Source organism: Salvelinus sp. IW2-2015, unplaced genomic scaffold (assembly GCF_002910315.2).
Source record: "Salvelinus sp. IW2-2015 unplaced genomic scaffold, ASM291031v2 Un_scaffold16349, whole genome shotgun sequence".
NCBI classification, from domain to species: domain Eukaryota; kingdom Metazoa; phylum Chordata; class Actinopteri; order Salmoniformes; family Salmonidae; genus Salvelinus; species Salvelinus sp. IW2-2015.
In genome coordinates this window covers 63,523-135,611 of record NW_019957546.1, presented here as the reverse complement: position 1 = coordinate 135,611, position 72,089 = coordinate 63,523, and the positions used below count along the sequence as shown (strand labels likewise).

Sequence of the window (72,089 nt, the reverse complement as noted above, 5' to 3'; positions counted from 1 at the left end):
ATACATTCATGTACATCCTATCTCAATTGGGCCGACCGACCAGTGCTCCCGCACATTGGCTAACCGGGCTATCTGCATTGTGTCACACCCACCACCCGCCAACCCCTCTTTTACGCTACTGCTACTCTCTGTTCATCATATAGGCATAGTCACTTTAACCATATCTACATGTACATACTACCTCACTCAACCTGACTAACCGGTGTCTGTATGTAGCCTCGCTAATTTTATAGCCTCGCTACTGTATATAGCCTGTCTTTTTATTGTTGTTTAATTTCTTTACCTACCTATTGTTCACCTAATACCTTTTTTGCACTATTGGTTAGAGCCTGTAAGTAAGCATTTCACTGTAAGGTCTGTTGTATTTGGCGCACGTGACAAATAAACTTTGATTTGAAGGAAAGAAATTCCACAAATTAACTTTTAAGAAGGCAAACCTGTTAATTGAAATGCATTCCAGGTGACTACCTCATGAAGCTGTTTGAGAGAATGCCAAGTGTGTGCAAAGCTGTCATCAAGGCAAAGAAAGGGTGGCTACTTTGCAGAATCTCAAATATAACATATATTAGGATTTGTTTAACACTTTTTTGATTACTACATGATTCCATGTGTCATTTCAAATTTTTGATGTCTTCACATTTATTCTAGAATGTAAAAAAAAAATTAAATAAAGAAAAACCCTTGAATGAGTAGGTGTGTTCAAACTTTTGGCTGGTACTGTATATTAGTTTGACTGTCATTATGTATGAATTGTGTGCATACCGGAAGTGTAGGTGGATGGGTGGGTTATGGAGGTTTGTCTGCCATATTCTTGTGCAAGGCAGGTTTTGTGTGTATGTGTCTACTTTATGGGTACTTTGTATGTATGTGTGTAATGTACAGTGCCTTCAGAAAGTATTCACACCCCTTGCCTTTTTCCACATTTTGTGTTCCAGCCTGAATTTAAAATTGATTAAATTGAGATTGTGTCACTGATCTACACACATACCACATCAAAGTGAAGTTGTGTTTTTAGAAATGTTTATAAATTAATAACAAATGAAATGTCCTGATTCAATAAGTATTTAACCCTTTTGTTATGGCAAATCTATATAGGTTCAGGAGTAAAAATGTGCTTAACAAGTCACATAATAAGTTGCATGGACTTACTCTGTGTGCAATAATGGTGTTCAACCTTTTTAAATGACTAACCCATCTCTGTACACATACAATTATCTGTAAGGTCAGTTACAGAGTTTAATGGCTGTGATGGGAGATAACTGAAGATTGGTCAACAACATTGAAGTTACTCCACAATACTAACATACAGTTGAAGTCTGAAGTTTACATACACCTTAGCCAAATACATTTAAACTCAGTTTTTCACAATTCCTGACATAAAAATTCCCTGTCTTAGGTCAGTTAGGATCACCACTTTATTTTAAGAATGTGAAATGTCAGAATAATAGTATAGAGAATAATTTATTTCATCACATTCCCAGTGGGTCAGAAGTTTACATACACTCAATTAGTATTTGGTAGCATTGCCATAAACTTGGGTCAAACATTTCGGGTAGCCTTCCACAAGCTTCCCAAAATAAATCTGGTGAATTTTGGCCCATTCCTCCTAACAGAGCTGGTGTAACTGAGTCAGGTTTGTAGACGTCCTTGCTCACACACGCTTTTTCAGTTCTGCCCACAAAATGTTCTATGGATTGAGTCAGGGCTTTGTGATGGCCACTCCAATACCTTGACTTTGTTGTCCTTAAGCCATTTTACCACAACTTTGGAAGTATGCTTGGGGTCATCGTCCATTTGGAAGACCCATTTGCAACCAAGCTTCAACTTCCTGACTGAATGTCTTGAGATGTTGCTGCAATATATCCACATAATTTCCTACCTCATGATCCATCTATTTTGTGAAGTGCACCAGTCCCTCCTGCAGAAAAGCCACCCCACAACATGATGCTGCTACCCCGTGCTCACGGTTGGGATGGTGTTCTTCGGGCTTGCAAGCCCCCCTTTTCCTCCGAACATAACGATGGTCATTATGGCCAAACAGTTCTATTTTTGTTTCATCAGACCAGAGGACATTTCTCCAAAAAGTGTGATCTTTGTCCCCATGTGCAGTTGCAAACTGTAGTCTGGCTTTTTTATGGCGGTTTGGAGCAGTGGCTTCTTCCTTGCTGAGCGGCCTTTCAGGTTATGTCGATAAGGACTCATTTTACAGTGGATGTAGATACTTTTGTACCTGTTTCCTCCAGCATCTTCACAAGGTCCTTTGCTGTTATTCTGGGATTGATTTACACTTTCGCACCAAAGTACGTTCATCTCTAGGAGACAGAACGCGTCTCCTTCCTGAGCGTATGATGCTGCGTGGTCCCATGGTGTTTATACTTGCGTACTATTGTTTGTACAGATGAACGCGTACCTTCAGGCGTTTGGAAATGCTCCCAAGGATGAGCCAGACTTGTGGAGGTCTCCAATTTATTTTCTGAGGTCTTGGCTGATTTCTTTTGATTTCCCATGATGTCAAGCAAAGAGGCACTGAGTTTGAAGGTAGGCCTTGAAATACATCCACAAGTACACCTCCAATTGACTCAATTGATGTCAATTAGCCTATCAGAAGCTTCTAAATCCATGACATAATTTTCTGGAATTTTCCAAGCTGTTTAAAGACACAGTCAACTTAGTGTATGTAAACTTCTGACCCACTGGAATTGTGATTAAGTGAAATAATCTGTCTGTAAACAATTGTTGGAAAAATGACTTGTGTCATGCACAAAGTAGATGTCCTAACCGACTTGACAAAACTATAGTTTGTTAACAAGAAATTTGTGGAGTGGTTGAAAAACGATTTTAATGACTCCAACCTAAGTGTATGTAAACTTCTGACTTCAACTGTAAATGACAGAGTGAAAAGAAGGAAGCCTCTACAGAATAAAAATATTCCAAAACGTGCATCCTGTTTGCAATAAGGTACTAAAGTAATATTTTCAAGCATGTTGGTGGCTGCATCATGTTATGGGTATGCTTGTCATCGGCAAGGACTAGGGAGTTTTTTTTAGGGTAAAAATAAACAGAAGCACTGTGCTATGCACAGGCAAAATCATAGAGGAAACTTGGTTCAGTCTGCTTTCCAACAGATACTGGGAGACAAAAATCACCTTTCAGCAGTACAATTACCTAAAACACAAAGTGGATTTGCTTACCAAGATGTCATTGAATGTTCCTGAGTGTTCTTAAGTTTTGACTTTAATTGGCTTAAATCTATGGCAAGACTTGAAATGCTGTCTAGCAAAAATCAAGAACCAACTTGACGCTCAGAAAAATATTCTCTCAAACCTATTCGCTTGAAGATTTTTTTTAAAGATTGGGCAAATATTTGTACAATCCAAGTGTGCAAAGCTCTTAGAGACTTACCAATAAAGACTCACAGCTGTAATCACTGCCGTAGGTGATTCTAACATGTATTGACTCAGGGGGTTGAATACTTATCTAATTGATATATTAGTGTTTTATTTCAATTATTTGTCAAAATGTTTTTTGAATTTTTCTTCCACTTTGACATTAAGAGTATTTGTGTAAATAGGTTGATATGGAAATTAAACCATTCTGATCCCTCTTTGTAACACTGCAAAATGTGGAAAAAGGTCAAGGGGTGTGAATACTTTCTGATGGCACTGTATGTGTCTGTGTGTGTTCTAACTGTGTTCTCCACGCTGTGTGTGTGCATCTACATTCTAACCCTGTGCTCTCTCTGCAGTGTGTGAGCCGGGGAGCTGCTGGTGTCTCTGTCCTACCAGCCTGTCACTCACAGGCTCAATGTGGTGGTGCTGAAGCCAAACACTGCCAAGATGGACATCACTGGCCTATCAGGCAGTAATACTACGCACACACAACACACCAAACAAACAAACAAACACACCACACCACACACACACCACTCTCACCCACTTTCCCCTCTATCCATCCCTCACAGACCCCTATGTGAAGGTGAACGTGTTCTAGCTGCAAGCGCATTGCCAAGAAGAAGACGCACGTGAAGAAGTGCACCCTCAACCCGTTTTTAACGAGTCATTCATCACGACGTGCCCGCCGAGCTACTGGCGACGTCTCCGTGGAGTTCCTGGTGGTCGACTTCGACCTACCACCAAGAACGAGGTGGTGGGCCGCCTGGTGCTGGGCGGCCAAGCCCATGCACACTGGGGTCACCCACTGGAGAGAGGTCTGCGACAACCCCGCCGGCAGATTGCCAAGTGGCACAACCTGGCGGAGTATTAGGACGGCTCAGAAAAAATACCGAAAATGTTCAAAATCGTGCAATTTCTCAGAGTGGATATTCTGTCGAAAATCCCACCGCCACTACTATTTCAAACCTATTCTCTTAGAAAATTAAAGAATGAAATATACCCTTCCCGCCTGAATAAAGAGACCCAACCAGACCACCGGAACCCCACCAGCATGGACATGTATGGTTGGACCACCACTTCTATGAAAAATTCCCGCAACTACGTGGCTGAGAAAAATCTGACCAGACTTTCAGGAATCACTGACGACAAAAGACTTGATTGAAGATTTCAAAACCAAAATCTGAATAAAATATATAATATATTATAATATATATATATTACAGTGGGGAGAACAAGTATTTGATACACTGCCGATTTTGAAGGTTTTCCTACTTACAAAGCATGTAGAGGTCTGTATTTTATCATAGGTACACTTCAACTGTGAGAGACGAATCTAAACAAAAATCCAGAAATCACATTGTATGATTTTTAAGTAATTAATTAGCATTTTATTGCATGACATAAGTATTTGATACATCAGAAAAGCAGAACTTAATATTTGGTACAGAAACCTTGTGTTTGCAATTACAAAGATCATACGTTTCCTGTAGTTATTGACCAGTGTGCACACACTGCAGCAGGGATTTTGGCCCACTCCTCCATACATACCTTCTCCAGATCCTTCAGGTTTCGGGGCTGTCGCTGGGCAATACGGACGTTCAGCTCCCTCCAAAGATTTTCTATTGGTTCAGGTCTGGAGACTGGCTAGGCACTCCAGGACCTTGAGATGCTTCTTACGGAGCCACTCCTTAGTTGCCCTGGCTGTGTTTTCGGGTCGTTGTCATGTGGAAGATCCAGCCACGACCCATCTTCAATGCTCTTACTGAGGGAAGGAGGTTTTGGCCAAGATCTCGCGATACATGGCCCCATCCATCCTCCCCTCAATACGGTGCAGTCGGCCGTCCCCTTTGCAGAAAAGCATCCCCAAAAGATTATGTTTCCACCTCCATGCTTCACGGTTGGGAGGGTGTTCTTGGGGTTTACTCAACCTTCTTCTTCCTCCAAACACGGCGAGTGGAGTTTAGACCAAAAAGCTCTATTTTTGTCTCATCAGACCACATGACCTTCTCCCATTCCTCCTCTGGATCATCCAGATGGTCATTGCAAACTTCAGACGGGCCTGGACATGCGCTGGCTTGAGCAGGGACCTTGCGTGCGCTGCAGGATTTCAATCCATGACGGCGTAGTGTGTTACTAATGGTTTTCTTTGAGACTGTGTCCCAGCTCTCTTCAGGTCATTGACCAGGTCCTGCCGTGTTTCTGGCTGATCCCTCACCTTCCTTATGATCATTGATGCCCCACGAGGTGAGATCTTGCATGGAGCCCCAGACCGAGGGTGGTTGACTCATCTCTTCAACTTCTTCCATTTTCTAATAATTCGCCAACAGTTGTTGCCTTCTCACCAAGCTGCTTGCCTATTGTCCTGTAGCCCATCCCAGCCTTGTGCAGGTCTACAATTTTATCCCTGATGTCCTTACACAGCCCTCTGGTCTTGGCCATTGTGGAGAGATGAGTCTGTTTGATTGAGTGTTGTGTACAGGTGTCTTTTATACAGGTAACAAGTTCAAACGGTGCAGTTAATACAGGTAATGAGTGGAGAACAGGAGGGCTTCTAAAAGAAAAACGAACAGGTCTGTGAGAGCCGGAATTCTTACTGGTTGGTAGGTGATCAAATACTTATGTCACGCAATAAAATGCAAAGTAATTACTTAAAAATCATACAATGTGATTTTCTGGATTTTTGTTTTAGATTCCGTCTCTCACAGTTGATGTGTACCTATGATAAAAATGACAGACCTCTACATGCTTTGTAAGTAGGAAAACCTGCAAAATCGGCAGTGTATCAAATACTTGTTCTCCCCACTGTATATACACACACATTTGAATGTATACACAAATATATATCCTTCACATTCATTACTGTTAGCGAGATCCATGTGGTCCTACCGGTTGGGTGGGTGTGTGAAGGGGCTGTGGTTCATCCAATCAGAGTTCACAACAGAGAGTGCATCACAACCCTACCCCTGACCCCCCCCCCTCCAGCCCCCGCCACCCATAGGTATAAACATTCCTTTACTTGCATGCTTGAACAAGTTCAAAATAAAACACACCCGGGAAGGAAGAATACAGTAGGTAATACTCTCTCTTAATCTTAACCTGGGCTGCATTTCAAACTCATAAAAGACCCTCCTCCACTTACCTTCGCCTTATGCCCTTGGGGGAATCCCCGTGGCCATTTTTGTCGTTGGTCCAAATGATTAGCCAATAAAGGGAAGTTGGCAACGTAAGCCCCTCAGCCCTCATTTTTGATTGAGTTTGCGAGTGTACAATTATGTTCACTCTGGGCCTGAAACGCCCCATAATTCAATTCGCGATGATTGTACATCCGCTAAGAACAGTCAGCCAAAACTTAAAACCTCAACGTCAATATGGATAAGTCAAAAGAATGTACATAAGTTAGAAATTGTGCTACTAATGCACATGACGGCTCAAACACGTATCATAAAAGTAATGATGTTTTTGTTTGGTTAGCTTTTTGGAAACGTTAACTTGCGCACATAACGTTCTCTGACATCACACTTTTACATTGTTATTTTCCATTTACCTGATATAACTTAGTAGGATGGCTAACATTCGATGTCTGCGGATGCGTTGTCTTAATTGTCTGTAGCGCATATAAGGCACACACAACAGTTCCATGATGACTGAAAACACAACTGTGGGATGAACGAGTGACACATTTCCGGGAAAGAACGGTCCATTTCAAATTAATTAATACTTCCCTTGTCCTGCAAGTGTCAACTCGTCAGACGTCATGATACGTCATCAGAAGCGTCCACTTAATTTGAGGGCTGAGGGGAGAGGGTGTGTCTTTTAAGTGTTTGGAATGCAGCCCTGGTGTACCAATTCCCTTTAAATCAGGAAGTATCCCCTGGTACTGCACAGGATTGGGAGGGTTTATGTTAATTAGAGGATGTGGTTAATTTATATTGCGATGGGGCAGTTTTTTAAGGTAGGGAAATGTTTTTTTTAACAGGAGTGGTAATATTAGAGGCATGGTTAATTTATGAGACAGGATGGGGTACTATATTTAAGTAATAAGGCACGGGGGGTGTGGTATATGGCCAATATACCACGGCTAAGGGCTGTGGTATATTGGCCGTGATGCGTAGTGCCTAAGAACAGCCCTTAGCCGTGGTATATTGGCCATATACCACAAACCCCTGAGGTGCCTTATTGCTATTATAAACTGGTTACCAATGTAATTAGAGCAGTAAAAATAAAGGTTTTGTCATACCCGTGCTATACAGTCTGACATACCACGGCTGTCAGCCAATCAGCATTCAGGGCTCGAACCACCCAGTTTATAATACAGTATTTACCAGGGATAATACAGCTGTTGCTAAGTGTTTAAGTTACATTCAGGTAAGGCTATGGGGCTGTCTTGATGATATTTATCACTACTTATGTTTATTTTTTTCTATGTGGATCATATGTTTCATCAGTAAGCTCACATGCAGCAACAATATCCATGAAAGTCAATAGTCAAACTGCATGTTAGAGCTTTTGCATGCACAGTGTAACATGGGCTTGAGTTCAAGCCAGCTCTCTTAGAGACAGGTACAAAATGGAGACATTCATTTTGTGGGGCAGATTCATACCAACACTGGCATAACAATCAGACATGATTAACTTTCAGTTCACGTACATGTTGGAAAACCGGTGTTCAGTATATTACAATGTGTCTATGATAAGTGCATTGTGGAGCTAATCAAAACAGTTTCATCTAAATTGAGGGGATGGAATAAAACTGCCACGTCTCAGTGATATCCCTTCACTGAACCCTCCCTCAGTAACAGACAAGGTTAGTGGATTGGGTCTGTCCCATTACAGTAAATGGATGATTTCTGGTTTTACTTTGTGACTGCTGTTGCTCTCACTATCATTTGATTGGTGCATTTCTTTTTTAGACCTGATGCGATTGGTTAAGACGAGGTTGTAGCCATGTAGCATGGGTATCTATAATTCACTGGACCTTAATGTACCGAAACCCGTTGTTTATAGTACATCTGTTGTCATAGTGACCAAAGGACCATGAGTGTATCTGTAACTTTGTGTCTGTATCACCAATTTTACCAGTATAACCAATTTTACCAGAGAGAGCTTCGTAGTTTATGTTGTTCCACAGTGGCCACTTGACCCTGTATACACTTGCCTGGCAGTGCATTACTCCTGTTAATTTATGTGACTAAATCATTAATTCGAATTATTCGAATTTATAGCCATGCTACTGGTAACAGCTCAGTATATCCTCGTTTGAACTCTGCATCTTAAGAATTGTACATTCATTTTTTTCAATATATTTTGTGTGTGGTGAATATGTGTGAGAATTTCAAATGTTAGTCTCCTGCAATGTCACAACCACTGAACTCATCAAAGATGTCCGTGCCGTCAGCTCTCGTCCTGGTTGCCTCTCTTCTCCCTGAGATCTCTCCCTCTCTCTGTTTATCACCGCTGTTGCTCCGCGGCACTGTCCCCATTGTCATTATTATTTATTTATTTTACTCTGATAGTCAATAGCAATCAAAGGAAGTCAAGCTGTCACCGCATGCTATGTCTCTTTGCTGTGTCTGTACACTGCTAACCTCTTAGCTTGAATGCTGCATGTCCCTACACTCCCACACAGGTAAACATTGTACACAATCCGCTTCACTGGCCTCTGAGGTGCTCAAACTGCATCCCTACAAACTGGCTTTAATGCGAGTTTGAGCTAACTTGAGCTAGCAAACAAATCAACATAAGTGTTTGTTATAACAGTATTTGCGTGGCGTAGTCACTCAGTAAGCTTATTTTCCTAACGCTTGGTGTATCACAGCAACTGCCATAGCAGTTATGGCACTGGAAGTGGATTTATTAAGTGGGCAGTTGTGTCCTTTCCTATAAAAGTAATCACATCCCATAAGGAACTGAGAGTAGGCAGTACTCACATCTAGGCTGCACACTGAACAGTTTGGATATCTGATTGCACTTTGAAAAGCCCAAAGCAACCTTTTAGTTTTTAGCACTGGTTGATTTGATCAAACTTTTTTTGCTAAGGAACTAGATTTTTTTTTGCTCTCTTTTGCTACTTTTTGAAGGGGAAAAAATCGATTTGTACAAATTGTAACATATGAGGCTAATATCTTGTTGTTTTTGCTATCAAATTGCCATATGAATTGGTCTTAGTTAGCCTCCTCACACACATTTATTTTAGTAAAAAGGTACACTTTCCCAGTTCAGTTCTTGACATCCTGCACAGTTCATGTCCTTAGTCCTATAGTTTTCCCTCTCACAGCCAATAAGAAATTCATATACTGAACAAAAATAGAAACGCAACCTGTAACAAAGATTTTACTGAGTTACAGTTCATATGAGGAAATCAGTTAATTGAAATAAATTCATTTAGCCCTAATCTATGGATTTCAAACGACTGGGAATACAGATGCATCTGTTGGTCACAGATACCTTAAAAAAATAGGCCTCTTGGGCCTCAGGATCTCATCACTGTATTTTTGTGGGATTCAAATTGCCATCGATAAAATGCAATTGTGTTCGTTGTCCGTAGTTTATGCCTGCCCATACCATAACCACCGCCACCATGGGGCACTCTGTTCACAACGTTGACATCACCAAACCGCTTGCCACGCGCCATACATGTGGTCTGGGGTTGTGAGGCCAGTTGGACATACTGCCAAGTTCTCTAAAACGATGCTTATGGTAGAGAAATAAACATTCCATTCTCTGGCAACTGCCCTGGTGGACATTAATGCGGTCAGCATGCCAATTGCACGCTCCCTAAAAACTGTGGCATTGTTGTAACGGCTTTCTTCCTGGGATGAAGGAGGACCAAAATGCAGCGCAGTTAGTGTTCAACATGTTTAATTTAACGAACTGTGAACACTTACAACAATACAAAACAACAAACGTGAAAACCGAGACAGTCCTATCTGGTGCAGAACACAAACACAGAGACAGGAAACAACCACCCACAATCCCCAACACAAAACAAGCCACCTATATATGATTCTCAATCAGGGACAATGATTGACAGCTGCCTCTGATTGAGAACCATATTAGGCTGGACACAGAAACAGACGAACTAGACACACAACATAGAATTCCCACCCAGCTCACGTCCTGACCAACACTAAACAAGCAAAACACATAAGAACTCTGGTCAGGACGTTACAATTGTGTTGTGTGACAGAACTGCACATTTTAGAGTGGCCTTTTATTGTTCCCAGCAGAAGGTGCACCTGTGTAATGATCATGCTGTTTAATCAGCTTCTTGATATGCCACACCAGTCAGGTGGATGGATTATCTTGGCAAAGGAGAAATGCTCACTAACAGGGATGTAAACAAATATGTGCACAAAATTTGAGAAAAATAAGCTTTTTGTGCATATGGAACATTTCTGGAATCTTTTATTTCAGCTCATTAAACATGGGACCAACACTTTACATGTGTTTTTATATTTTTGTTCAGTGTAGATACATGCACAGTATCTTCAGTTTCCATCAAAACTAATATATCAAGGCAACTTGTTGAAACAAAATGCAATTTTCATTAAGAAGCACTGTGTCCCACAGGAACCATTTCAGTCTTTTGGTTTCATAATGTTTGGCTGATAAAAATCACAACAGCCACACAGGTTTTGATGAAATAGAGATGATTTTCCAACTGTAGTTTTTTCCAATTCAGAGGAATGTCCTGTGACTATGATTTTGTATTCGTAGGAGGCTTGCAGTCTGGGGCATAAGTTAATAATGTGGATATGAGAGCCGTTGGAGTGAGGCAAAAATTGCATTAGCTCTAACACCGTAACCCCAACCTGGTCTTGGCTTGGGCACAGAGGTGCTGGGCAGTAGCCTGGATGTGTGGGTGTGTGTGTGTTTGCATTAACCATATGGACCCCTGAAGACAGGCTGCTATGCCCCCCATTTCTAGTGTGAGCACAGACATAAAGCACATCAGTCTCACCACTGAAAGGCCAATGGGTTGTAGTCCACTGTTTGGTCAACTTTGCCCAGGAGGTGCCAACATGGTTGCTGAGGAATGATGTGATGTTATCGTTATTCATTGCTCTGGCAGTGCTGGAGAGTTAAACAATGTATCTAGTGTGGCGTGTTCAGGCTCCTAACTGTAACTGCACTAATAGGGGTTGCGTTCAATATTCTAAAAGTGTTAAAAAGTGGAGCATATTTGAAAGGCGAAAGGAGGATGACAGTATCTTAGCATTGCGGGCCTAATTCTGTAGAAAAAGATGGCTGTCAATGTGTCGGTTGGTTGGTTGGTAAGGACACCAGTGTTTTTTAGCCTCATGTCTGTGCATGACTGTCACGCCCGTCGTTCAAGGAAGACCAAGGTGCAGGTTGGTGAGCGTACATTTTCTTTTATTAGTAAAATGTCACCTACAAAACAAGAAATAACAAAAACACCCGTGAAGCTTACAAGGGCTATAGTGCCCCTAACAAAGACAACTTCCCACAATGACAAAAGGGAAAAGGCTGCCTAAGTATGATTCCCAATCATAGACAACGATAGACAGCTGTCCCTGATTGAGAACCATACCCGGCCAACACATAGAAATACAAAAACATAGAAATCAGAACATAGAATGCCCACCCCAAATCACACCCTGACCAAACCAAATAGAGACATAAAAAGGCTCTCTAAGGTCAGGGCGTGACAATGACAGATAATTACTGTGAGAGGTGAGATGTTTGGCTAACAACATTGTGAGTTCTGTTCATGACAGGAAGGTTTAGTCAAGATCAAATCAAGATGTATCATAATTGCTAGTTAACTTATTTTAGAAAACAAACCATGTACATTCTCCCATTTCTTTATGCTTTGAAAGATTTTCTAGTTTCCTATTTCTATGTTCTCACTGTTTATTTTCTGACTTTGAGACACGGGTTGTGTATATTACAGGTGCCTGTGATCAATATTCAACAGTTTCCTCCTCTTGTGAGCGTTTCCCTTTGTAAATAGCACAGAAAGCACCCTGCAAAGATCAGCAAAGATGTCCCATATCACTGAATAATCCAAAACAAAATGATATGCTCCGTCTTTGTTACCCTCTGTTTTGCTGGCCTCACCCTGAAACCACAGCATAAATAAGCCTATTTCATAGATATCTACATTTAAATACCGTATATCCTTGTGTAAATTACTGTTTGTTCCCAAGCACTATCAGGCAGATGCACTGCCGCCTGTCCTTAAAGTATGTGATTGTTCCCCCTGGAATGGCAAAGGGTTCTCCCCTCGCTGTAAATGTGTTCCATTGTTGGGGTGCCCTCCCTCTTCCTATCTTTGGCCCGCACTGAATCCACACTCCTTTTTCTCCTTTCAGCCCCTTCTTTTCCTCCATTGACAACCCATCCCTCTCTTTCACTGTCGTGTGTTGTACAGGCAATTCTGAGGTGTGAATAAATCTGACGGGAGACAGGTAGCCTAGCGGTTAAGAGCGTTGGGCCAGTAACCGAAAGGTCGCTGGTTCGGATGCCCGAGACGACTAGGTGAAAATATGTTTATGTGCTGTTGAGCAAGGGACTTAACCTTAATTACTCCTGTAAGTCGCTCTGGATAAGAGCATCTGCTAAATGACTGAAATGTCAAATGTAAATAAAAAGAGAACAAGGAATTAATTGGTTGTGAGTATCCCATTGGCTATCATTGATTCACCGCCTCGGTCAGAACTGTATGTTGTGTGGGTGAAATGCAAAATAAGACAAGTACTCTGAACTGGGTTTAAAGTGCATAATGCTATGAAGTCTATGCTAAATATATTACACTAATGCTGACTTGTTGAATTTGTTAACACAACGAATGTGCAAATAAAAAAATAACTGATACACTATTTTTGAGTCCTTTTGCTAAGTCACCTGGGTAGACACACGACTAGCTCACTGATGTCTCTCTGGATAAAAGCGGCTGCTAAATTACCAAATTGTAAATGCATCATTTTCTCAGACACAAACTCATGTCTGTGAACACACACACACACACACACATATTACACATTTTTTCCCAATACGCTACAGATGACAATATTTACAGCATGAGAATATCCAGTAGCCTATAATTGTCTGGTCTAGCTAATTAAGATCAAACAATGCACAGGAAGCACACAGCAAATAGGGACATACAGTTAACTGCCAAAATAAAGAAAACGGTAACATAGTGTCTTAAAAGGGCGTTGGGCCACCACTAGCCAGAACAGCTTCAATGCACCTTGGCATAGATTCTACATGTCTGGAACTCTATTGGAGGGATTCAACACCATTCTTCCATGCCAAATTCCATCATTTGGTGTTTTGTTGATGGTGGTGGAAAACGTTGTCTCAGGCGCCGGTCCAGAATTTCTTATAAGTGCTCAATTGGGATGAAATCTGATGACTGAAACGGCCATGGCATACATCATTTTCAAGCTCATCAAACCATTCAGTGACCACTTGTGCCCTGTGGTTAAGGGCATTGTCATCCTATTGGGGGCATAGCCATGGTATCAAAAATAATGCCCTGCCCAGCATTTTTATATATGACCCTAAGCATGATGGGATGTCCATTTTTTAAAAATTAACTCAGAAACCACACCTGTGTGGAAGCACCTGCTTTCAATATAATGTGTATCCTTCATTTACTCAAGCATCTCCATTATTTTGGCAGTTACATGTACATGCCTAGTATACAGTGCATTCGGAAAGTATTCAGACCCCTAGACTTTTTCCACATTTTGTTACGTTACAGCCTTATTCTAAAATGTATTAACTCATTTTTTCCCCTTATCAATCTACATACAATACCCCATAATGACAAAGCAAAGTTACATAAGCATTCAGACCCATTACTCAGTACTTTGTTAAAGGACCTTTGGCAGAGATTACAGCCTCAAGTCTTCTTGGGTATGATGCTACAAGCTTGGCACACCTGTATTTGGGGAGTTACTCCCATTCTTCTCTGTAGATCCTCGCTCTGTCAGGTTGGATGGGGAGCGTCGCTGCACAGCTATTTTCATGTCTCTCCAGACACGTTCGATCGGGTTCAAGGTCCTGAGAGCTCTGGAGCAGGTTTTCATCAAGGATCTCTTTGTGCTTTGCTCCATTCATCTTTCCCTCATTACTGACTGGTTTCCCAGTCCCTGCCACTGAAAAACATCCTCACAGCATGATGCTGCCACCACCATGCTTCACCGTAGGGATGGTGCCAGGTTTCCTCCAGACGTGATGCTTGGCATTCAGGCCAAAGAGTTCAATCTTGGCTTTATCAGACCAGAGAATCTTGTTTCTCATGGTCTGAGAGTCCTTTAGGGGCGTTAGAGCGTTGGACTAGTAACCGAAAGGTTGCAAGATCGAATCCCCGAGCTGACAAGGTACAAATCTGTCGTTCTGCCCCTGAACAAGGCAGTTAACCCACTGTTCCTAGGCCGTCATTGAAAATAAGAATTTAATAAATAGGTGCCTTTTGGCAAACGCAAAGCAGGCTGTCATGTGCCTTTTACTGAGGATTGGCTTCAGTCTGTCCACTCTATCACAAAGGCCTGATTGGTGGAGTGCTGCAGAGATGGTTTTCCCATCTCCACAGAGGAACTCTGGAGTTCTGTCAGAGGGACCATCGGGTTCTTGGTCCCCTCCCTGACCAAGGCCCTTCACCCCGATTGCTCTGTTTGGAAGAGTCTTGGTGGTTCCAAACTTCTTCCATTGAAAAATGTCCACAGTGTTCTTGGGGACCTTCGATGCTGCAGACATTTTTTTGGTACCATTCACCAGTCCATTGCCTGGACACATTTCCAAATCATGTCCAATCAATTTAATTTACCACAGGATGATCAATGGAAACAGGATTCACCTGAGCTCAATTTCGAGTCTCATAGCAAAGGGTCTGAATACTTATGTAAATAAGTTATTTGTTTTTATTTGTAGTACATTTGCAAAAAATTCTAAAAACCTGTTTTTGCTTTGTCATTATGGGGTATTGTGTGTAGATTTAATACATTTTAGAATACGGCTGTAACGTAACAAAATGTGGAAAAAGTTAAGGGGTCTGAATACTTTCCGAATGCACTGTACACCACCACCTACGCATGGCACGTAGCCTAGATGTTAGAGAGACAGTTGCTGGTTCAAGACCCAGGCCAGGATATTACAGAAATGGGAAGTGAACTGGCACCTGGAGGGCTGCTGGTATCTGATCCCAGGTCCTAACCACTGCCTTTGTGCCCTAGAACAAGACTGTTAACCCAAAAGTGCCTCCCATCCAGGGATGCTGCACCCTGACTGACCATGTGCCTCTCAACAACAATATGGTAGTATCTTTATTATATTCTATTACGAGAAACCTTAAAATATATGAAATTGCGTTTTAGTGGGCCTATTCATTCGTTACCAGTGTATAACAGTACCTAACTGAACTTCAAACGTACATTTCAAGGCCGTCCAACTCTACTGAAAAGTCACAGCAGCTGAGACGACGGGCGGTGGGACCCTGTGACGTAGCGTTTACAGACCGCTCGCGCTGTTTACAGTTTTATCATTTGGTGGCATGAATTATCAAACATCAAGCACTAAATGGCCATAGACGTAATTTCGGCAATTATGAGGAAAGAACTTCTGTGACACAGGTGAGTCGCTCATTTCTATTCATGCATGCATAAAGTCAGTTGGCTATTTATGTTTGCAGATGTTCAATCATTTGCTTTCTTCGCAGTCAACAATATTCATGTTAACTTGTTCGTTTGTAATTACACGAAACAATGTTTTCAATGTCTGATTTGAACACTGATCTGCAAACAGTTAGGCTAACAAATCCCTGCAGCTTGTTTTACATTTAATCGGTTCGTAGGCTACACTCGATTTTAGAAGGATCTTACATGTAAAGTTTACAAAAGTTAGGCTACTTTTCCCCCCCAAATCCCATGTCACATACAGCCACACAATTCATTTCGCTACTTGAGCAGTCTTTTGAAGGTTCACTATTGCCCTCTAAAATGTTGTTGTTTATCCTGTTAAGTCTAGTTATCCTGTTTCAAAGTAGCCAATAAAGTATATCAAATGGTTGTTCTATTTCAGTGACTGCAACGGATGCAGTTTTCACTGCGACTTTGTCAGAAATCCAATGATTTGAAACAGTGTTAATCTCATTCCTTGTTTAGCAAATATCTTGTATATTTTTGGCAGCTGAAACATTGTAGCCGACTCACTGTTTGTAACATTGTAGTCTATAACAACGTGACAATAGTGCAACAAACTTTTAACTAAACTAAGCGCAATAAAAGTAGTCTCTAAAAATGAAATTCCCTAACTTTGGGCGTTGAATAAGGCTAGTACAGAGAGTATATATTTAATCTGCATTTCAATAACAAACTTCGAGGCCTGAGCCATCTGAAGCCTGGAGACTCCCTTGAATCACGTAGCCCGTGTAGTGATGTTATCAGGGCGAGGGAGGAAACAACAACTCGGCAATATACTACAATACCATCCACTCCTTTGTGTTTTTGGATCAAACGTTAGGCAATGGTGCACGGACATGAGCTCAGTCAGGCGTTATTGAAGTTCAGACCTCATATTTTACATAAAACCGAGTCAAAAAACGTAGCTGCTCCCAAGCGGATATGAACATCTATTTTTAACCTCCCAAATTCTGTCTGTTCAATCTGCCTCTGTCCTGACAACAATGAACCGGCTTTGTAAAATATTTTGTCTCCGCATTCCATCGTTGAGATAATGTGATCCCTTCATAGGTCTACCGTTATTAGCCTAGGCCCTAATGATAAGTAAATATGTGCTTATGTAGGCCTATTTATCAATTATAAATATGTAATTAATTTATTCTCACAATTTAAATTAAAGTTTAATATAGCACAAATATAGTATTTTTGGTAAGGGAAAGCTAGGCGATATCGCTATGGAAAATGGCAATAATAGGTATGATGACATTGCCTGGGGTTGTGGTGGTCAATGTCACACATTCGCCTTCCACCGAGAAATCACATGATTGCCCCATCAAGTCGATACGAGTCGGTTCCTCTTTCCGCGTGAGTGCTGCTGGCTGCTGCGTAGACCAATTTAATAAACTGAAGTCATCTGACTCTCCTAAATCAATCTACACACACACCAAATGGATCTGATGAGTTGAATAGTTTTTATTTCTAAGGGTGGCAAAGTAGACTAGACTTGGCTGTATAGCTCCACTTCTGTCCCTGAAAACTCGTTCACCTGTTTCATCGCTATTCAGTAGATCTACTGTATGGTTCAGTGGTTAACTAACTCGACTTTCAACAGTGAATGGATATTGATGTTCAAGTTTGTCAGTGTGTGTGTGTGTGTGTGTGTGTGTGTGCGTGTGTCTCTCTCTCTCTTTCCATCTCCTCCCTCATCTCTTGTCAGTAGCTTTAGTGCTTTACACATGATGGCAAGATTGCACATTGGCATGTGTGGTACTGTGTGTTAGTCACTTTCAACTCTGTACACTCTCCTTTGCAGTTCTATTCAATAGTCCTGGGCTTAATAAACTGGGACCAAAAATGGATATGTATGTGTATATTTATGTGAATTATTGGGGTGTCAATATGTGCCGGTTCCTGTGTGTGTAAAGAGTATATGTGTATTAATCACCACCTCTATCTCCTCATAGTGTAAATGGAGTCATCGCGAGGCTCTGGGGGTCTCTCCCGCGAGTACAAGCTGGTGATGCTGGGAGAGGGGGGAGTGGGGAAGAGCGGTGAGTACACACACACACTCAGAATTACACTTAACTGTACTCTTCACTCTTACTTAGTGCATGTCTTTGTTTCTGTCTTGCTCCTCTTTTTTACATATTATCTCTGACTTCGACTATTCTTCTTCAACTCGGTCTTGATTTACATTACTTTTCCTAATGTCCTCTTTTTTTTTATGAGTGAGATGTGTGGGTGTTTGTATGTGAGAGAGACACACACACACACACACACCCTCCAAGTGCAGTCAGGCAGTCAGAGTTCTCGTAAGCATGGGCGTTGGCTGCCTTCTACGGCAGTCTGGGGTGCCTTTTGGGTGCCTGTTGTCAGGAAGACGCTTCAGTGCCTAGCAACCGCCTTCCTCTTCTTGGCTACTGTTGCTGTGGAGACTGGCAGAGTTCACCTGGTATAGGTGCACAGCAAAGTAGTCAAAACATCGGAGAGAGGGAGGATACAGAGGGATGGAGGGAGAGATGGGTCATAAAAACAAGCGTCATTCTGATTTCATCTGTGCAAGTTATCGTCATGGAAACTAGAGTGGGTGTACACTGATGCTGCGGAGGTGTGTGTGTGTGTGTGTTATCTATGTGCGTGAACCACTGCATGCCTGGAGGAAGAACAACAACGAGACGAGAGGGAGGGGAAGTGTGTGTGTGATACAACCTGGGAAATGTAATAAAGTCTCCCGTATAGAGGAATTATGATGTCAATATCACCCTTTCTTTCTCTCTCTCGTTCTTCCACTCTGTTTTCTGATCTTCTGTAGTTTGTTTCTGATTTCTCCTTTTTGGATTATTGATGCAGTGCCTATGAAGCTTGTTAAAACTTAACTCTTTCTCTCTCTCTCTCCTCAGCTATTATAATGCAGTTTATCAGCCACAGGTTCCCTGAAGACCATGACCCCACCATAGGTGAGAGTGCTTGGTCTCTGATCAAAATACGGCGACTCCTATTTGCTCAAATTTGGCCCCCTAAACCACACCAAAAATGAGCCACCCTTTGCCTAGAGGACAGCTTTGCACACTCTTGGCATTCTCTCAACCAGCTTCACCTGGAATGCTTTTCCAACAGTCTTGAAGGAGTTCCCACAAATGCTGAGCACTTGTTGGCTGCTTTTCCTTCACTCTGTGGTCCAACTCATCCCAAACCATCTTAATTGGGTTGAGGTCGGGGTGATTGTGGTGGCCAGGTCATCTGATGCAGCACTCCATCACTCTCCTTCTTGGTCAAATAGCCCTTACACAGCCTGAAGGTGTGTTGGGTCATTAACCTGCGTCTCACAAAGATGCGGTGGTTGGAAACAAAAACCTACAATTTGGACTCATCAGACCAAAGGACATATATTTCCACCGGTCTAATGTCCATTGCTGGTGTTTCTTGGCCCAAGCAAGACTCTTCTTCTTATTGGTGTCCTGTAGTGGTGGTTTCTTTGCAGAAATTCGACCATGAAGGCCTGATTCACGCAGTCTCCTCTGGACAGTTGATGTTGAGATGTGTCTGTTACTTGAACTCTGAAGCATTAATCTGGGCTGCAATTTATGAGGCTGGTAACTCTAACAAACTTTTCCTCTATAGCAGAGGTAACTGCTTTGCTATATCTTGGCCAGGTCGCAGTTGTAAATGAGAACTTGTTATCAACTGGCCTACCTGGTGAAATAAAAAAATAAGAAATAAAAAAACTCTGGGTCTTCCTTTCCTGTGGTGGTCCTCATGAGAGCCAGTTTCATCATTGCGCTTGATGGTTTTTGCGACTGCATTTGAAGAAACTTTCAAAGTTCTTGAGATTCTCCGTATTGACAGACCTTCGTGTCTTAAAGTAACGATGGACTGTCGTTTCTCTTTGCTTATTTGAACTGTTCTTGCCATAATATGGACTTGGTCTTTTACCAAATAGGGCTATCTTCTGTATACCACCCCTACCTTGTCACAAGACAACTGATTGGCTCAAACGCATTAAGAAGGAAAGAAATTCCATAAATGGACTTTTAACAAGGCACACCTGTTAATTGAAATGCATTCCAGGTGACTACCTCATTAAGTTGGTTGAGAGAATGCCAAGAGTGTGCAAAGCTGTCATTAAGGCAAAGGGTGGCTACTTTGAAGAATCTCAAATCTCAAATATATTTTGATATGTTTAACTTTTTTTTGGGTTACTACATGATTCCATATGTATTTCATAGTTTTGATGTCTTCACTATTAATCTACAATGTAGAAAATAGTAAAAATGTAAGAAAAACCCTTGAATGAGTAGGTGTGTCCAAACTGTTGACTGGTACTGTATTTACATACACTGAGTGTACAAAACATCAGGAACACCTTCCTAATATTGAGTTTCACCCCCCTTTGCCTTCAGAAAAGCCTCAATTGGACTACATGGTGTCAAAAGTCTTCCTTAGGGATGCTGGCCCATGTTGACTCCAATGCGTTCCACAGTTGTGAAGTTGGCTGGATGTCCTTTGGGTGGTGGACCATTCTTGATTCACAGCATGAAAAATTCCGCAGCGTTGCTGTTCTAGATACACTAAAAAAGGTGCGCCTGCCACCTACTACTATACCCCGTTCAAAGGCACTTAAATCTTTTGATTTGCCCATTCACCTTCTGAATGGCACACATACAATCCATGTCGCAATTGTCTCAAGGCTTACAAATCCTTCTTTAACCTGTGTTCTCCCCTTCGTCTACACTGATTTGAAGTGGATTGAACAGGTGACATCAGTAAGGCAACACCTTGATTCACCTGGTCAGTCTGTCATGGAAAGTGCAGGAGTCACGTGGCCGTGGCTTGCTATATAAAGCAAGCAGACAGGCATCGAGGCTTTCAGTTACTGTTCAATTTAACATTAGAATGGGCAAAACTAGTGACCTAAGCGACTTTGAGCGTGGTATGACCATCGGGGCCAGGCACGCCGGATCCAGTTCCTCTAAAACCGGCCGCCTTCCTGGGCTTTTCACGCACGGCAGTGTGTAGGGTTTCACGAGAATGGTGCGACAAACAAAAAATCCAGTCAGTGGAAGTCCTGTGGGCAAAAGAGAAAGGCAAGAATCGTGCAAGGACGTCGCGCTGTAAAAGACGTCACATTGCTTGCTTAGCGAGTACCACTTCCTCCCGTTTCGGCCCATACCTGGCGCGAACTCGGGACCTCTGACATGTGACTGCCCTACTAAAGCGTCTTACCAGTCAGCGCTACGTGAAAAGCTAGCTATATGCTGGCGCAATGGGCATACTTCAGGCTGAGGAGTAAGTTTCACACACCCCCATGTGCTACACTAACAGGCAGGCCACGAACAGACAAATAACGGCGCTGTACAACAGTGGTATGCAGAACGGCATCTCGGGACGCACAACTTGTCGATTGTTGTCACGGATGGGCTACTGCAGCAGACGACCACACCGGGTTCCACTCCTATCAGATAAAAACAAGAAGAAGCGGCTTCAGCGGACAAGCAATCACCAAAACCGGACAGTTGAGTCTGACAAATCCCGGTTCCTGTTGCATCATTCAATGGCAGAGTCAGGATTTGACATAAGCAGCATGAGTCTATCCTGCCTGGTGTTAATGGTACAGGCTGTTGGCGGTGGTGTACCACCGTCCAGTTTGCAGCAACTGTGTGATGCCATCGCGTTAGCGTAGACCAACATCCCTGTGGAACGTGTCTGACTTGTATAATCCATCACCTGAATAATTCAGGCTGTTCTGGAGGCAAAGGAAGGTCCGACCCAGTACTAGATGGGTGTACCTAATAAACTGGCTGGTGAGTAGATAGATGTAACTGCCAGAATAATGGTAACATCCCATCATGCTTAGGGTCATATATAAAAATGCTGGGCAGACCATTATTTTGGCTACCATGGCTATGCCCCAATAGGATGGCAATGCCTCCATCCACAGGGCACTGAATGGTTTGATGAGCATGAAAATGTTAACCATATGCTATGACCGTTCTCAGTCACCAGATCTCAACCCAATTGAACACTTATGGAAGATTCTAGAGCAGCGCTTGAGACAGCGTTTTCCACCACCATCAACAAAACTTACTGAAGGAGGGAACGAGGTATAACATATTACGGGGAGTCAACAGCCAATAATATTCACTTGAAAAACTGAAATCACGCCTAACGGGCCAATGGATGCCGAGGCCCACCCTCGGATGCCCCGCCTTCCTGGCTATAATACCAGGGCTCACATCCATTTCCTCAATTCAGAACTGTTTTCAGCGAGCACAAATCCCCTGACGTGTGTGGCCAAAATATGTTCTACCTCGTTCCATTCTTCAGGGAACATTAGTTATATTAATAACTGTATGTTCCCTTTCAGTCGGTTACTCTGTATAACATACTATGGGTACATACAATCACTCCCCAAGCCGACTCAGAGGGTACCAAACAAGGAGGCCCACGGCACCCCAAGCACACACAGGTTCCACCGGCTCCAAAAAGGGGTTACAGAAGTCAGAAGTTTCCTCTAATACTTACCCGAGAAGCCTGAACTGTCAGAGCCCCATATAGGGTATAGACCCCATGGTTCCAAGAACAATACTTACCTTGCGAGCATGAAATGTCAGAACTCATACAAGGAACCGCAAGTCCAAAACAAGAGAACACCTGGCGTGACTTGATAAAGCCCACATGCACGCTGCATAGCATCGACCAGAGTCGATGAACCACGGCCTATGACGTAACTACACAATTATCTTGTATAGCCATTAAAATACCACTCAATGTCTCTCCCAGAGGATGCATACAAGACACAGATCCGCATCGACGATGAACCAGCCAACCTGGACATACTGGACACAGCAGGACAGGTAACTTCCTCACAAAGGGCTTCCATTAAAACGTCACGCCTCCATCTCATTCTCGATAGTCTAATATGGCTTCCTCGCCTCCTCTCCTTCCTCTACTGATCTGTAAACATAGGATAGGTGAAAGCAATAGGGGAAAAACACCTTGGAAGGACTGGGAATTTGCTTTCATCTGTCTAGTTTTTTCACATTAGATCAGATAGAGGAGGGGAAACCCTCTCCCTCTATCCCGATGCTCACTTTCCTATAAAATCAATCATTTCTGACTGTCTGTTCCTGTCTCTCAATTACATTCAATTCAATCATTCTTATTAGCATGATAACTTATCATTGGCAATGTAAGATAATTATTTATCAAAGCAAACCCAGAAGAACATATCTCCCCTTCATTGTCATGACATCCAAGTCTTTACTCTTCTCAACTTCTGTTTAAGCAATGCTCACACAATCTACTCCCTTCTTTTACTTACATAATATGTCTTTCTCACCCGCTCCCCGCACCGTGTCTTTGCCTGTCTGACTCATGCATAGACTCATGCATGGCTCACTTATGATGTTAGTCATGTTCTATATATGGTCATGTACATGTTCTATAATACATGCCCATGACTGGGTTTGTTCATACCGGACCAAATTCAGGGAAGTGTCCACACACAGGGCATTGAGTTTAGAGAGCTAATGCTTTGAGTGACCTAGACAGTCCACTGTCTCAAGTGACCCTTAACTTCTGAGTAATCTAAATTCAAATATTTTTTATGTTCTTCCTCTAGTAGCTTGTAGGACAGACAGACCGATGTATTGGTGATTGATTCTCTGCATGCTCTCAGGTGTACACAGGTGTACACGCTCACACTCATACCAGTACATGAATGTGTGGGTGTATGTGTAGCATATGTAATGTTATCTAAGTATTTTGCTGTTATCCTTTCTGTACCAGTCCTTAATCACTCGCTCCACTTTTGCCTCTTTCTTTCTCACACACACACACACACACACACACACACACACACACACACACACACACACACACACGGCCCTCTCCAGGCGGAGTTTACAGCCATGCGGGACCAGTACATGCGGGCGGGCGAGGGCTTCATCATCTCCTACTCCATCACAGATAGGCGGAGCTTACAGGAGGCGCGCCAGTTCAAGCAGCTCATTGACCGTGTGCGCCGCACCGCCAACACCCCCGTGGTACTGGTGGGCAACAAGTCTGACCTGACCCATCTCAGACAGGTGAGAATTGTGGGAAGGAAGGAGGGAGGGGGAGAGGGATGCACATTGGTAGTCTTGGCACTAAAGTAGGTTTTGCCCACTATCTGGCAGCATTAAAATCTTACTACTATTCAAAAGGCCTATCTTTACACATTTACTGGGAGATTTACAGATTGCCTGTCTGACTGGTATGATAAATCTATAGATTCCCCGGTAAATCTGTAGATTTACCAAGGAGACAGGGAATCTGTAGATATACAAAGGAGACGGGGAATCTGTAGATATACAAAGGAGACGGGGAATCTGTAGATTTACMAAGGAGACGGGGAATCTGTAGATTTACCAAGGAGACGGGGAATCTGTAGATTTACCAAGGAGACGGGGAATCTGTAGATTTACCAAGGAGACGGGGAATCTGTAGATTTACCAAGGAGACGGGGAATCTGTAGATTTACCAAGGAGACGGGGAATCTGTAGATTTACCAAGGAGACGGGGAATCTGTAGATCCACACACTTACCGTAACATATACATCATGACTCTGTTTGGTACATATACTGTATATAACAATTGTCTCATGTCTGTAGGTTTTATCTGTATACTGGCTTTCAACATGGTATTTCCCTCCACTCCACTAGGTGTCAGTAGAGGAGGGGAAGGAGCTGGCCAGGGAGTTCCAGTGCCCCTTCTTCGAGACCTCTGCTGCATTTCGCTACTACATCGACGAGGTTTTCGCCGCCCTGGTCCGCCAGATTCGCCAACGCGAGGCGGAGTCGGTCCGCGGCAGTGAGAGGAAGAACAGGAGGAACCACTCGTTCTGGAGCCGCATGCGATCCACCTTCCACAAGAAACAACACTCCGAGCACTGAGAGAGGGGCACTGTGGGATACGACAGTCCTCCAGTGGTACCCTTACAGCCCCAATTCCTAGTTCCAACTCCCACGAGGAGACTAATGACTCTTGTCCGAGTTAGATTATGAGTGTTTGCAACGGCAACTAAACTAACAATTGTTACTGAAGAGATTAGCCTCTTGTGCGCATTAGAGAAGGCAGGAACCATGCTGATGTACCGTATGCTCATTGTGCTGCAATTTGGGTCTGGCTTTTAACAACAGCCGACGTTAGCATTTTAGTGTCCAATGAAACCAATTGACTGTAGTGTTTAATATTTAAAAAATGCTGAGACAGCGTGGGGTTTGCCTGAAGTTACAACATTTATCTTTGATGGAGAGCCAGAGATGAGATGTTTAGGTGAAACTATGTAGGGAGGGAAGGGGTTGCGGTCCTGAAGAGATGGAGGGATGGGTGCTTGAAGAGAGGTAGATATTATGGGGAATTGCGGAGGGGAAGGGAGCAAAGACTAGGCTGAGAAGGTCATACAGTAGGTAAAGTGGCAGGTATTGAGGAGTGAGCTTGAAGTTTGATTTAAAGGCGGTTGGGAAATGCGAAGGGGTATGAGATGTGAGTTTGAGGATTAGAGGGAGAGTCCCAAAGGATGTGGAGTATCTTGCCAGCCAAGGAAATGGAAAGAATGAAAAGATTGTAATATAGAAGATGATGAAAACAAGATGTTCTGATAGCATTGAGGTTCCTCTCCATTTCAACTGAAAAGCCTTCATGGGTTATTGCTTTGTGTTTGTAAGCTGACCAGCCTGTACTCAGGGCTGGTGCCATGTTGCAGTGGGAATACTTTAACAGTTGTGAACTGAGTTGCAGAGGATATTTAATACACAGGTGGTGTTGATGTTGACAAGACATTACTGTGCAGCATTGCCTAATATGGTCCACTAGAATGGAATTTGATGGGCGTAGCTGGCATTTTAATTTTGCTCCGCCTACAACAGGTTTGTCATCTTACAATGTTTTATAGTGTTTCAGTAAATAGAGATAATGCCAAGTACAGTACCTCTCCAGAGTGATTCACACTCCTTTATTACCCCCTGACCTGTAGTACAACGGTTGTGCACTTATTATTTCAGCACTCCGTGGATCTGGTAGTGCCACATATGGGAGTATATTATGTTTTGTGTTTGTTTTATTCCTCTTGATCATGATTGTTTTCCTTAATTTATTTTCTATTAACACACTAAAATAAAATGTACTGCCATTTTTTTCCAAATTGGTTGTGTGTTTTGTCTGGCCTCTGTGTGTGTGAGTCACCCCCATGTGGCGGTATGAGGTTTCGCAGCAAATATAATCCACGGTAATGAGTCTTGGTTTGACTGTTGTGTTCGAATAACTACAATCGTTCGTTTTAATTTATGCTATCGCTTATACAATAGCGTGCTGCGCAAAAAAATCACGAATCGACTAATGCCATGAACAATACAATCAATATGCTGTGCACGAACTTCCTATCAGTTAATTAAGTTACGTAGCTAATGATTACCCTGGGAAAGGTCTTTCGCTATTATGTCCCTCCACTGTTTCCGTCCATGGGTAAAGGTGATGTGAAGCTAACTCCTTAGCACTTTCAAGTAAAAAATAAATCTACATTTTACAAGCTGTTGGCAGACGTGTGGGGCACATTGTGGACATATTGAACTGTGTATATAGCACTGGGCTGCTCTTGCCAGAAGACGGTATAGAACGTTGCTAGCTAACAAAGCACAGGCCTAATCCACGGTTGCAAGTGAACGGAAGTGGTAGTCTACCTGTCGTGAGAATGGACTCTTGGGTTCGATTCAACTCGCAGAGCCAAGCCAAGGAGCGCGTTTTCAGGTACAGTAGCTAGCAAAAATGTCATGAGAGTTGATTTCTCAGACAGTAGTATGTCATGTCAGAATCAGCTGGTAGGTTTCAAGTTAAATTCATTACACGAATACAGTAGCTAGGGAGTTTAGTCCGCTAATATCAGCTAGCACGAAAGTTAGCAGTCAATGTAAACTGATATCCATGAGCATACAAAATATGAATGTTAGAGGACGAAAAAATACAAATAACAAAAAATGCATTTATAAAAAGTCGGTTTTGGGCTGCAGTTGTCACTGCCTGCTTGCCCGTTTTATTGGGTAAATTACTGCGCCACAGCTGATTTTTGGATTCGAATTGAGGGGGTCTCATGCACAATGCTAATGTCCAGCCTTTCCTTATCAAGTGGGCATAGTCCCAATTACATTTAGTATTATACTGATGGCTAGCTACATGAAAGTACCAGTTGCCCTTGACATGAAAAACATTGTGCCCAAGTTATTCATCACAAGATGTAAACTATGACTAAACTATAGTAAAATAGATATAATCAGATTTTGACACGCATTCATTTTCTGTGTTCACACAGGGCTGCACAGTATGCCTGTACGTTGCTAGGCTACACTCTCCAGAAGGGTGGGTCAGGCGTTGAGTTCCTGAAGATGGTGAAACAACTGGAAACGCATATAAGCCTAACAAGGAAGTGTAAGTCAATGTTTGTAAGTCAATGCGGCACCTCTGTGTCTCAGGATTATGGCTCAGGCTTACTCTCCATTGGTATTTCACTGTGCCTCAATTCAGTTTCCTGGGTCTCACATCTCTCTCTCCAGTGATGCGTCTGGGGAACTCTGCAGAGGCTGTAGAAGCAGCGAAGCGTGCAGTGCACCTCTCAGACAGCGTGCTACGTCTCTGCCTGACCGTGGCCCACCTTAACAAGGCCATGTACTTCGCCTGTGACAACGTGCTGTGGGCTGGCAAGGCGGGCCTCCTGCCCAAACTGGACCAGGACAAGTGGAGCCAGAGATCCTTCAGGTGACTTATAATTGGGAACCTTAAGTCCTAAACTGTATTGGGAGTCGGTGTATTTGAGTTGTCCTATTATTGGCAGTTGTTACCTACATTCTCTCCCTAGAGCTACACTACGTGACCAAAAGTACGTGGACAGCTGTTCGTCGAAAATCTCATTCCAAAGTCATGTGCATTGATATGGAGTTGGTCCCACCTTTGCTGCTATAACACCCTCCACTCTTCTGGGAAGGTTTTCCACTAGATGTTGGAACATTGCTGCGGGGACTTGCTTCCATTCAGCCACAAGAGCATTAGTGAGGTCGGGCACTGATGTTGGGCAATTAGCCCTGGCTCGCAGTCTGCGGGCCAAAGGTGTTCGATGGAATTGAGGTCAGGACTCTGTGCAGGCCAGTCAAGTTCTTCCACACTATTTCTGCATGGGGGTATTGTCATGCTGAAATAGGAAAGGGTTTTCTCAAACAAAATCATCTAGAATGTTATTGTTTGCTGTATCGTTAAGATTTCCCTTCACTGGAACTAAGGGGCCTAGCCCAAACCATTATTCCTCCTCCACCAAACTTTACAGTTGGCACTATGCATTGGGGCAGGTAGCGTTCTCCTGGCATCCACCAAACCCAGATTCGTCCGTCTGACTGCCAGATGGTGAAGCGTGATTCATCACTCCAGAGAACGCGTTTCCACTGCTCCAGAGTCCAATGGCGGCGAGCTTTACACCACTCCAACCGACACTTGACATTGCGCATGGTGATCTTAGGTTTGTGTGGCTGCTTTGCCATTGAAACCAATTTCATGAAGCTCCCGACTAACAGTTGTTGTGCTGACTTTGCTTCCAGAGGCAGTTTGGAACTCGGTAGTAAGCATTGCAATCGAGGACAGACGCTTTTTACGCGCTTCAGCACTTGGCGGTCCTGTTTTGTGAGCTTGCGTGGCCTACCACTTCGCGGCTGAGCCGTTGTTGCTCCTAGACGTTTTCCACTTCACAATAATAGCACTTACAGTTGACCGGGTCAGCTCTAGCAGGACAGAAATTTGATGAACTGACTTGTTGGATAGGTGGTATCCTATTACAGAGCTCTTCAGTAAGGCCATTCTACTGCCTATGTTTGTCTATGGAGATTGCATGGCTGTGTGCTCGATTTTATACACCTGTCAGCAACTGGTGTGGCTGAAATAACCGAATCCACTAAATTGAAGGGGTGCCGACATATTTGTTTATATCGTGTATTTTCTATCACTTTTGTTCTCTAATTCTACCTCTAACTCACCCTCTTCTTTTCCCTCTGCCACTTTTTCTTTTGTTTAATGTCTTCTACATCCTCTCTTCTGGGCATGCACTATCTTTACTGTCTCATGTTTTACATTAATCTCTCTCACGCTCTTACACATTTCTCTCTCTACAGGTACTACCTCTTTGCCCTCATCCTCAACCTAACCCGGGATGCCTATGAGATCCGCCTGCTTATGGAGCGTGAGGCCCGCTCCTCCCACGGGGGGTCAAATGCTACCTGGACCTCCTCTCCATCCCCCGAGAACGGAGACCTCTCCCACCCCCACCCCTCTTCCTCCTCCTTCCCTGTGGCCATATTACCCCTTCTGTCTGAACGCTTCGGCAGACAGTTCCACCTGCTGGGGACGGTGCTGCGCAGCAACCCACCGCTGCTGCTGGACCTGCTGAAGAATGCATGTGACGTGTTTATCCCGCTGGACCGGCTGGGCATCTACCCTACCGGCCAGGGCTTCGTGGGGGCCTGCGGCCTGGCCTCCTCTATTCTCTCCATCCTCACCATCGTCCACCCCTGGCTCAAGCTCAAACCGTGAAGAAGCCAGAATTTTTGGTTGAATGTTCAAGCTCAAGTCGAACATTCCTCAAGCTCGAGCCTGGAAGGAGGCATTTTGGCAGAACGTTTTAGGTCCGCTGGTAGAAGTCTAGAAGTGCTGTTGTGTCTAAGGATGCAGCATGATGGGTCCTGTACACTGTTTGCTTGGAAAGTTTAGCAATTTGAGCAGATCAAGCTCAGATAAAGGTTGGTGGACTGAAACAGTAATATTTCGAATCAAAGAGAGAATTTGCAATTGAGCTTTGTATTGGAATTACATCTTTTGTATCTTGTTCATGCTCTAAAATGTTCAAACACTAAATTCCCCAAAAGCCATTTGGTTTGGTAGTTGAGAAGGACCTTCCCCATGCAAGTGTATGGTACACACACACACACACACAGTAGACGCATAAACACGAAGTCAAATTCATGAAGTTTGTCAGTTGTGATTTACCCAGGCTTTAAAGAAAAACGACCAAAAACGACAATTTGGTATTTGTTTCATTAGTCCATTGTTGATGTAGTCCCAAAATGTTTAAGATTTATAAATACAGAAATACAGCCTGTATGATGCATTTATCATGATGCAAAATTCAACATACCGGGTGTATTTCTGTATTTTGAAAGTTAAACATTTTGGGACTATATCAACAATGGACTAATGAAACAAATACCGAAATGTAGTTTTTGGGTGGAGTTTTGTTTTAAAGTCTGGGTAAATCACAACTAACGGGCATTATGAAGTGCTACACAGCACAAAGAAAGCCAGAATGTCATTCAGTGGGTGGATACTCTGGGATTTTGACAATGATGGCCCTTTATCTCCTTCCCCAGAGTCATGAACTCGTGGATTCCATTTTAATGAACTCACAAGCTGTTGGGAGCACATGACAAACCCAAGTATGTTGATGATCTATAATATCTTCTCAGATGATTGTGAGGAGCAGCTGTCTTGCATGTCTCAAGTCCAAACTTCTCTGTCAAAGGGGAGAGACCACGTCCACAAATACTACTAACTGTCCTCTTTCATAACTTGCACTTAGTTTATAACCTTAATTAGCATTTGAAATGGATCCTGGTCTCTATTAGGAAAGTGCTTCCACATCCCTATACGTACTGTTTCTGTCCTGTTAGTATTCAAAATGATACCATTGGATAGGATTATCTGTACCTACAGCATTGGTTTGGGAGATAGGCCTATTGTCCAATGTTATCCTTGAGGAACGCCGTACAGCTAGATATGTGGAACATCTTCCTCAGTTAATTAAAGCCATAACATAAGAAAGCTTTATTTCTATGAAGATGTGCAATAAAATATTTTCTCATACCGGGTGTAAATGTTTAATAATAATGACTTTTGAGGTGACGGGTCCTTTTATAAGCAGGTAAAGGGGACATTTATTGGCTTGTATAGGGAAGCAAACCAGTCGGCTGTGTTCTTGTGCTGATATGGGTAATATGTCCATATTAGAGTATTTTACTAACATTTATGCATGTGTGAAATGAATTATTGAGTTTACAGAGCCAGTGATTGACAATTAAGTAAATGATTCAGCCAACTTGGGCATCTACTATTTCAATACATTTAACTATATCATTTGTTGAATTCACCCAAAAACAAATGATTTAGTCTACTTGTAAGTACTTTTGTTAAGCTACTTATAAGTCAATATGTATAACTCAATTACATCAATATTGTGTATTAATGCCATGCCATTTAAAGCCACTGAACCGGATGAGAATTAAGCTATATTAGGTATTTAAGTGTATTCAGCTGCAATGACACAGCAGTGGGATAAAGCCATGCTATATTATTATGTTGTAACCTATATTTAACTAGGCAAGTCAGTTAACAAATCCTTATACAGTGATGGCCTACCCCGGCCAAACCCGGACGACGCTGGGCCAATTGTGCGCCGCCCTATGGGACTCCCAATCACGCCGGATGTGATACAGCCTGGATTCAAACCTCTTGCACTGAGATTTTTTATTTAAACTTTATTTAACTAGGCAAGTCAGTTAAGAACAAATTCTTATTTACAATGATGGTCTACCAGGGAACAGTGGATAGACTGCCTTGTTCAGGGGCAGAACGACAGATTTTTACCTTGTCAGCTTGGGGATTTGATCTAGCAACCTTTCGGTTACTGGCCCAATGTTCTAACCACTAGGCTACCTGCCGCCCCAAATGCAGTGTCTTAGACCGTTGCGCCCCTCAGGAGCCCAAAATCTTTCATTCGGCTCATTTAAAACATTTTACTTTCTCCTCTATATATATATATTCAACTGTTACAGTGCAACGAGAGCACTGTGCTGGAAGTCAAAATATGCCATTTGGTCTCTGGCTAGCTAGCAAAACAATATCTTAATCATTGTCCTTGACAGGCTAATTGTGGACATGATTTCTGGTATAATCTCCACTACTTTTGAGTCGAGTCACACTGTAGAGGTGTAACTGTTGATGATTCATAATCAAATAAGACTATAATAATCTATGGCTTTGTAAATAATCCAGTAAATAATATTTAACTGTTTTGATGCGAATCGGAGCGGTTTGTTACAACCATTTTCCTCAGTGAGTGAGAACATTTTTATAGCCATGTTTAACATATTTGAAATCTTGTCTTGATGCTAATGTACTACCAGTGCTGAGGCTTGGCTGCTGTGTGGAGAAAAAGTTTTCACAAAATAAATGCCTTTGATTTAAGATCTGTTGGCTGAATCTGTATTGTAAGTGTTGACGGTTACTCCAGTGCTGTTGACTGCTATAACTCAAGCATTTTTACATTTCAGACTTTAGTAATTTAACAGACTGTTATCCAGAGCAATTTGCACTGAACAAAAATATAAACGCAACATGTAAAGTGTTGATCCCATGTTTCATGGGTTGAAATAAAAGATCCCAGAAATGTTCCATATGTACAAAAAGCTTATTTCTCTCAAATTTAGTGGACAAATTTGTTTACATCCCTGTTAGTGAGCATTTCTCCTTTGCTAAAATAATCCATCCACCTGACAGGTGTGGCATATCAAGAAGCGGATTAAACAGCATGATCACTACACAGGTGCACCTTGTGCTGGGACAATAAAAGGCCACTAAAATGTGCAGTTTTATCACAAAACAATGCCACAGATGTCTCAAGTTTTGAGGGAGTGTGCAATTCACGTGCTGACTGCAGCAATGTCCACCAGAGCTGTTGCCAGATAATTAAATGTTAATTTATCTACCATAAGCCGCCTCCAACGTAATTTTAGAGAATTTGGTAGTACCTCCAACCGGCCTGACAACCGCAGTCCACATGTATGGCCTCATGTTGCAAAGATCTGTACAAAATTCCTGGAAGCTGAAAATGTCCCAGTTCTTCCTGCATACTCAAACCCCTACTTTTTTTAAAGGTATCTGTGACCAACAGATGAATATCTGTATTCCCAGTCATGTGAAATCCATAGATTAGGGCCTAATTTATTTATTTCAATTGATTGATATTAACTGTAACTTTGTAAAATCTTTGAAATTGTTGCATGTTGCATTTAGATTTTTGTTTAGTATATAATCAGTGAGGACTTAGCGAGACCATCCTTCAGCTTACTGATCTTCAGTAAAATTAAACGAAAACAACGTGGTGGATATTAACCAAGGTTTGAAATATCAACTGTCCAGTTACTTCACCTGTCCTGTTAATTTTCACATCAGTGCAGATAAAGGAAAATAGATGAGGAAAGGATGCCATTTTTATATTATTGACCTGCCCCTAATGGCAGACTTGAGTGTGGAGGAGGTGTGTGTAGGGTAGGCCATTCTTTAGCCCTATTTGGACAGGATACGTTTTACTGCGGGAGGTCTGGTAATGTAATTATGTGCACGAGCACAAATCAACACATCTGTAATTTTAGTCCTGTCCGAATCTGCCATGTCATACATTTTTACCAGGCAGGAATGTCATTAGCCCAGTCCTAAAGACCTACTGTTTTTCGGCAAACTCCAAGGTCCTCTGATAATACTTATCCCGTGCGAATCGTCATCCCTGTGTTTTGAGGGATATTACAGCGTTTAACAGGCGCTGCACCCAGTTTGGGTAAGAACATGGGAAAAAATGGATGCTTAAAACAAAGTGCTATGCACGTAGCCTACAGATTAATGATCTGTTTGGTCATATAATCAACTTTCCTAGTGCCATACTTCTCTTTTAAAAGACGAAGTGGACGATATTGTGCCAATGAATTGATAAATTGCCAAATACGTCAGGTAATTACATGTCTGCGTAGGTTACAGTTCCTGGTTCTTACTGATATGCATTATTTTGACTTTCTCCAAACTGAAGGTCGTTAGGCTATCCCTAGACATTTGAAATATCTTCACGCCTAGAAGAGGCTCCAGGCTTCCATCATAAAGGTCCATTGTGAATGAGGAAAAATGCTGGGGTAATAATTACATAACCGACATTCTATAGTAATACAAATCTGGTGCGAGCAGGGCTTAAATGAGAGTCCTTGATCTGAAACAGCAGTCTGAAAATGTTATCCCTGTTACCTTGAATGGAACATGTTGTGACTGGCCCCTCAGCACCACAGTGAAATAACCGTTAGGGTCCAACATGTATTGTATTCAGGAGATTATTGAGGAGCGTTCTATGTAGAGTAACGAATCATGCTAGCTCTATACATGACATTCCTATGTTATGCTCTAGAGACGGATTTCCCAAACTCTTGGTCCTGGGTGCCATTTTTTTTCTTCCCCCCAGCACTACACAGCTGATTCAGATAATCAACTCGTCATCAAGCCTTGATCATTTCAGTCAGCTGTGTAGTGCTAGGGCTTTAAACCGAGATTGGAAACCCTGATCTAGAGCACCTGCCAAACTCATTCCATGAAGGGCCGAGGGTCTGCGGGTTTTCGCTCCTCCCTTGTACTTGACTGACGAAGGTCACTAATTAGTAAAGAACTCCCCTCACCTGGTTGTCTAGGTCTTAATTGAAAGGAAAAACAAGAAACCTGCAGACACTAGGCCCTCCATGGAATGAGTGACAACTCTGCTTTAGAGGGTTGACATTGCTGCTCTCAGAGGCCTGCAGCTCTGTATAGTTGAGTCATGGGTTGGTGGCACAACTTTCACTGACTCCAATAAATGTAGCCTATGTGCTCCAGACTTTTGTTGATACAAGTGAGAGGCACAACTCTACTAAGAAGCATAAAACTTCTGTTATTCGAACACAGATGTAAGCTTACAAGCCAGGTAATAATGAGTGATAACGAGCAGAGAATTTGTTTTTCTTTGAAGCACAACTGATACTGAATATACATTGTACAAAACATTAGGAACACCTTCCTAATATTGAGTTGCACCCCCCTTTGCCCTCAAAACAACCTCAATTCGTCGGGGCATGGACTCTACAAGATGTCGAAAACGTTCCACAGGGATGCTGAGCCATGTTGACACCAATGCCTCCTACAGTTGTGTCAAGTTGGCTGGATGTCCTTTGGGTGGTGGACCATTCACCCTCTGAATGGTACGTACACACACAATCCATGTCTCAAGGTTTAAAAATCTTTCTTCTTCTTCTTCTTCTATATCATGGCGGTCTGTAAACAATCGTTTAAGTGCATGCCGCCACCTACTGTGCTGTAATGTACGATCAATCATGATCTGTCCAATTCTGTACTTCCATGAAAATAAAATATAAATAAATCCCTACTAACTTCTTCCCCTCACCAACCCCATTAACCTTTATCTATATCATACTGAAACACTCCACCCATAGGATTGTTCAGCATGTCAACAACCATTTCAACAGCAACATCTGTTACCCCCAATATCTCTTTTGCTGTCTCCACAATAACCTTCAACCTGGCATTTCTGCTTTCCACAACCCGAGTCGTATTGATAACTTTACCAATAAAAGCTATGAAGTCAACTTTATTCATTATCAAAGTGTCATTTGACACCGCATATTCATAACAAGATCTCTGAACAGGCCTCGAAACCACGCCAGGACCATCAGAAGCACCAACCCCGACAGTAGGTCCACCTAGTACAGGAGCAGTCATGGAAGCTTCATCAGTCTGACAGTAGGTCCACATAGTACAGGAGCAAGTCATGGAAGCTTCATCAGTCCGACCAGTAGGTCCAGCCATACGTACAGGAGCAGTCATGGAAGTCATGGAAGCTTCATCAGTCTGACAGTAGGTCCACCTAGTACAGGAGCAGTCATGGAAGCTTCATCAGTCTGACAGTAGGTCCACCTAGTACAGGAGCAGTCATGGAAGCTTCATCAGTCTGACAGTAGGTCCACCTAGTACAGGAGCAGTCATGGAAGCTTCATCAGTCTGGCAGTAGGTCCACCTAGTACAGGAGCAGTCATGGAAGCTTCATCAGTCTGACAGTAGGCCACCTAGTTACAGGAGCAGTCATGGAAGCTTCATCAGTCTGACAGTAGGTCCACCTAGTACAGCAGCAGTCATGGAAGCTCCATCATTCCACACTGTAGTTCTACCAATCTGTTTTATAGCCTCTGCATACGATACATCATGACTGATCCTATTTCTCTGAGCCTCTCTAGCCCCTCTCTGAACCTGGCATTCACCAAATTCTGTTTTCCCCCACAATTACACCCCCACAAGTTTCCCCCCACAATTACAGCACGTAACCTTCACATTGCTTCCACATTCATCGTAGTCATATTGCCCTCCGCACTTGGCACATATTTTCTTTCCTTTACACTGAGCAGCTACATCTCCCATTCTTTGGCATTTAAAACACTGCAGTGCATATGGAACAAATTCTTTAACATTGAAACTAAGGAATGTTATCTGTACTTTTCCCAGCAAGACTTTCTCAAATCTCAGCAACACTGATAAGCTTTCGCTTCTTTGACCCTCTTTCCTACTGATCAACCTTTTGGTCTCAATCACTCTTCCTCCCTTCACATGTTCTTTAATATCATCTGTGGACATATATATTGGGACCCCAGTGATGACTCCCCTCAATCTAGCGTAAACACCAGGGACATGGCTTTTAATCTTCTTCCCATTAAACTTGACCATTTTCACATTCTTCTATTGCTGAGCCTGGCTACCACAAAATATGAACAATATACCATTTCCAATGAACCGAGCTAATTTCACTTCACGTACCCCTTTCTTTACGGCATTGGTTAGTCAGATAGGATGTAAATGAGGCCCTGTGGTCTCATCAAACACTATCACCACATTCCACTCCAACACATCATTACTCTTGCTTCCTACCTTGGACCTCTTTATGCTTTCTTTACTAGATGCTCCATTGCTTTCTGTATCATGATCTTTCTTCTTCTTATGTCTTTCCACTACCGACCATTCCGGTCCTTGACCCTCATCCTCCCGCTCCATATCATCAGAACTGACACCCATATTGTTTGCACTCCAGCACAGCTGTTGCTTCACCATCTTTTTTTCAATTTCCTCCATTTTGTCCGCACTACTCCCGGCCATTTCTGGCCCGTTCGTTCCTGTTGCTACCGCTGCCTCTCATTGGCTGACAGGACCCCAAAAATCCTTCTTTAACCTAACCTTCTTTAACCTGTCTCCTCCCCTTCATCCACACTGATTGATTCATCCACACTGAACCTGTCTCCTCCCCTTCATCCACACTGACATCAATCAGTGTAGATGACACAGCTTTCACCTGGATTCACCTGCTCAGAGCAGGTGTTCCTACTGTTTTGTGCACAGTCTCCTTCATGCAGTCCCTCTTATCAACACAAGAGGACAGCCTTGTTCAGTTAATGCATGAAGGACAAACGACACAATTGGTTATTGTATACTGTTGCATATCTACTGTTATTTCAAATGTTTGACAGTCAGATAAGTAATGTTAAGAATGGAGTGACATCCAACTCATCAGAATAGTATGCGGTCATAGTCCAATAGTGGTTCGGTCAGAGCAATGACTGCGAGCAATGTTGGGTTATCATGACAGTCTTTTACCTGCACTATCCTAAAGTTCTTTGAAAGAGTTAGCAGGTACAGTGAGTGGCAGGTATTTACCCAAGGTCAAATAGAATGCATTACTGAGTACTGTATGCACATTTGTGATGATTACTGAGTGTCTGTAGACTTTACTGTGTGTGTATGCATGTGTGTTTTGTCACGTGTGTACAGTTTGTACAAACTTTTGTGATATTAAAACTGAATGCCTTGACAACATAATGGAAGGAACCAAATTGCGAACAATTCTGTGTGTCTTTGGTCACATGTTAGCAGAGTGTTTATGTACTGTATAAATCCATGTTTAGTGTGTTTGGATGAAGACCTTGAACAACACACTGCAAACATGAGAGTAGCTCATGTTTTTGTATGGCTATAATGTCAATTATAAACTGGGTGGTTGTGTCACGCCCTGACCTTGGAGATCTTTTTTATGTCTCTATTTTGGTTGGTCAGGGCGTGAGTTTGGGTGAGCATTCTATGTCTGGTGTTCTATGTTGTTCTTTGTTTTGTATTTCTATGTGTTTGGCCTGGTATGGTTCCCAATCAGAGGCAGCTGTCTATCGTTGTCTCTGATTGAGAACCATACTTAGGTAGCCTGTTCCCACCTGTGTTTGCGGGTAGTTGTTTTCTGTCTCTGTACCAGACAGAACTGTTTCGTGTTGGTCTATTTTTATTATTTTGTCTTAGTGTTCTGAGTTAAAATAAATATTAACATGGACACTTACCACGCTGCACCTTGGTCCTCACCTTCTTCCACCAACAGTCGTTACAGGTTGGAGCACTGAATGCTGATTGGCTGACAGCCGTGATATATCAGACCGTATACCACGTTTATGCCAAAACATTTATTTTTACTGCTCTAATCACATTGGTAACCAGTTTTATAATAGCAATAAGGCACCTCAGGGGTTTGTGGTATATGGCCAATATACCATGGCTAAGTGCTGTGTCCAGGCACTCCTTGCTGCGTTGTGCGTAAGAACAGCCCTTAGCCGTGGTATATTGGCCATATACCACACCCCCTCGGGCCTTATTGCTTAAGTATATAAAATGTGTGTGATGTTCTGCGGGGACCTTGAATGACATAAGGACAGATGATGGCTGGCTAAATGGTTTTGTGTTGGCCTTTTTGTGTTTTTGTGCCTGTGCTCGTGTCTGTGGTTCAGTGCATTATGTGTGTTTTTGTGCCTGTGCTCGTGTCTGTGGTTCGGTGCATTATGTGTGTTTTTGTGCCTGTGCACGTGTCTGTGGTTCGGTGCATTATGTGTGTTTTTGTGCCTGTGCTCGTGTCTGTGGTTCAGTGCATTATGTGTGTTTTTGTGCCTGTGCTCGTGTCTGTGGTTCAGTGCATCATGTGTGTGTGGGGGTCTGAGTTGTCATGTCTATGTCTGCATGTGCGTCATACAGATGTACTGTATGTGTAGCTACCAACCAGCATCTGTTGTGTTTTGCATGTGATCATGTATGAGAGTTTGTAATTCTGTGAATCATAGTATAGGTGATATACAGTAGACGGAGATCATTAGTGTTCCTATGAAGTGCTAGTTTTCCCTCGTGTACATGCAGTGGCTGTGTGTTTGTGCTTGTGTGAATGAGTACTTGCTAGGTGTGAGTGTGAGTCATTCCCCCTTCTGCTCTCTTACTTGTTTACATCAGTCTGAATCAGCAGCTGTTGATTACTCCTACGTTCGTTCATATTTTTAATTTCTTTCTCTCCGGTTCTATCTCTCGCCCCCTCTCACTCTCCCTCTCTACTCCTGGCTCCCACTGTGTTATAATTATGTGCACATAGTTAAAGTACAAAAGGGAAAATAAATAAACATAAATATGGGTTCAAATCAAACTTTATTTGTCACCACCGCCGAATACAACAAGTGTCGACTTTACCGTGAAATGCGGGTTGGGTTGAATTTACAATGGTGTTTGTTCTTCACTGGTTGCCCTTTTTCTTCGCAGGTCACAAATCTTGCTGCTGTGAGGGCACACTGTGGTATTTCACCCAATAGATATGTGAGTTTATCAAAATTGGATTTGTTTTGGAATAATTTGTGGGTCTATGTAATCTGAGGCTCTCTCTCTTGCCCTACTCTCTCTCTCTCTGTCATTCCTTTTAGAAAGTGCTAATCAGATGACAGCCCTATTGTGTGTGTTCATGGATTCACTTTAGGGAGAAATGCAATAGCCCACTGTTTGTTTTACTGTAGCCATGTGTTAGACTTTTTATTTGGAATTCACCTGTGAAGTTGTCTTGGATATTATTATTATTTCTTTGTTGTAGAGAAAGAACAGGAAACCATGTCATTGTCACAGAGCAGGGTGGGACAGGCTTGAACCTGGCACTGCCAGGCATAATATATAAAACAATACTTTAAGCTATAACTGTGAGTGTATTTGCACAGGTGTGTGTGCGTGCGTGTGCGTATTTACCCCCAATACCTCTTAAGTGTTCAAGTGAGTTCCCCTGCCTTTGCAGTTCCCCTGCCTTTGCAAGTGTGTATTCGCACCCACGTGCCATGATGGTGTGTGTGTGCATGTCTGTGTGTGTGTTTATTGTTTCCAAATGCATTTTTTTGTATGCTATATCCTATTTTACTTGTATATTTGTGTGTGAGTAAATATGTGTACGCCCATATCCTTATACCACCTGTGAGTGTCTTTGTAATGCATTTCACCACTGCTGTGAGAGTTTTAGGGCCTAATTGACTTTTTACCCAATGGGATGATTCTAGCTGAAATGAATTGAATCCCAAAGACAATCAGATACGAGGACAAAGACAGTTCACCAAAAATGTAAATGGTTTCCATTCCTTAGAAGTGTTTATATTCCACAATACATCTCCCATGGATCCAATTAGCACCATGGTAGTTATTGTCCGTGCTAGCCTCCTGGGTTACACATAATGCAGTGCTATGCAGGGGTTGAACCAGCAACCTTGTAGCTAATTTCTCCCTAACATCGGACACCCCCTGACTTCGGACACTCTCTAGCACTCTCTAGCGGTTGGAGGATTAAATTAACTTGAATGAAAATAACGGTACATTTTGCGACTAAAGACACCCTTCTAGCTAGCTGACCACTGATTTTCATTACAGTTTATATAAATTCAGTTATATTTTGAGAGTTTTCAAAAAAGGTTATATATATTCACATTTTGTGGGACACGCTGTATTTTGTAAAACTTGACTGCGAGACAGACCACACATTTAATATCCAACTTTTTACCTAAATTATTCATACTCATTCATATGTTAGTATGAAACTGTCATCTACCTTCTCAAAACATAAGATTAATCTGTAAAACAAATGAGACATTATTTGGTTACAACACTGAAGAAGATGTTGGTGAAGAACCATTTTTAAGAGTCTACAGGAGGGCGCAACGGGCTACGCAATAAAGTTGACAGACAAGGCAAAACATTTTTGCTGGAACGCTAGCCAACTAGTCAACTATCTAGTAAACACTTCGGATACGAGGTTGGTGTCTTTTTTTTAAACAAAATTAAACGGATATATCTTGTAATTGAACAAAATAGTAAGGTGGCCAGTAACTGGGGACCGTATGCCAAATCGCTTATCTGTCACACCCTGATCTGTTTCACCTGTCTTTGTGATTGTCTCCACCCCCCTCCAGGTGTCACCCGTCTTCCCCATTATCCCCTGTGTATTTATACCTGCGTTTTCGGTTTGTCTTTTGCCAGTTCGTCAAGTCCTACCAGTGTGTTTCCTGTGCTCTAGTTTTTGTTTCTTAGGCCTTTGTGGTAGAGTGGCCAGACAGAAGCCACTCCTCAGTAAAAGGCACATGACAGCCCACTTGGAGTTTGCCAAAAGGCACCTAAAGACTCTGACCATGAGAAACAAGATTCTCTGGTCTGATGAAACCAAGATTGAACTCTTTGGCCTGAATGCCAAGCGTCACGTCTGGAGGAAACCTGGCACCATCCCTACAGTGAAGCATGGTGGTGGCAGCATCATGCTGTCGGGATGTTTTTCAGCGACAGGGACTAGGAGAGTAGTCATGATCGAGGCAAAGATGAATGGAGCAAAATACAGAGATCCTTGATGAAAACCTGCTCCAAAGCGCTCAGGACCTCAGACTGGGGCGAAGTTGCACCTTGCAATAGGACAATGACCCTAAGCACACAGCAAAGACCAATGCTGGAGTGGCTTCGGGGAAAGTCTCTGAATGTCTTTGAGTGGCCCAGCCAGAGCCCGAACTTGAACCCAATCGAACATCTCTGGAGAGACCTGTAAATAGCTGTGCAGCAACGCTCCCCATCCAACCTGACAAAGCTTGAGAGGATATGCAGAGAAGAATGGGAGAAACTCCCCAAATACAGGTGTGGCAAGCGTGTAGCGTCATTCCCAAGAAGACCCGAGGCTGTAATCACTGTCAAAGGTGCTTCAACAAAGTACTGAGTAAATGGTCTGAACCTGTTTTTGCTTTGTCATCATGGGGTATTGCGTGTAGATTGATGAGGGAAAATATAAATTTAATAAATGTTAGAATAAGTCAACAAAATGTGGGAAAAGTCAAGGGGTCTGAATACTTTACCGAAGGCACTGTACATGTAGGATCCTCACAAGACTCGTCTGAAGGTAGCCTGGTTGTAACGGCTGTCTTCGGGTGAAAGAGAGGAGGACCAAACTGCAGCGTGATGATAATCCATATTTTAATTGGCTACTTAAACAACGAACAAAAACAACAAACTGACAGAAAGAACCGAAGACGCTACAGTCCCGAACTAGTGAACACAGACCAGATGAACAGGAACAATCACCCACAAAACACACTACAAAACAGGCTACCTAAATATGGTTCCCAATCAGAGACAATGACTAACACCTGCCTCTGAGCACCATATCAGGCCAAACAAGAAACCCCACATAGAAACAAATAGCATAGATAATACCCACCCAGCTCACGTCCTGACCAACTAAATAAAGACTAAACAAAGGAAATAAGGTCAGAAACGTGACACTGGTGCAAGTTTGAAAAAATGAATGGAAGTATATATGGAACAGTTTAGTGCAAAAAAAAAAAGAGGGGTTAAATATGTGTCAAAATGTTTTATACATTTTTCCTGATCTTTCTTTTGCCTCTCAAATATAGGACAGACACTTTAAAACAAACTTAATTTAGAGTTTTTTTTATTATTATCTGTTTTTCCATGTATGAATCTGTTATTCAATACGTTTCTATGGGCTAATGATCCTTGGTATGACCATCTTAGCTTAGTAGAACCCCAGTGAAGACCATTCATCAGACACTGTTTCAATTTCAAACCTTTCACCGGCAATCTGATCTTCAAAACATCACCTGCAGTCCCAGACATGTGACAGTTAACATGATGCTTACTGTTGATACATAATCCTCAATGCACCATGTAAATCACTAGCCATGGTTTGGCATGCCTGACTGACTCCTTTTCTAGAACTCTGTGTCAGCTGTTCTGCAGGTTGCTGCACACTCAACAGCATGATGTTGTGGATGAACTCCTGAATGAAAGTGTTTCAGCACCGGGATCCTGTTGCTTCTTTACTATCTAATCGCTGGGTGACAGATCAACAGAGGAGAGAATGCCCTGGCCCATGCATGGCAGCCTGCCAGGCAGCACATCTTTTCAGATTGGCACCGCCTCTTTAATTGACAGGGAAGATGACTGTCTGAGAGTGAGCGTGTGTAATTGAGCGAGTGAGCCATTTGAGTTACATAACTCTCCGGACAGGCCGGGGTTGACCTGAAGCTGTCACGAGCTGTCGCTGAGCCACAAGGCCTTCCAATTGGACCAGTCATGTCACGATAGCCTGTAACCGTGACGACCAGATCTCCAGGGGCAGGGCCTAGAATGGATCACCTTAATGACTACCCTAGTCATCTCAGCGGCAGTCCTCGAGTAAATCTGGCATACAGGCTCCACAGCATTCCCCACTGCTGTGTGTCCCTGTGTGTTCTTTTCATTGATACTATCATCCCTTGTTCTCTCTGCCTCATTTCCCCTCAGAGTAAAAATTGTGCATTGAGACTGAGAGCACACCTGGCAATGTGACTGCATGATGGTTGCAGGATCAGGGTAGTGATGTGTATAATTATGGAGAAGTGGGGGCAGTCTACATCTGAGAGGCCAGACCCCAAATGGGCTCTGAATGATAGCCAAAACATCTTCGGGCCATACAAGTCTTTTCTGTTGTTGAAGAGTTCAAAATAAGGCCTCGCAACGGGCTGTCTCTCCTCAGAGGGGTGTGGACATCCTGCCCCAGTTAGGGCTGGATGTGGGGTCCGTCCTCACGAAGCATTTAGTGATCCCAGGTAGCCAAGGTAGCCATAATGACAGAGTAGCAACAGAAGTCCAGATCTTACCTATTGAGGAAGTTTAGGCCTCCATGATTATATTGACATTTTTGTTGGAGAGATCTCTTGCTCTGTATCCAAGCAGCTGAGCTCTATCTGTGTATTAGAGAGACAAGTCCATGGTAATTCAGTTAGGGCAGATCCTAGTTCGATTACTATGAAATCAATTGGCCCTGGGATTTTGCCACAGGTATATTATTCAAGACGGTTAGGATTTTTCATTCACCAGCAACGCACAGTCCATAACAACCCCCCCGGAAGAAGCATAACAATAGAGAAAAATGTGCAGTCATGATATCAAGTGTCTACTGTTGTCATGATGTCAACCAATGCACTTTCATATTTTATATTTGTCACACCCTGATCTGTTTCACCTGTCTTTGTGCTTGTCTCCACCCCCACCAGGTGTATCCCATCTCCCTTCATTATCCCCTGTGTATTTATACCTGCGTTTTCTGTTTGTCTGTTGCCATTTTGTCAAGTCCTACCAGCGTGTTCCCTGTGCTCTGGTGTTTGTTTCTTAGTCTTCCCAGTTCTGACCGTTCTGCTTGACTCTGATTTGGATTACGAGCCTTTGCCTGCCTTGACATACCTTTCACCTGCCCCTTGAACTACAATAAACTCTAAGACTCGTACTACCTACCTCCTGTGTCTGCATCTGGGTCTTAGCCTGAGCCGTGACAGTAAAACAAAAACTAGACCACGCTGGTAGGACTTGACGGGACAAGACGAACTGGCAACAGACAAACAGAAAAACGCTGGTATAAATACACAGGGGATAATGAGGGGAGGTGGGGGCTGGAGACAAGCACATAGACAGGTGAAACAGATCAGGGTGTGACAATATTGAAATGAAATAGAATAACCCATGTGTAGTAGGCGGTGGGGGATGTGTCTTCTCTCAATCCCAGGCAGATGGAGGGGGTTAGTTGACGAGTGATGGTCTGGGTAGATAAGGGTTGCCATGTTGTGCCTACGTGAGGCGTGGATCTCCCTGTCAAGACCCGATGACACTGAAATATAAATAGAGGGTTAGATAGGGAGTGGAGGCGGTTGGCTCTTTTTTCACATGCCAATCATAGGGCTCTGCCTCCACTCGCCCAAACTGTGGTGGTAAAACACATCCAACTTGCACTAATAGGGATCAAAATATGGTGTAGAGCCATTCTCAGACACAAATTGCCTGCTCTCACCGTCTTTCTCTTTCTTCATTTGTGACTGTATGCCGATTCTCAAACTCTGTCTCGATCTGACCTTCACTCTCCTTTATCCTCTGGCCCTCGCTTCCGGACTCTCTGCGTATCTCTCTCTCTACCTCCTTGTCTTTCTGTCGGACCCTTCGCCTCTTCACACCACCTTCCCCCAGTGGCGACCCGTCATTCAGGGCAGGTGGGGCTTGCCTGTTTTGCATGCTATTGTGGCATTAATACCTGTCACATATCAGTTTTCAAACAATGTAAAAAAATATGTATATCATTGAGTTAATTAAAGCCGCATACAGACATGGTCTCTTTTTTGCTTTCTTGAGTAAGGCAGCTCCAAAAGGCAGGTGTTTCAGCCTAGCTCAGTGCTTTCTGTGGTGGTGGGGCAAGCCAGCAGAAAATACGGAGAGTTGCGCCGTGATTGGCTCAGTGTTCTGTCACTCATGGGGACACTACGTCACCACCAAGTCTAAGGGTAGCGATAGAACATTTTATCCCGTTGGGCGCTGCCATAAAGTTACATTAGAAGTGCCCATCCAAGAAGGCTCAAGGTCATTGGCCACAGATAAAATTACGTCAAATCACGTTATATGTACAGTATCTTTGATTGGACTGATCATGTCAACATTGAACAGCACGGCAAGGGGACATCAGCTGCCAGAGAACAATCGATCAGCCAGCCAGGCCTCTCGCCTCTCAGAGACCTTGATGGCTAATTGATGCAGTAAATCCAGTCATTAAGCCCTGGGAGGAGTGCCTGGGAGGGCAAATGCAGAAAACACATTTCAGTTGAAGGCATTCAGTTATACAACTGACCCCTTTCCCTTCCCTTACTTTCAAAATCTTAGCTAGCAGTCATCATGAATCAAGTCAACAATCTACTGGCAAATACTACGACCTGAAAATCAATGATGTCATCATGATTCAAGCTTGTTTTCTTCAGAGTTCCCAGTTGTTTTGAAAGCACCATAAATACAGATATTTTTTATTTATTTACCCTTTATTTAACTAGGGATATCAGTTAAGAAGAAATTCTTATTTACAATGACAGCCTACCGGGGAACAGTGTTCAGGGGCAGAACAACAGATTTTTACCTTGTCAGCTCAGGTATTCGATCCAACAACCTTTCGATTACTGGCCCAACACTCAAACCACTAGGCTACCTGCCACCCCAACAAATGCCAGACTTTGATGACAAAATTTGCCCACAAAGGACCGTCGCGCCCCCTTCCTGTTTAAGTGAGCACAGCACAACAAGGTGAGTCCAAAAATGTCTTGTTTGCTGCTGCATAAATTATGTAATATGCCAGGGAGATATGTATACTGTAGCTAAGAAAGTAATACTAAGTGTATGTTGTGTAGTAAGATGTTAGTAGCCCATGTGCCTCACCCTAATAATTTGTTCTATTTACCCCTCTTAATTTCGCCTACTATTTTGACTTGGTGGTGCACATGTAGCCTATAACCTGTTTTAGAGAAATGTAATCATCAACTATTGTAAGAGCTTTCATTGTCTGCTTATATGCCCCCTTTATTTATCCTACGGTTCTGACTTGGTGTACAGGGAGAACACTGTAAGAACGGCCCATGTTCTGAATTCTGTCGCTGTACATTTCAAAGGTGCTAAACAAATAGTTATATTGACTATGTCCGTCCCAGCTCGCTCATTAATGTCTTAATTGAAATTACGGATTGCCTCTTATCAAATCAAATCAAATGTATTTGTATATCTTCTGGATTTTTATAATCTATCATCCTAATTCTGCTCAGCATACATTATTTGGGGTTTTAGATTGTACACTGAGAATGCTTTTGCAGAATTCTGCATGTGGAGACTCAATTTGGTGTTTCTCCCATTTTGTGAATTCTTGGTTTGTGAGTGGACCCTAGACCTCAACTATAAAGGGCAATGGGTTCTATAACTGATTGAAGTATTTTTAGTCAGATCCTAATTGGAATGTATAATTTTATGTCCCTTTTGATGGTGTAGAAGTCCATTCTTGCCTTGTCTCAGATCGTCCACAGCTTTGTAGAAGTTACCTGTGGTGCTGATATTTGGCTGAGGTAGGTAGAGCACACAAATAATTATAAGGCAATGGTGTCTGGATGGAATTTGCATTGTGGTCCTGGCAACTGGACCTTTTTTTGGAACACCATTATTTTTGTCTTACTGAGATTTACTGCTAAGGCCCAGGTCTGACAGAATCTAGGTGCTGCTGTAGGCCCTCCTTGGTTGGGGACAGAAGCACCAGATCATCAGCAAACAGCAGACATTTGACTTCAAAGTCTAGTAGGGTGAGGCTGGGTGCTGCAGACTGTTCTAGTGCCCTCACCTATTATTTGATATATATGTTGAAGGTGGGGCTCCAGCTGCATCCCTGTCTCACCCCACAGCATTGTGGAAAGAATTCTGTGTTTTTTTGCCAATGCTAACCACATACTTGTTGTTTCTGTTCATTGATTGTATAATGTTTTATGTTCCAACACTGATATCCATCAATTTATAAAGCAGACCCTCATGCCAAATTGAGTCAAAATGTTTTGGAAATCAACAAAACATGATACGTTTTGGGTTGTTGTTTGTTTGTTTGTCATTTCGGGTGTGCAGGGTGTATATGTGCTCTGTCGTACGGTAATTTGGTAAAAAGCCAATTTGAAATTTGCTCGGGACATTGTTTTCACTGAGGAGATGTAGGAGTCTGCTGTTGATGATGCTGCAGAGGATTTCCTGAGGTTTCCCAAGGTTGCTGTTGATGATGCTGCAGAGGATTTCCTGAGGTTTCCCAAGGTTGCTGTTGATGCTGCAGAGGATTTCCTGAGGTTTCCCAAGGTTGCTGCAGAGGATTTCCTGAGGTTTCCCAAGGTTGCTGTTGATGATGCTGCAGAGGATTTCCTGAGGTTTCCCAAGGTTGCTGTTGATGATGCTGCAGAGGATTTTCCTGAGGTTTTCCAAGGTTTGCTGTTGATGATGCTGCAGAGGATTTCTTGAGGTTTCCCAAGGGTTGCTGTTGATGATGCTGCAGAGGATTTCCTGAGGTTTCCCAAGGTTGCTGTTTGATGATGCTGCAGAGGATTTCCTGAGGTTTCCCAAGGTTGCTGTTCTGAGAGGATTTCCTGAGGTTTCCAAGGTTGCTGTTGATGATGCTGCAGAGGATTTCCTGAGGTTTCCAAGGTTGCTGTTGATGATGCTGCAGAGGATTTCCTGAGGTTTCCCAAGGTTGCTGTTGATGATGCTGCAGAGGATTTCCCGAGGTTTCCCAAGGTGCTGTTGATGATGCTGCAGAGGATTTCCTGAGGTTTCCCAAGGTTGCTGTTGATGATGCTGCAGAGGATTTCCTGAGGTTTCCCAAGGTTGCTGTTGATGATGCTGCAGAGGATTTCCTGAGGTTTCCCAAGGTTGCTGTTGATGATGCTGCAGAGGATTTCCTGAGGTTTCCCAAGGTTGCTGTTGATGATGCTGCAGAGGATTTCCTGAGGTTTCCCAAGGTTGCTGTTGATGATGCTGCAGAGGATTTCCTGGGGTTTCCCAAGTTTGCTGTTGATGATGCTGCAGAGGAGTTCCTGAGGTTTCCCAAGGTTGCTGTTGATGATGCTGCAGAGGAGTTCCTGAGGTTCCCCAGGTTGCTGTTGATGATGCTGCAGAGGATTTCCTGAGGTTTCCCAAGGTTGCTGTTGATGATGCTGCAGAGGATTTCTGAGGTTTCCCATGGTTGCTGTTGATGATGCTGCAGAGGATTTCCTGAGGTTTCCCAAGGTTGCTGTTGATGCATACCCCACGGTATTTTATTGGGGTCGAATTTGTCTCCAATTTTGTGGAATGAGGTGATCAGGCCTTGGTTCCAAATATTGGGGATGGTGCCAGAGCTGAGGATAACGTTCAAGAGTTTAAAACCAGCTAATTAGATTTTGTGGTCTGTATATTTTATTATTTTGTTTTTGATACCATCAACTCACAGGCTTTTTGGGTTGGAGGGTTTGTATTTTGTTCTGTAGTTCATTCATTGGATTGAATCCAGTGGGTTCTGGTAGTCTGATTTGTAATTTATCCTGTATATGTTTTTGTTCTTTGTTATAAGACCAAAAAGATTGGAGAAGTTTTTTATCCATAAACCTCCATTTTGGATGAATAGCTCTTTGTGGTGTTTTGTTTAGTGTGTTTCCAATTTGTTTTCTAATTTGCCTCATGATTCTGCCAGCTAGAACCAATTTAATTTCACCTTGTGTTTGCCGCTCAATGTGTGAACCGAACTGAGGTCGCGGATTACGATAAACATGATGTTTCTCTCTCGTGTTCCATTGTAAATAATAACAGCTGGTTGTTGTTAGTCTGAGATCATCTTTTTAATGAGATACATTTGATCAGAAATGATCAGCTGTAACAAATTGTCTGTTTTTTTATTTTTTTATTTTTATTTCACCTTTATTTAACCAGGTAGGCTAGTTGAGAACAAGTTCTCATTTGCAAACTGCGACCTGGCCAAGATAAAGCATAGCAGTGTGAACAGACACCACAGAGTTACACATGGAGTAAACAATAAACAAGTCAATAACATGGTAGAAAAAAGAGAATCTATATACAATGTGTGCAAAAGGCATGAGGTAGGCAATAATCGAATAATTACAATTTAGCAGATTAACACTGGAGTGATAAATCATCAGATGAACATGTGCAAGAAGAGATACTGGTGTGCAAAAGAGCAGAAAAGTAAATAAATAAAAGCAGTATGGGGGTGAGGTAGGTAAATTGGGTGGGTAGTTTCACAGATGGACTATGTACAGTGCAGCGATCGGTTAGCTGCTCGGATAGCAGATTTTTAAAGTTGTTGAGGGAGATAAAAGTCTCCAACTTCAGAGATTTTTGCAATTCGTTCCAGTCGCAGGCAGCAGAGAACTGGAAGGAAAGGCGTCCAAATGAGGTTTTAGCTTTAGGGATGATCAGTGAGATACACCTGCTGGAGCGCGTGCTGCGGGTGGGTGTAGCCATCGTGACCAGTGAACGAGATAAGGCGGCACTTTACCTAGCATAGCCTTGTAGATGACCTGGAGCCAGTGGGTCTGACGACGAACATGTAGCGAGGGCCAGCCGACTAGGCTACAGGTCGCAGTGGTGGGTCGTATAGGTGCTTTAGTAACAAAACGAATGGCACTGTGATAAACTGCATCCAGTTTGCTGAGTAGAGTGTTGGAAGCTATTTTGTAGATGACATCGCCGAAGTCGAGGATCGTGTAGGATAGTCAGTTTTACTAGGGTAAGTTTGGCGGCATGAGTGAAGGAGGCTTTGTTGCGGAATAGAAAGCCGATTCTTGATTTGATTTTGGATTGGAGATGTTTGATATGAGTCTGGAAGGAGAGTTTGCAGTCTAGCCAGCACCTAGGTACTTATAGATGTCCACATATTCTAGGTCGGAACCGTCCAGGGTGGTGATGCTAGTCGGGCGTGCGGGTGCAGGCAGCGAACGGTTGAAAAGCATGCATTTGGTTTTACTAGCGTTTAAGAGCAGTTGGAGCCCCGGAAGGAGTGTTGTATGGCATTGAAGCTCGTTTGGAGGTTAGATAGCACAGTGTCCAAGGAAGGGCCGGAAGTATATAGAATGGTGTCGTCTGCGTAGAGGTGGATCAGGGAATCGCCCGCAGCAAGAGCAACATCATTGATGTATACAGAGAAAAGAGTCGGCCCGAGAATTGAACCCTGTGGTACCCCCATAGAGACTGCCAGAGGAACGGACAACATGCCCTCCGATTTGACACACTGAACTCTGTCTGCAAAGTAGTTGGTGAACCAGGCAAGGCAGTCATTAGAAAAACCGAGGCTACTGAGTCTGCCGATAAGAATATGGTGATTGACAGAGTCGAAAGCCTTGGCCAGGTCGATGAAGAACGGCTGCACAGTAATGTCTTTTATCAATGGCGGTTATGATGTCGTTTAGTACCTGAGCGTGGCTGAGGTGCACGCGTGACCGGCTCGGAAACCGGATTGCAACAGCGGAGAAGGTACGGTGGGATTCGAGATGGTCAGTGATCTGTTTGTTGACTTGGCTTTCGAGAGACCTTAGATAGAGGAGGGCGGATGGATATAGGTCTGTAACAGTTTGGGTCCAGGGTGTCCTCCCCCTTTGAAGAGGGGTGATGACCGCGGCAGCTTTCCAATCCTTGGGGATCTCATGATGATACGAAGGGGAAGGTGTTAGGAACAGGCTGGTAATAGGGGGTGCGACAATGGCGGCGGACAGTTTCAGAAATAGGGGGTCCAGATTGTAAGCCCAGCTGATTTGTATGGGTCCAGGTTTTCCAGCTCTTTCAGAAACATCTGCTATCTGGATTTGGGTAAAGGAGAAGCTGGGGAGGCTTGGAGCGAGTAGCAGCGGGGGGGCGGGGCTGTTGGCCAAGGTTGGAGTCGCCAGGAGGAAGGCATGGCCAGCCATTGAGAAATGCTTGTTGAAGTCTTCGATAATCACGGATTTTATCGGTGTGTAACCGTGTTGTAGCCTCAGTGCAGTGGCAGCTGGGAGGATGCTCTTGTTCTCCATGGACTTTACAGTATCCCAGAACTTTTGGAGTTAGAGCTACAGGATGCGAATTTCTGCTTGAAAAAGCTGGCCTTTGCTTTCCTGACTGACTGCGTGTATTTGGTTCCTGATCTTCCCTGAACAGTTGCTATCGCGGGGGCTCTCGATGCTATTGCAGTTCGCCACAGGATGTTTTTGTGCTGGTCGAGGGCTCAGTCTGGAGTGAACCAAGGGCTATATCTGTTCTTGGTTCTGCATTTTTTGAACGGAGCATGCTTGTCTAATATGGTGAGGAAGTAACATTTAAAGAATGACCAGGCATCCTCACACACGGGATGAGGTCAATATCCTTCCAGGGTACCCGGCCCAGGTCGATTAGAAAGGCCTGCTCGCAGAAGTGTTTTAGGGAGGCGTTTGACAAGTGATGAGGGGTGGTCGTTTGACCGCGGACCGTGGCGGATACAGGCAATGAGGCAGTGATCGTGGAGTCTATCTTTGAGTTGAAGACAGCGAGGTGTATTTGGAGGGCAGGTGGTCAGGATAATGTCTATTAGGGTGCCCATGTTTACGGATTTAGGGTTGTACCTGGTGGGTTCCTTGATGATTGTGTGAGATTGAGGGCATCAAGCTTGGAGATTGGAGACTGCCGGGGTGTTAAGCATATCAGTTTAGGTCACTATCAACACAAAAAACTCTGAAGCTAGATGGGGAGCGATCATTCACAGATGGTGTCCAGGGCACAGCTGGGAGCTGAGGGGGTCGGTACGCGGAACAGTGAGACGACTTATTTCTGAGAGAATTAATTTTTAAAATTAGAAGTTCGAACTGTTTGGGCATAGACCTGGAAAGTATGACAGAACTTGCTGCAGGCTATCTTGCAGTAGATTGCAACTCCTCCCCCTTTGGCAGTTCTATCTTGACGGAAAGTGTTATAGTTGGGTATGGAAATCTCAGAATTTTTGGTGCCTTCCTAAGCCAGGATTCGGACACGGCAAGGACATCAGGATTGGCAGAGTGTGCTAAAAGCGGTGAGTAAGGCAAACTTAGGGAGGAGGCTTCTGATGTTGACATGCATGAGGCCAAGGCTTTTTCGATGCAGAAGTCAACAAATGAGGGTGACTGGGGACATGCAGGGCCTGGGTTTACCTCCACATCACCCGAGAAACAGAGGAGTAGTAGGATGAGGGTGCGGCTAAAGGCTATCAAAACTGGTCGCCTAGAGCGTTGGGGACAAAGAATAAAAGGAGCAGATTTATGGGCGTGGTGAATAGATTCTGGGCATAATGTGCAGACAGGGGTATGGAGGGGCGCGGGTACAGCGGAGGCAAGCCCAGGCACTGGGTGATGATAAGAGAGGTTGTATCTCTGGACATGCTGGTCTCAATGGTGAGGTCACCGCATGTGTGGGGGTGGGACAAAGGGGGTATCAGAGGTACGGAGAGTGGAACTACAGGGTCCATTGCAAACCAAAACAAATGATAATGAAAACTAGCCTGAACAACAGTATGCAAGGCATATTGATATTTGAGAGAGACATACAATAAGGCATAAAGTGATTGCAGGTCTTGATTGGGAGAGCTAGCTAAAACAACAGGTAGATAACAGCAGCAAATACAGGGTGTTAGTCTAACACAGCAACAACAGGTAAAAATGGCGACGACTAGGCAGAGAGGGTCGGATTAACTACACACAGATCCTGAGTTAAAGCACAGAGCCGACAGGTAAAACACAAATAAACAGAATGGAGTACCGTGAATTAATGGACAGTCAAGCATGCATCAGCTATGTAGCCAAGTGATCATAGTGTCCAGGGGGCAGCCGTAGATGGAGCAGAGGAGGCTCCACTAAGCTAGCACGCGGCGTATAAAGTTAGTAGCCCGGGGGTGGTCTGCTCAGACGGAGGGGGTCTGCTCAGACGTGGTTGTGTCGACAGAGAATCCAAGCCAGATGGCGATGGCGAAAGAGAGGTTTGTGAAATTGTAGAATTGTGTTTGCTAACTGGTGCTAGCTTCGTGGCAGTGGCAGTGGCGCTAGCTCTTCAGCTAGCCGGCAGATGGGCCTAGCTCGAGGCTAGCTCAAGGCTAACTGGTGCTTGCTTCGGGACAGAGGTGTTAGCCAGTAGTAGCCACTCGGTTGCAGCTAGCTAGCTGTGATGATATTTTGAAGGTATAGTTCAGGCAAAATCTATATTTTGGCTGAATTACCTTTTACCTTGTTGTGTCTGAAGGCCTGTGGTGAAATAATCTACATTAATACATTATTTACTTCTGCCACAGTCAGGAGTTAGCATATTAGCATCTAAGAAATTCATGAATGTAAACATGCCAACCAATGTTAGCAATGCTGCACTGCAAGCCGAAACCTCCTCAAAAACACTTCAAACTAAGTGCATTCAAATTGCCATAGAGAAATGCAATTGTGTTCATTGTCAGTAGCTTATGCCTGCCCTTATAATAACCCCACCGCCACCATGGGGCACTCTGTTCAAAACGTTGACATCAGCAAACCGCTCGCCCACACAACGCCATACACGTGGTCTGCGGTTGTGAGGCCGGTTGGACGTACTGCCAAATTCTCTAAAACTTTGAACATTCAATTCTCTGGCAACAGCTCTGGTGGACATTCCTGCAGTCAGCATGCCAATTGCATGCTCCCTCTAAACTTGAGACATCTGTGGCATTGTGTTGTGTGACAAAACTGCACATTTTAGAGTAGCTTTTTATTGTCCCCCAGCACAAGGTGCACCTGTGTAATAATCATGCTGTTAATTAAGCTTCTTGATATGCCACACCTGTCAGGTGGATGGATTATCTTGGCGAAGGAGAAATGCTCACTAACAGGGATGTAAACAATGTGTACACACATTTAGGAAGAAACAAGCTTTTTGTGAGTATGGAAGATTTCTGAGATCTTTAATTTCGGCTCATGAAACATGGGACTCTACAAGTTGTGTTTGTATTTTTGTTCAGTGTAAATTTTGCATGAACTATCCCTTTAATATTTGCACTGATGCGTCAGCCTCTCTGAGAGTCCTCGGCTAGCTTAACTCTTCTTGATTTCAATTCCAGGCTGGATTTCTTACAACTAATTGCCTTGTCATATCATTCCGGCTGATTCAAGCTTCTACAGACCAACCTAACAGAAATGCATGCTTCCCATGCACTTTGGGAGCCGTGCTTGGCATCTTCACTGTTTTACTAGGACCGTAGCCCTGGTTCTCCTCATTGTTGAGCGATGACTTGATGGTGCATACGTGGGTCATGGAGGCTGCTGACTGCTCTTAAGCACCAGTTCCACAGCCATTATAAAGGAACTGACGCTGAAGGTGGCCCAACTTAGCTTCAATGGCCCATTTAGTCTGCAGACTAAAACAACAGGTTGTTGCTACGCCCTGGAGACATTGTTTTAGAGATTTCCTAATCTACACATATCTGAATTGAGTTGTGGTAATATTCATCTCTGGGGAACAATCAACAATGTGTGCATGCACTGTACAGTCCAAAAAAGTCACTCTATCGTTACACTCTTCTGTAGCCTAATGTCCTACCACGTCTAGGGGTGCATGTCCCGGTGCATTTGTATCAAGAAATCAGAACTATCCGCCAGAATCTCTGACCATAAAATAACAAATGGACACTCTGGACAACCTCTAGCCTACTTTCTCCACAACCCCAGGGACAACTCAAGTGTCAGCATTTGGACTCATTTAAATATGTAGGAGAAAGAACCTTAAAACCACCCTTCTATCCTGTCGTAGGAGAATATACATTTTGATGTCTCTTGCAATTTTCACACTATTGTGCTGTTGAACAAATGATCATATTCTTTTCACGTTGTCCTTTGAAGCAGGTTCCAGCAACTGGTTGATGCATAACCAGGTCAGCTCAGTGCAGCTGTTTTGGCTCAGCTAGGATTGGCTCCTGTGTGCCACTTCTGGAACAGAAACCTTTCAAGTAGTTTACCCACCACCTACGCTCCTAGACCAAATCCTAAAGGGCACATACGCACTGCATTTCAAACTTATTTGGTCAAGAATCATGACCCCTCTCGCTCCAAAAAGAGCAACACAAGGGTAACTTGAGGCCTCGCTCTGCCCAAATGAGCTGAGATTTCTGAGCTTTAGAATTGTTGTTATTTTGACCCGTTGACCCCTATTTTTCTATCTGCTACTGTGTCAAATATCTTGGGCACTCTGGACAAAATGTTTCTGCCTCGTCAAAACTCGATCGACGTCAATCTTACTTAATGGCACCGGGGCAGTGCCAATGAGGTTGTGAGAAATAGTAATATGGTCATGAGTCGAGATTAAACGTGTTAGAGAGACGATTTATAAATTGTCTCACAAAGTCTTTGCAACCATTTTCCCAGGTCAATATTGTAGTAAAGTCAGGTAAACCCCATGGACAACTTCTCGGACACAGAGTAATCTATTCCCAACCGGAAGTAGGAACTATGGAATTTTCATTCCAAATGATTCCACTCACTCATTAACAGCGACATTACGGCCCCTCGATTCAGGGTTAACTATAGAGGTCGAATGATGTTAACACCCATTTGATTCTGCCTCTTTCATCAAAATATCTTTGTAGCAAACACAGCTGTATGCTATTAACATCCTTTGAAAATCACAAACTACACATATTTAGAGTGCTTCATAATAACATTGTACTCGTAGGTTCAGTTGTGTTCTTGTCCAGCATCAAACGTTTTGTCAGTTAGTGTTTCAAAGTAGTGGTGCCAGTTCCCATATATATCTTTCCAGAATCCATACACATTCACCTCCTCACAAATGTTTAAGGCTAATAGGAAAGTCATGAATCCGGTAGATGGGTATCAGGCACAGTGAAGTGGAGAGCTACTGTACTGGATACATTTGAGACAGGCACAGTGACGTGGAGAGCTACTCTACTGGATACATTTGAGACAGGCACAGTGACGTGGAGAGCTACTCTACTGGATACATTTGAGACAGGCACAGTGAAGTGGAGAGCTACTGTACTGGATACATTTGAGACAGGCACAGTGACGTGGAGAGCTACTGTACTGGAAGTCCAGTAACCGGAGGGCATTTTTAACAAAATAGGATAGCTGTCTAAGATATAGAACAAAGATAGTGGTAATGCAGAGTAGAATGGGGAAAAGCCAACCTTTTCTGATTGTGAAGAAATGCATTTTGTGGATAGTTTTACTTTGGGGTTGCAGACACATTTGTTGGGTGGTTCTAATGCAGGTTGCGTCCCGATGATTCTCAACACTTTTCCCAAAGTGCGCACCAGCAAACTCCCCACCACGGATCTAACAATGTTGGAAACTCCACCTAAACAATGCTTACACCAATCCAATGCTTTTAAATCCATGATGGGTGCACACCAACAGTAGCAAGTGCACACCACCAGGAGGAGACCCACCATACGCAAATATGACTGACCGCCTTCGAGTTGGTCTTATGTAGCGAAATTTGAAATTGTGTTTTTTACATTGGATAATGTAACGTAATTCTGCTTTGAAAGTTGATAAACCCCACTTTTGAGAAAATGGCCCTTGAATGTTTTGGTGCACCTACTGGAGAGCTATTCTTTGTCCACATCCATTCAGCAGCGTTCACGCCCTCTTAAGCCTTAGCCCCACCCATTTCTTTAAGGATTCACATGTGAAGCCATGTGGTAAACCCAACGCTATATCAAATCAAATCTGTTTATTTGTCACATGCACAGGATACAGAAGGTGTAAACAGTACAGTGAAGTGGTTACTTGCATAGTAGCAATATCAAAAGCAATGTGTCCAGATACAAATATTTTATCATTATTAGATGACACTTACCCAACACACTTGTCTAAATTGATTGGTCGTGTGAAGGAAATGCTATAACCACCCCTCCAGCCACATCTAGCTAAATGGATGGGTCACTATTGTCTAGACATTTACACATGTTCATGAAATACAATAGATGGCCGTAATCACCCCCACACCTGGCTATTTGATGGGTCATGTAATAATCTGGCCGAAGTGGAGTCTTTTGTTTAGACATCTAGTTAGCTAGCTAGATAAACAATGAACCGGCATAATCCCAACTCGTACTACTACCAATACAAACATTGTCAGAGCTGTAGTATGAATCTGCAGGTAGCTAAAGCTAACAAACTAGGTTCAATGTTAGCTAGCTAACATTAGGCTATAACTAGTAATGCAAATGGATTTCTGATTTTAACAATATTACTACACAGATCATACACATAATGTTAGCTAGCAAGCTAGCATTGCCAGCTAACTAACAGTACGCTTTAACTTGCAATAAAAACGACTGACACAATTAAAAACTTTTATCTGAAAATGTAACTAGACTCTTACCCGTATACATGGATGAACGCTTCACGGCAGACTGGAACCATTTAACTCCATTTTGTTTGTAGCTACATCTTGTTTGGCCAGTGTTGTCAAGTCACTCCAGTTCACACTGACCGTGGCATGTACAGAAAGTAGCCCATCACTTTTTCCAACTGATCTGTCGATAGTGCTTGCTAAATTCAGGGCATCAAATAAAATGTATTTATATAGCCCTTCTTACATCAGCTGATATCTCAAAGTGCTGTACAGAAACCCAGCCTAAAACCCCAAACAGCAAGCAATGCAGGTGTAGAAGCACGGTGGCTAGGAAAAACTCCCTAGAAAGGCCAAAACCTAGGAAGAAACCTAGAGAGGAACCAGGCTATGAGGGGTGGCCAGTACTCTTCTGGCTGTGCCGGATGGAGATTATAACAGAACATGGCTAAGATGTTCAAATGTTCATAAATGACCAGCATGGTCAAATAATAATAATCACAGTAGTTGTCAAGGGTGCAGCAAGTCAGCACCTCAGGAGTAAATGTCAGTTGGCTTTTCAAAACCGATCATTAAGAGTATCTCTACCGCTCCTGCTGTCTCTAGAGAGTTGAAAACAGCAGGTCTGGGACAGGTAGCACGGCATCAATGTTATTGAGAAAAGTAGCTAAACTTTTGTAGTTCTGGATGGCTAACGTTATATCTTTCAAAAACTGTCAACTGTCAACACGTACAGTAGATCTGTCTTTTTCTGTGGCAAAACCAACAAAGCTTGTAATTTAACAATCTTATTCGTATTTATGGATGGAATATACGTTTGTTATTAAGGCACATGAAAGTTGACATGTTCCAGAAAGCATTTCTGCCAAAAAACGCATTTTGATTTAAAAAAATTGTTTGCGTTCAAATGCCGCTCCTGTGAAGTAGTGACATGCGACATACGCCTAGTTTCCTGAAACGAGTCACATGTATACAATGGATCTCAACCACAATCAATCAAACAATCAATATGAATTGTACAGCTACCAAATATATAGCCCCCAAGATAAACTCATAACAAAAGTTTCAGAGATAACTTCTCTCCCGTTGGTTATAAAGTCCAAATCAAATTTGAATGAATCCTTTGCATCTTTCCCACTAAAAACGCGCAACTAGTTACACATTTTACATTTACATTTAAGTCATTTAGCAGACGCTCTTATCCAGAGCGACTTACAARTTGGTGCATTCACCTTATGATATCCAGTGGAACAACCACTTTACAATAGTGCATCTAACTCTTTTAAGGGGGGGGGGTTAGAAGGATTACTTTATCCTATCCTAGGTATTCCTTAAAGAGGTGGTGTTTCAAGTGTTTCCGGAAGGTGGTGATTGACTCCGCTGACCTGGCGTCGTGGGGGAGTTTGTTCCATCATTGGGGTGCCAGAGCAGCGAACAGTTTTGACTACACTAGAGCAGCAGTTTGGCTGCAGCTTTCACTGATACATTTGACTGATCAAATTCAGTGATTCCACTCACGGTGGTTCTCTAGAGCTCTTGACAATGATCTGGTGGTCCCCGGAAAAGGAAAAAGTTGGGAACCACTGGTCTAGCAGATCTCCAGCAACAAAGTTGTTAGTCGAATTCAGTTGTCTAATTTCAAAGAGAACAAGTGTGGTTACTTCTCACCCACGCTCAACCAAGTTGCCTAATACTGAAGTGATTGGCTGTGGTTACCCCTCCCTACCAGTTGCTACAAGTGGGTGGAAGGTGACGCCCACAATTAATAACTTTGCATCTTCGTACATCTACTCATACAAGTCCATTCTTTTTCCAAGTCAAACTCAGGAAGCAGTGTGGCTCGCTTAAACCAGAACCTGTGCCCACAGGCTTAGCTTGCTTCCACACTCTTAATCTCTTCTTCAGGCTTAGTAGGGTTACTCAATAAAAACGGCAGAATGGACGTTACAAACAGCTGAAATCTCCATGTTGCATCAGACGAGTGCCTACAGGGGGAACATAAACAGCGGTAGAGATTACGGGGGATTCATAAATGTTTGAAGCTTTGGTCATCTAGAACTTGCGAGCATTGGGAGAGATGACAATGACGCCTAAAAAGCTATAGTGGTGCTGTTTTACAGAATCTTGCCACCGTGAAGCTAGCAACTTGAAATAACTCTCTACGGAGTTAACTTCTACTGACATGAAGAGAACAACGGTACCCCACTCTCAGGTGGCAAAGGCCCCATAAACGTGATGTTCGATCGGAGTCACGTTACTCTCCTCGGAAAACAGGCTTTTAGGGTCTGCCTAATGTCCAAAACACCCACTTAACCACATAAGAGGATTAGCGAAACCCCTCTTTTCCCCCTGCATATCCACCTCTTTAAGGGTTTAACATGGAAAATAATTCCCCTAATCTGTCTGCCTCTGTTTTCTTTGGCTACCTGTGGCATGAGCTTGGGACAAGGCTATTTTTACAATAGCCCTGAACGACCATCTTAAGGCTGTTGAATCGAGGTAATGAGTCCATTCAACCATTTGTATGGTCCCACATCCACAGTTTTCAGACATCACGTACGTTAATGACATGTTATGTTGTGGCGTGATTGTTGTCACCAAGCAACGGAATTACCTATAATTACCTCACTGCCCTGAGCTGGTATGTTTCTCACTGTGGGTGAACATGTCATTTCCACAGGGGTAGCGTTGTTATGTCTTGTGGTCAACACATTCAAGTCTCTCTCCAGGGAAAGGTTGTATGCAGGGCCCTGAATCACCTCATTAACCCAACAACTAATTGAAGGACAAATTATAATACCTATAAAACTCTGGCAACCCTGCTGGAAAAAAACTGTATATACCAGCATATGCTGGTTACCTGCCTTCGCTGTGTAGTTGGTGGTGACCAGCCTTCACTGTTTTGGTCACCAGAAAAACCATCATTATGTCACATTATGCTGGCTTGCACAGTGATGTTTAATTCCTATTTATATCCCAGTAAGAGTGGGGCTATCCAACAATTGAAACTTCTATTCACCCACAATCTGCAGTCAGAATGATTGCTAGGGTCAGAAATGCGAGTAATTGAGACTACCTAAGCCATGGAACAACCATTTCAGTAACGGGCACAAATAACAGGTGCAATAGAAAAATGTATGTTATTTATCTTTGTGTAGCATACAATGAATTAATCAATGTACTTGTACATCTGCAAAAACACAACAAACAAAAAGACATTGAAACAAACCATTTAAAAAATCTAACTACAATAGAGCATGCTGGGAAATATGATAATGATGGGTGTGGTTTTGTAGACCAGCTTGACCAGCATAGACTAGCATGGACCAGCTTGGTCACCAGCATGCCAGCATCACCAGCATAAGATGGTCACCAGCATCACCAGCTTTACCAGCTAGTCTGCCAGCCTAAAACAATTTTAAAAATCTAACTACAATAGAGCATGCTGGGAAATATGATAATGATGGGTGTGGTTTTGTAGACCAGCTTGACCAGCATAGACTAGCATGGACCAGCTTGGTCACCAGCATGCCAGCATCACCAGCATAAGATGGTCACCAGCATCACCAGCTTTACCAGCTAGTCTGCCAGCCTAACCAGCTAGACCATGCTGGTAAAACCAGATTGACCAGATAGACCAGGCTGGCCAACCAGCATAACCATGCTGGTCAGACCAACTTGACCAGCATCCAACCAGCACTAGCCAGCATAGACCAGCACAGACCAGCATGGACCAGCTTGAAAATGATGCTGGTCTATACTGTTTTTTTAAGTCAGGGAAATAACGTGGCCAACCTAATGAGACCCATGTGTCACAGGATTCTGGCTCATACTTTGTTTAGATCATGCGCTTATGATGTGGTGTGTGTGTGTGTGTGTGTGTGTGTGTGTACGTGCAAATCAATGTGTGTATATTGTGACAGGTGGTTTCTTTCCCCTGTCCAATAACACCCTGTCAGGTGTTCTGCTCTTAGCTAATCACTTTGGGCAAGCTGGTGCTTCCCCATGTGTCACGTTATTTCAACATCCTTTTCAAATAGCTTGCGAGAGCCCTGAAACTCTGTTTGGTCTCTATGGCGTACTATAGTTTCAGCTGAAGAGGTAGTTTAAACAAACATTCCTTTGTCTCACAGTGTTGGTTTATTGCCTTTGGATGAATTGTATACTACCTTTGCATATGCTTAGTAAATCTAAACCTTACTCTAGGCTTCACAAGGGCCCTTTGATGAGTTTGATTGGTTGGCCTGGTAGAATACCATTACAGGGCTACTTATGGCCAATATTGGAGAACTGAATAGTAACTTATGACCACGAGCCTCCAATAACCTGTCATAGTCCTGTAGGCATGGAAGGTTCCCTTTTCATATTGATGTAGATGCTCATTAAATAAATGATTAAGTTGTGCCAGTGTGTGTAATCTGTGTATGTTAATGTCTGTATGAGTGAGTATATCCATGTATGGCGTGTATGCACAATGTTTGTTTTGTTCCAAATATGTAATTATACAACAATGTAATACACTTTTTTTATCAGTGCGTCTATTTTTTGCAATATCTAGATTTAGTTGCTTATGTAAGTGAATATGTACCTTTGTGTACTGTGTGAGTATGGAGACGTTTGTGTGACATTGACTGTTGTGAGACTGCCATTCTATCTTATTTTGATGTTATCAGCATGTCTTGTTATTTTGCCATCATCCCCTATTGACGAGGGCCTTCACTCAAATGTGTTATTGACAATGATTGTATTCACCTCACTTCTGACATCCTCACGTGTAAAACTGTTTTTAAAAAACAGATAAAGCACGACTCTCCTATTTGATCTAGATAGTTTGTGTGTATGCATTGATATGTAGGCTACGTGTGCCTTTTTTAAAATTGCATGTAAGTTCTGTTCTTGAGCTGTTCTTGTCTATTGATGTTCTGTATTATGTCATGTTTCATGTGGACCCCAGGAAGAGTAGCTGCTGCTTTTGCAACAACTAACGGGGATCCTAATAAAATACCAAAAATACAAAAATTGCATGACCTATTTGTTTGCTTGCATGGTGTGCTGTGATTTCCCCAGATTGAAATAGACTACATTGACTTGAAATAGCTCTTGCCAATTCAATATCACCGCCTCCCTGCCCAAACTAACTACTAAATGCCCCCAGAACTAGTTAAACGGAACTGAACCTTACTTTCAGAGCGCAGATGACATCAATGGTAAGTCAAGGTTTTGCAGAGAGGATCAGCCGGGAGCGGAAATGGCGACTGTGCTTGAATCTGAAAGTGCGGCAAGTGAAGTGTGTGATAATGAATAGAAAATAGTGAAATCAAAGAATGGAACTAAATTATCAAAAGTTGTAGAAGACAAGGACCGGTCCAATCATACATTTCTTAGTGGACAGCTGAACCTGCGGTTTGTGGGGCCGTTCAAAGTCCTGAGGAGAGTCAATGAGGTGAAGTCTTGATTACAGCTATCCGTCAATTACCGTATCTCACCCTTGTTTCATGTATCTCTCCTCAGGCCGGTGGCAGCTGGCCCCTTGGCTGGTGCTGGACCCCACAACGCACCTCCCCCTCCCTTGGACGTCGAGGGGGCCCCGGTGTACTCCGTCCGCAGCCTGTTGGACTCCCAGTGTCGTGGGGGGTCTCTCCAGTACCTGATCGACTGGGAGGGGTACGGTCCCGAAGAGCGGTGCTGGGTTCCGGAGCTGGACGTCCTGGACCGTTCTCTTATTCGGGACTTCCACAGGCGTCATCCCGACCGACCCACAACGCGTCTCCGGGGTCGTCCCCAAGGTCTCTCACACCAGCCTTCGCTTTGGCTCCCCCTCCTGTCCAGCTCAGGCGTTTGGCGTCGTCGGCCTTCTAGCTGCTGCCGAACCTGCTGCTGGCGAACACCCTTCACTCATCAACCCCGGACTTGTCCCGTCATCATTACACACACCTGGTTCCAATCCCCACTCTATCACTGTATATATACTCCCTCTGTCATTTGTCTTTGTAAATGTTGCTTGTTTTCCTGAGAGGAATCTCTCCTACAGTTTCCTGAGTACTTTATTATTTTTTAGCAATTTGGGTTTCGTCCCACTTTTATTTATTTATATATATATATATTAGTGCTTTTAATAAATTCAGTAGTTCTAAACCTGCGACAGCTTCCTGCCTACTCCTCTCTACACTTGTGACAGTCCCACAATTGACAGTGCTTGTCAGAGCAAAAACCAAGCGATGAGGTCGAAAGAAGTGTGCATAGATCTCCGAGACAGGATTGTGTCGAGGCACAGATCTGGGGATGGTCACTGACAGAGCTCCAGAGATCCTCTGGGGAGATGGGAGAACCTTCCAGAAGAACAACCATCTCTGCAGCACTCCACCAATCAGGCCTTTATGGTAGAGTGACCAGATGGAAGCCACTCCTCAGTAAAAGGCACATGACATCCCACTTGGAGAGGCACCTACAGACTCTCAGACCATGAGAAACAAGATTCACTGGTCTGATTAAACCAAGCTTGAACACATTGGACTAAATGCTAAGCATCACGTCTGGAGGAAACCTGGCACCATCCCTATGGTGAAGTATGATGCAGCATCATGCTGTGGGGATGTTTTACAGCGGCAGGGACTGGGAGACTAGTCGGGATTGAGGAAAAGATGAACGGAGCAAAGTACAGAGAGATCCTTGATGAAAACCTACTCCAAAGCGCTCAGGACCTCAGACTGGGGCGAAGGTTCACCTTCAGGACAACGACCCACAGCCAAGTCAACGGCAGGAGTGGCTTCGGGACAAGTCTTTGAATTTCCTTGAGTGGCCCAGCCAAAGCCCGGACTTCAACCCGACCAAACATTTCTGGAGAGACCTGAAAATAGCTGTGCCCACGATGCTCCCCATCCAACCTGACAGAGCTTGAGAGGATCTGCAGAGAAGAATGGGGAAAAACTCCCCAAATACAGCTGTGCCAAGCTTGTAGCGTCATTCCCAAGAAGACTCAAGGCTGTAATCACTGTCAAAGGTGCTTCAAAGTACTAAGTAAATGTGATATTTTTATTTTTTATTTTGAATACATTTGCAAACATTTCAAAAAACATGTTTCTGATTTGTCTTTATGGGGTATTGTGTGTGTATATTGATGAGGGGGAAAAAAACTATTTATCCATTTTATAATAAGGCTGTAACATAACAAAATGTGGAAAAAGTTAAGGGGTCTGAATACTTTCTGAATGCACTGTATTTTTGTTCACAATGTGTCTGAGTACATACTGTATGCATGTGCGTGGATGCGCTCTGTTTGGTGTTGCCGGCTCCACCAGCACATGTCCTGTTGTCTCCAGCTAAAGGCCAGGAGGGCTGCGTCTCTACGTCTCCCTGCATGTGCCTCAGAGTCCCACTGGGGTGATGTCGTTGATGCGCCTCAGCTGTGGCCAGATCTGTCGCTGCTGTTCCCCCTCCCAGATGACCTCTGCCACCCCTCAGCAGGCGAAGCAGTCCACCCACCCAGCCCCAGCAGGGCTGATGATGCATTACTATAGCTTCCCTAGTGTGCCACTCTCATTCCTACGAATGTCTGCATCTCCAATTTGTGTTGTCTTTTTCCTTATCTCTTCTTGAGATGCGTCTCAGGCAGGCCCTATAAAAAAACATGAGCTGGCGCACACCCAGAAAAATGATTTTGTGTGGAGGTGCTGACTAACGGTGAATAAACTATAAACTATCAAAATAAATTGAGTCGCACACTCCATATATAAACTCCCAGTGATTTATTGGGTGTTTAACAACGTTTTCAGCATCCCCGTGCCTTCTTCAGGGAGGCTCTGCCATGTGTCTCTTTTCTCTGAGGTGAAGGCTCTTCTACTGTTTGTGACTGAGCTAAATTAGTTTGGAGTTACTGATGTACTTCTGATAGCTGTTGATGGGATCTTGAGGGGACGGTTGTATGTCTGTAGTGGTCCCCGACTGTATTCAATAGCACAATCCAAATGTAGAAGAAATCTCATCGGTATACAACCTGACCATGGTGTCATAAAAGATGTCATGATGACGTCATAGCAACTGGTTTTGCCCTCTGGGAATCTAACCAATGAGTTAAGTTTCACTTTCCCCCAATGTTTCCCCTAAATCATCAGCGCAGCCGAAAATTTGGCTGGGCCATCAAATATGGATTTAGTAAATCCAATAACAGTCCACAATAACTGAACTCTAAATGGGTTTGCTCCTGTCCTGCTATCGCAAATAACTCCATCTGTGCTGTAGCTGGCTTGACTGTCACTCTGGCCATCACACAGAAGATACACCTCAGACAAGGTCTAAAGGTGAGAAACTGTCAAGCCCCTCTTATAAGAAATGGCAGAGGGTCAGACATCTCGGCACGTGGTTTTAATTTTAGTTTCCAGCGTTAACGATCAGTCGATCTGCGGCACAGGTGTGCGAAGCGACGCTAGCGACCCGCGCCGATTGAGCCGCTCACCCTTTGGCAGCCCAGGTGCGCTGGGAGTGAGAGGAGGGCTCTGTGTTCCCCTCGTGCACCCTGTGTGGCATGAGGAACATGCTATGTGTGGAATGCAGGACCGGAGGGGGCCGAGCTGCCCACTGGAATGCCAGGAATGGCTGTCCTTCTCCATCATTCCGGAGACATTCAGAGGAGCGACCTGACCTCAGGGCTGTTTATTTGCAAACAGCGTGCCGTGGTCGGTTTCAAGCAAGTTGTTTTTCTAAGAGTCCTTCTCTCACTTAGAGTCTCTGCCAAGAGGTCACTCGGGTTAATCTTTAGCCAATCTGCTCCTTGGTTGTCTTCTGCTGCTGTCCAGGGGGGCGACTTGGAGCAAGGTTCAAGTTGATTGTGAAGTTGAACTACTTATGATAATACATTTTTAAACTGTTGGCTTTCAGTGGCCTGGAGCCAATAGGTGGTAACTTCAGAGTTCAACCAGGACAGATATGCAGGCTGGAGTTTGGCATTAAGTGCTGGGTCAAAGCAATGGATGTTTTTAGCCCCTACTAGCTAAGGCAGGGGAGCAAAGTCTTAACTGAGCAGAACCGCTGAAGCATGTAGTCTGCTATACCTGCTTTATAACGAAAAGGAGTGATGAGAATTTTGTCACTCAGTATTGCGCAACAGGAAGGGGGATGGATGGAATGTGCATGACTAAATGTTTTATTTTATCCCTCGTTTAATAGGTTGTTCCTCGTTTAACTGGCCCTCCATAGTGATAAAACAGGAAAACTTAACAAATCGTATGCAGTTAAATTATGTAACCAACTGATGGAATTTGTGTTTACCTTGAGCCAAGGTTTACCTTGAGCCAATAAATGTACAAAAAATTGTAACATTTTTGAATCCAATGGTTGAATCACCTTCCATATTACGAGGCAGTTCACAAAGAACTTTTCACGACACGCAAGTTCCCAGCTGTTCCTATCATGTCCGAAAGGGTTGTTTTAAAACGAGAAGATATAGTAAGACTTAAGTTTCTCCATAACACAGTCATTTATTGTGCCCCCCGCCCCCCTTTTTTTGACCCCTTTTATGATCTGTTTTGGACTAATAAAGAGAGAGATAGGGGGAGAGAGCAAGTCATGCATGAGAGGCCACACTCCGCAGGGGGTTAAGAGGAGGGTGGGTTTGTCTGTGGTGAACAGACAGGGGTGGGGGGGGGCGGGGGGGGGGGGGGGGGGGGGGGGGGGGGTCCTGTTCATCCTGGTAGATGACTTTGACCTTTCTCTTTAAATGCTCTCAACCAAATAACTCTGTCCTTTGTGTGTGGTGTGTGTATTTAAACTTAAGCGTTCAAAGTGTAAATGTGACATTTCAGTATGGTAAATGCCTCTATGGTGGGCGTAGCCATGCTTGTTGTGAATGGTTTAACTATAGAGTGATCAACGGATTGACTGTTCTCCCCTCCAACATCATTAAGTTTGCTGAAGACATGACGGTGGTAGGCCTGATCACCGACGACGATGAGACAGCCTATAGGGAGGTCCGTGACCTGGCAGTGTGGTGCCAGGATAACAACCTCTCTCTCTCAACATTAGCAAGACAAAGGAGCTGATCGTGGACTACAGGTAACAGCCTCCCCCATCCACATCGATGGGGCTGTAGTGGAGTGGGTTGAGAGCTTGAAGTTCCTCGGTGTCCACATCACTAAGGAATTAACATGGTCCCCACACAACAACAGTCGTGAAGGAGGCACTACAGAGGGTAGTGCATACGGCCTAGTACATCGCTGGGGTTGAACTCCCGGCCACCCAGGACCTCTATACAAGGCGGTGTCAGAGGAAGGTCCTAAAAATTGTCAAAGGCTCCAGCCACCCTAGTCATACTGTTCTCTCTGATACCGCATGGCAAGAGGTACCGATGCACCAAGTCTGGAATTAACAGGACCCTGATCAGTTTCTACCCCCAAGCCATAAGACTGGTAAATAGTTAGTCTGGGTAGCGATTTGGTTATCTGCATTGACCCTTTTTGCACCAACTTTGACTCATCACATACACTGCTGCTACTGTTTATCTATCCTGTTGCTTACTTTACCCCTACCTGTATGTACATATCTACCTTAATTACCACATACTCCTGCACATCAACTCGGTACCCCGTGTATATAGCCAAGCTATCATTACACATTGTGTATTTATTATTCTCTGCATTGTTGGGTAAGACCCATATATAAGCATTTCACAGTTAGTCTAGACTCGCTGTTTACGACGCATGTGACAAATACTATGTGACAAATATTATCAACAGCATGTCAAAAACCAAGGTTCTTTCAAGCCAATACCACAGGCATGAGGCAGACAGTCAGTCTCTAGAGTCGGTATTAAAAGAGGATAAAAGCCACACAGAACAAAACACAAGGACAGCACACTCCCACGACATACACGCGAGTCCATTGTCGTTTAGCATCTCATCTCACCTCATGGGTTTCCGATGTGGTAGTCGTGGCCTCGGCAGTCTCGTCGTAGCAGGCCACGTCTGGAGGGCGGAGAAAGCCTCATCAGTAACGTCATCACACTGGAAACTATTGGTACTCACTCACACGTCGTTCGTCTCTTCAGCCAAGTCAATGCAGGAGTGGCTTCGGGCCAAGTCTCTGAATGTCCTTGATTGGCCCGGACTTCAACCCGATCGAACATCTCTGGAGAGGCCTGAAAATAGCTGTGCAGCGACGCTCCCCATTCAACCTGACAGAGCTTGAGAGGGTCTGCAGAGAAGAATGGGAGAAACTCCCCAAACACAGATGTGCCAAGCTTGTAGCGTCATACCCAAGAAGACTCAAGGCTGTAATCGCTGCCAAGGTTCTTCAACAAAGTACTGAGTAATGGGTCTGAAAACTAATGTACATGTGATATTCCAAAAATTCTAAAAAACTGTTTTTGTCTTTGTCATTATCGGGTATTGTATGTAGATTGTTTGTGAAAAAAAATATTTTATCAATTTTAGAATAAGTCTGTAACCTAACAAAATATGGAAAAATTCAAGGGGTCTGAATACTTTACGAAGGCACTGTATCCTCTACCGTTGCTGGCTTGAATCACCTGAACAATATCTGAGAGCTACCTTTGTGCAGGGACAGCTCGTTAGCCCCAATGCTCCTCAGGTGTGGGTGGCGTGGCTATGGTCCCTAATTAACACACTCATTGCCGTGAGACAAGTCAAATCAAATCAAATTGTATTTGTCACATGAGCCGAATACAACCTTATAGTGAAATGCTTACAAGACCTTAACCAACAATGCAGTTTAAAAAAGTGTTAAGTAAAAAGAAAAATAACAAATAATTCAAGAGCAACAGTAAAATAACAGTAGCGAGGCTACCTATAACACAGGTTAATCAAGGTAATTGAGGTAAGATGTACATGTAGATAGAGTTAAAGTGACTATGCATAGATAATAAACAGAGTAGCAGCAGCGCAAAAGAGAATGCAAATAGTCTGGGTAGCCAGAGAGAACAGTCTATAAGTAGGTTGGCTGGAGTCTTTGACAATTTTTAAGGCCTTCCTCTGACATCACCTGTTATAGAGGTCCTGGACGCCAGGAAGCTTGGCCCCAGTGATGTACTGGGCTGTACGCACTACCCTCTGTAGTGCCTTGCGGTCGGAGGCCAAGCAGCTGTAGAACCTATTGAAGATCTGAGGACCCATGCCAAATCTTTTCAGTCTCTTGATGGGGAATAGGTTTTGTCGTGCCCTCTTCACAACTGTCTTGGTGTATTTGGACCATGTTAGTTCGTTGGTGATATGGACACCAAGGAACTTGAAGCTCTCAACCTGCTCCACTACAGCCCTGTCGATGAGAATTGGGGCATGCTTGGTCCTCCTTTTCCTGTAGTCCACAATCATCTCCTTTGTCTTGATCACGTTGAGGGAGAGGTTGTTATCCTGGCACCACACGGCCAGGTCTCTGACCACCTCTCTATAGGCTGTCTCATCGTGTTGTAGTAGGCAAACTAAATTATGGTGTTGGAGTTGTGCCTGGCCAAGCAGTCATGAGTGAACAGGGAGTACAAGAGGGGACTGAGCACGCACCCCTGAGGGGCCCCCGTGTTGAGGATCAGCGTGGCAGATGTGCTGCTACCTAGTTGTTTAGTCCCAGGGTCCTTAGCTTAGTGATGAGCTTACTGATGAGTGTTGAACGCTGAGCTGTAGTCAATGAATAGCATTCTCACGTAGGTGTTCCTTTTGTCCAGGTGGGAAAGGGCAGTGTGGAGTGCAATGGAGATTGCATCATCTGTGGATCTGTTGGGGCAGTATGCAAATTGGAGTGGGTCTAGGGTTTCTGGGATAATGGTGTTGATGTGAGCCATGAACAGCTACAAACGTGAGTGCTTTAGTCGGTAGTCATTTAGGCTGGTTACCTTAGTGTTCATTGGGCACAGGGACTATGGTGGTCTGCTTGAAACATGTTGGTATTACAGACTCAGTCAGGGACAGGTTGAAAATGTCAGTGAAGATACTTACAAGTTGGTCAGCGCATGCTCTGAGTACACGTCCTGGTAATCCATCTGGCCCTGCGGCCTTGTGAATGTTGACCTGTTTAAAGGTCTTACTCACATCAGCTATGGAGAGCGTGATCACACAGTCGTCTGGAACAGCTGATGCTCTCATGCATGCTTCAGTGTTGCTTGCCTTGAAGCGAGCATAGAAGTAATTTAGCTTGTCTGGTAGGCTCGTGTCACTGGGCAGTTCACAGCTGTGCTTCCCTTTGTAGTATGTAATAGTTTGCAAGCCCTGCCACATCTGATGAGCGTCGGAGGCAGTGTGGTACGATTTAATCTTAGTCCTGCATTGACACTTTGCCTGTTTGATGATTTGTCGGAGGGCATAGCGGGATTTCTTATAGGTGTCCATGTTAGAGTCCCGCTCCTTGAAAGCGGCAGCTCAATGCGGTTGTTGCCTGTAATCCATTGCTTCTGGTTTGGGTATGTACGTACCATCACTGTGGGGACGACGTCATCGATGCACTTTTTGATGAAGCCAGTGACTGATGTGGTGTACTCCTCAAAGCCATCGGAAGAATCCCGGAACATATTCCAGTCTGCTAGCAAAACAGTCCTGTAGCTTAGCATCTGCGTCATCTGACCAATTCTTTATTGACCGAGTAACTGGTGCTTCCTGCTTTAGTTTCTTCTTGTAAGCATGAATCAGGAGGATAGAATTATGGTCAGATTTGCCAAATGGAGGGCGAGGGAGAGCTTTGTATGTGATTATGTGTGTGGAGTAACGGTGGTGCTCTGGTTGCACATTTAACATGCTGGTAAAAATGAGGTAAAACGATTTAAGTTTCCCTGCTTTAAAGTCCCTGGCCACTAGGAGTGCCGCCGTGGTCTTAGTGCCAGCATTGGTTTGTGATGGTAAATAGACAGCTATGAAAAGTATAGATGAAAACTCTCTTGGTAAATAGTGTGGTCTACAGCTTATCGTGAGATACTCTACCTCAGGCGAGAAAAACCTTGAGACTTCCTTAATATTAGGTTTTGTGCACCAGCTGTTGTTGACAAATATACACAGACTGCAACCCCTTGTCTTACCAGAGGCGGCTGTTCTATCTTGCCGATGCAGCGTAAATCCCGCCAGCTGTATGTTATTCAGTCGTCGTTCAGCCATGACTCGGTTTTTAATG

The 72,089-nt window shown here is 43.5% G+C and overlaps 2 protein-coding genes and 1 long non-coding RNA gene across 3 annotated transcripts; all 3 read left to right on the top strand.

The window, feature by feature from the left end:
• Positions 1-15,887: 15,887 nt before the first annotated feature.
• LOC112080513 (GTP-binding protein Rit1) lies at positions 15,888-25,554 on the top strand. The gene is made up of 6 exons (XM_024146295.2): positions 15,888-15,994; positions 18,007-18,093; positions 18,943-18,999; positions 22,823-22,896; positions 23,938-24,129; positions 24,746-25,554. Exons 2-6 carry the CDS (start codon positions 18,012-18,014, stop codon positions 24,974-24,976), a joined length of 636 nt encoding a protein of 211 aa, XP_024002063.1. The 5' UTR covers positions 15,888-15,994; positions 18,007-18,011; the 3' UTR covers positions 24,977-25,554.
• A 976-nt stretch (positions 25,555-26,530) lies between these two features.
• LOC112080512 (peroxisomal membrane protein 11B) lies at positions 26,531-30,070 on the top strand. Its single transcript, XM_024146294.2, has 4 exons — positions 26,531-26,828; positions 27,388-27,503; positions 27,629-27,830; positions 29,228-30,070. Exons 1-4 carry the CDS (start codon positions 26,773-26,775, stop codon positions 29,643-29,645), a joined length of 792 nt encoding a protein of 263 aa, XP_024002062.1. The 5' UTR covers positions 26,531-26,772; the 3' UTR covers positions 29,646-30,070.
• A 4,953-nt stretch (positions 30,071-35,023) lies between these two features.
• Positions 35,024-40,146, top strand: LOC139027436 (uncharacterized). Its single transcript, XR_011479516.1, has 3 exons — positions 35,024-35,152; positions 39,567-39,620; positions 39,725-40,146. It is a non-coding gene; the product is annotated as an uncharacterized lncRNA (long non-coding RNA).
• The last annotated feature ends 31,943 nt before the right edge of the window (positions 40,147-72,089 follow it).

Coding starts and splice junctions, on each gene's coding strand:
- LOC112080512 (XM_024146294.2), top strand. CDS start 26,773: ATGGACTCTTGGGTTCGATTCAACTCGCAGAGCCAAGCCAAGGAGCGC. Junction 26,829..27,387: donor GCCAAGGAGCGCGTTTTCAG/GTACAGTAGCTA, acceptor GTGTTCACACAG/GGCTGCACAGTATGCCTGTA. Junction 27,831..29,227: donor TGGAGCCAGAGATCCTTCAG/GTGACTTATAAT, acceptor CTCTCTCTACAG/GTACTACCTCTTTGCCCTCA.
- LOC112080513 (XM_024146295.2), top strand. CDS start 18,012: ATGGAGTCATCGCGAGGCTCTGGGGGTCTCTCCCGCGAGTACAAGCTG. Junction 19,000..22,822: donor AGACCATGACCCCACCATAG/GTGAGAGTGCTT, acceptor TGTCTCTCCCAG/AGGATGCATACAAGACACAG. Junction 24,130..24,745: donor ACCTGACCCATCTCAGACAG/GTGAGAATTGTG, acceptor CCACTCCACTAG/GTGTCAGTAGAGGAGGGGAA.